The sequence below is a fragment of the Gopherus flavomarginatus genome, assembly GCF_025201925.1.
Source record: "Gopherus flavomarginatus isolate rGopFla2 chromosome 11 unlocalized genomic scaffold, rGopFla2.mat.asm SUPER_11_unloc_1, whole genome shotgun sequence".
Classification (NCBI taxonomy): domain Eukaryota; kingdom Metazoa; phylum Chordata; order Testudines; family Testudinidae; genus Gopherus; species Gopherus flavomarginatus.
Genome location: NW_026114602.1, coordinates 947602 through 1018921, shown reverse-complemented (window position 1 = coordinate 1018921; position 71320 = coordinate 947602). Strand labels below are relative to the sequence as shown.

General features: G+C 42.6%; 2 protein-coding genes and 2 pseudogenes across 2 annotated transcripts; all 4 read left to right on the top strand.

The window, feature by feature from the left end:
* The first annotated feature begins 13268 nt into the window (after nucleotides 1-13268).
* LOC127040882 (olfactory receptor 6N1-like) lies at nucleotides 13269-14201 on the top strand. The gene has a single exon (XM_050935434.1). The coding sequence runs from the start codon at nucleotides 13269-13271 to the stop codon at nucleotides 14199-14201; it is 933 nt and encodes a 310-aa protein (XP_050791391.1).
* A 13229-nt stretch (nucleotides 14202-27430) lies between these two features.
* Nucleotides 27431-28225, top strand: LOC127040881 (olfactory receptor 5V1-like; annotated as a pseudogene).
* Nucleotides 28226-47466: 19241 nt separating this feature from the next.
* Nucleotides 47467-48441, top strand: LOC127040908 (olfactory receptor 10A4-like). Its single transcript, XM_050935451.1, has one exon. The coding sequence runs from the start codon at nucleotides 47467-47469 to the stop codon at nucleotides 48439-48441; it is 975 nt and encodes a 324-aa protein (XP_050791408.1).
* A 13422-nt stretch (nucleotides 48442-61863) lies between these two features.
* On the top strand, nucleotides 61864-62856 carry LOC127040902 (olfactory receptor 10A4-like; annotated as a pseudogene).
* The last annotated feature ends 8464 nt before the right edge of the window (nucleotides 62857-71320 follow it).

Here is a 71320-nt window from a genome sequence, read left to right as displayed (position 1 = left end):
TGTGTATGATGCCAATTGGCCTATTTACTGGTGGGCTCAGAAGTCACATTAAGGGAATACAGACGTGGCATGTCAACTAACTTCTGGGATCTGGTCCACAGAAATTATCTCCTTTGGGTTACTTTTGAAACACATTGCCTGATGGGAGCATGAGTATGTGTATGTGTGAGTAAGTGAGCTTGTGTTCCTACTGCTTTCTCTAATTATCTATCAGTTCATCTAACTATCCATTTAATTATTCATCTGTATAAACTTTTGCCAATCCACCTAATTGTCTGTCTTGTTTTTTGTCTGTCTATTAAGATGTCTGTCCATTTTTCCTCTTTCTGCTTTTTGTCCACCCGATTATCTATCCATCTGTCTAACTGCCCATCCATACAGGGCAAGGTAATATTTTTCACTGGTCCAACTTCTATTGATGAAAGAGACAAGCTTTCGAAGTTACAGAGAGTACTACTTCAGTGGAGGATATCTAATGTGAGGCCAATTTTTAAAAAGCAGCTCCAGAGTCAATCCTGGTAATTACAGGCTAGCAAGTCTAACTTCAACACCCGGCAAATAGATTGAAACAGTAAAGAACAGAATTATCAGACACAGAGATGAACATGATTTATTGAGAAAGAATCAACATGGCTTTTGTACATGGAAATTATGCCTCACCAATCTGTTAGAATTCTTTGAGGGTGTCAGCAAACATGTGGACAAGGGTGATCCTGTGGATATAGTGTGCTTGTATTTTCAGAAACCCTTTGACAAGTTCCCTCACCAAAGTCTCTTAATAGGTATTAAGGGCAGCAGCGCTTGGGGGTGGGGAAGAAGTGGTTATACTGTATAATGGGCACTAGGGACAGCAGAGGGTGGGGTGGGGAAGAGGCGGCTATACTGTATAATGGACACTAGGGACATCAGAAGGTGGAGGCGGGGAAGGGGCGGCTATACTGTATAATGGGCACTAGGGGCAGCAGAAGGTGGGGGCAGGGAAGGGGCAGCTATACTGTATAATGGGCACTAGGGGCAGCAGAAGGCGGGGTGGGGAAGGGGTGGCTGCACTGTATAATGGGCACTTGGAACAGCAGCGGTTCGGGGTGGGGAAGTGGTGGCTATACTGTATAATGGGCACTAGGGGCAGCAGAGGGTGAGAGGTAGGCAAGTGTGGAAGTATTTTTAGGTTTAAATCATATACCTTTATGTGCATTTGCTTTAGCTGGCATAACCAGAAGGAAATCTCTTGGTGTGACTACCGTTACACTTTCGTAAACTAATCTGAATGGAGAATTAAATCATAAGACTACATATGCGAATTAATGTGAATGTGTGGGTGAGAAAAATCGGCCTTTCTATATGTTACTGAAAGGATAGATGTGTATTTGATGGTTTGTGTATCAGAGTGATTTTCTATGTACGTGTGCTTATGCCTTAGACAGAGAAATAGAGATAGTGTGTGCGCATTGTGTTTGTGTGGTTGTGTTTGAGCGCATGCATTTCAGGGTTTGAATCTGTATGTATGCACCTCCATATGTGTGTCTGCAGTGTATGTGTTGTGTGGATCTGCAGTGTGCCCATGTGTGTGTGTGTGTGTGTGTGCATACACCTGTTTGTGTGCATATGCATGAGTGAATGAATGTTTGGTTAATTTGTGTGTGTGCGTGAATATATTGCCTGCTCTGTGTGTGTGAATTGTGATCTGCTGCGTAGCATGGACAACTAAAGCCAGGTCCTCAGCTGGTGGATATGAATGTAGCTCTGAAAGCCTACAGAGGAGGCTCTGTAAAGCCAACTGAATTCCACCCATTTTCGCCAGCTGAAGCTATGTCCTGAAGTTCCATATTTCTCCTTGGTTGATCCCATGGCGCACTGATATCCAGGCTGAACTGTGCTCCAAAATACCACCACTGCAAATCGCTGATGTTAAGTGCACCATGGCTTGATATATCAGTGAGACCATATGCATCCCTGGCAGCGCCTGGATAGTGTCACTGTCTATCTTACAGCTCTGTCCTGTCCTGGTCCTGGCATATGATGGCGTATATTACATTGGTGGATGCCAGCAATGCCCCTCTGCTATGTACATCGGCCAAACTGGACAGTCTCTACGGAAAAGGATAAATGGACACAAATCAGACATTAGGAATGGCAATATACAAAAACCTGTAGGAGAGCACTTCAACCTCCCTGGCCACACTATAGCAGACCTTAAGGTGGCCATCCTGCAGCAAAAAAAACTTCAGGACCAGACTTCAAAGAGAAACTGCTGAGCTTCAGTTCATCTGCAAATTTGACACCATTAGCTCAGGATTGAACAAAGATTGTGAATGGCTTGCCAATTACAGAACAAGTTTCTCCTCTCTTGGTTTTCACACCTCAACTGCTAGAACAGGGCCTCATCCTCCCTGATTGAACTGACCTCGTTATCTCTAGCTTGCTTGCTAGCACACATATATATACCTGCCCCTGGATATTTCCATTACATGCATCTGAGGAAGTGGGTATTCACCCACGAAAGCTCATGCTCCAAAACGTCTGTTAGTCTATAAGGTGCCGCAGGATTCTTTGCTGCTTTCACCTCGTAGGGTCCTAGAGCCTGGGCGACAGCCCTAGCTCGGACATTCACAATCCAGTTAAACACCCCCACAGCCTTAGCATTCTGAGCCTGAGTCAGCTGTCACGGGTAGGCTGTAGATTTTTAATTGCAGTGTAGATATACTCAGCAAGCCCTTGCTGGCCCAGGCCTGGCATCCTTAGAGCTCAGGTATTTCTGCTTAATTTTGATATGCCGCATGACCTACCAGCCCAGTACTGGGCCAAATCAGAGCTGTCTCAATGCATCAACAACAGCTTGCACCCCCTCAGTCACCCCCCAACACACTAATGAGGTATCATTCCTTCCATAAAGGGACAGAAAAAACACACCCACAAGGATTCCTTCCTTCCATAAGGGGAGGGCATGCATGCACGTATGCACACGCACACACACACAAAGTTTCACTCCTTCCAGAATGGAGTAGCAGGGATATATGCACACACACATACACACAAAAGAAGCAGATCTCATTCTCTTCAGAAGAGGGTAGCAATGACAAACACACACACACAGCCTTACTCTCTCTGGAAGAAGGGACACATATATACATATACACAAACAAACATATGCACTGAACAGGGTTCCTTTTTTTTCTCCTGGCAGCAGCAATCACACATAGACATGTGTTTTACACACCACACACACAATTAATATGGCTAATGAAAAGTTTTCACCCTTTCTTACAGTTTTCGGACACATACAAATGAAAACACCCGTCTCACTAACCCACTGTGAAAAACATTCTTATGCACTGGGATGTAGGGTCTGGCTTAGTAATTAGAGGAGGAGTCAGGTCTAGTGGACAGAGTAGGCATCCGGGCTGGGGAACCCCAAAGTTCATTGTACTCAGAGACAGTGTAAATGCCCAGACCTTGTTTTCCCCCTGTGGTACTTCTTCCTTGCTGACTTCACATCTCTTTGATAACTTCATATGTAAACAGGCATCCATTGTGTTAGCTTACAATGCTTAATTTACATCTGTCAGAGAGAGAGGTCAGTACACTTCTTTTACCTGACCAAAAACCTGTTTTCTTCACTTCTGCTGGTGAGTCAGACAATGGTACAGACTCAAAGAACGTGTTTTCATGATATTTACATATCTCCTTACATACTGTCTGTACGTACATTTCACAGTAATATTAATGACCAGTGGGATCCCAGGTTTTATATAAGGCCTCACATTATGTTTTTTAGTGATCAAAATGTGCATACCAAAATAAAACCATTCCTGTAATCTTCTTGTCAATTGGCAGAGTTTTTGGGTCATAATTTTATTGAATTAAGTTAGACTTTATTGAACTACATATAATATCTTTGGGGTCCATTGTATTACAAATGCAATTATGTATGCATTTGTGATGGGTTGGATCACAGAAACCACCCTGGGAACTGCCAACTGATGTGCCAATAATACCTCTGTCCCTGCCTTCCCTCTGCCACTTCAGGACCCCAGCACTCTGTCTTGCTGAGCCAGACACACACATCTGCTCCAACACAGACTTAGGGTCTGAACCAAGTGCCCAAAAGCTGCAAGCTTAACTGAAAGCAACTTATTGAAGTGAACCCCTCTTGGAAACTGACAACTGATGTGTCAAGACTACTTCTGCCCCTGCTTTCCTGCCCTGCCAGCCTGGGACTTTAGTGCCATGCCTGGTCTGAGCTAGACCTGCTAGCCTGCTGCAAACCCAGACCCAGGTCTGAACCACATCCCTTAGCAGCTGTAGGCTTGACTGAAAGCATCTTACAGAAGTGTTCTTATCTTTAACACTCAGATGCTTGTTTCCCAGTGTGGGCTAAACCCAAATAAATATGTTTTACCCTGTAGAAAGCTTATACAAGGTAAATTCATAAATTGTTTGCCCCCTAAAACACTGATAGAAAGATATGCACAGCTGTTTGCTCCCCCCCCATGTATTAATACATACTCTGGGTTAATTAATAAGTAAAACCTGATTTTATTAAATACAGAAAGTAGGATTTAAGTGGTTCCAAATAGTAACAGACAGAGAAAACTTAATTATCAAGTAAAATAAAATAAATAAAATAAAACACGCCAGTCTATGTCTAATCCAACTGAACATAATTCTCACCAGTTCCAGTAAGGTCCCTCTTACAGACTAATCTCCTCCTAGTCTGGGTCCAGCAATCACTCACACCCCTTGCAGTGACTGTTCTTTGTTCCAGTTTCTTTCAGGACTAGGGGTGAAGAGGCTTTCTCTTTAGTCAGCTGAAGACCAAATGGAGGGGTCTCCCATGGGCTTAAATAGACTTTCTTTTGTGGGCAGAGACCCTGTCCCCTCTCCTATGCAAAGTCCAGCTCCAAGATGGAGTTTTGGAGTCACCTGGGCAAGTCACATGTCCATGCATGACTGAGTTCCTTACCTGCCAAGCCACATTCCTGGGAAAGCCCAGATGTGGATTGATGTCTCTAAATTCATTGTTGGCTTAACTGTTTCTTGACTGGGCATTTACTGAAGATAATCTTTTCTCAGGAAGCTGACCAACTTCTTCACTACAGCCTACTTAGAATCAAACAAGTATGCAGCCAATATCCATAACTTCGAATACAAAAATGATATATGCATACAAATAGGATTTATAGATTCAATAGATCATGACCTTTGCAGAGAAATGTTACATGGTATACGTAGCATAAAACACGTTCTAGTTATGTTATATATACACATTCATAAATATATTTCCATAAATCCCTATGGGAGGTACTGTCACAGTATTATTGTAGGGTTGTATGAAACTTTTCTAGGAGACCAATGTGAAAACTGGGGAAATGTAACTTCAAGAAACTGTTTGGGACAATGCTTGTGAAGTGGGTTCCCTAGGAGGTACATGGGAGGCCTTTTGCAGTTAGGCCCTGCAAGAAAAACCCAGTGTCTATGGAACATGTGCACCTGGAAACTCCAAATCAAAGACTCCCCAAACTCTGTAAAGGATGGACTGAACTTTTCACGCGTGTGCTAGTTCTGAGCTGAGGTTGTTGTGAATTTGTGACCATGTAAGAGACCCCCTTTGTGAGGTAAGAAGGATTAAGCACCTGTGCAAGCTCATGCTGGAGTTGGGGTGATCCATGGTAAGCACAAGTGCAGATTCTTTTATTGTTTTCATGTTTTCTCTGTAATGTTTTATCTATGAACAAATGCATTAGCATAGAAAGAGCTGTGCAATAATTTAACTGTGACAAGTACGTGGCTATTAGTTTCTGAAGAGAAAGCAGGCTGGTTGGTTAGGCAGTCTGTCTTGCTGGTAAAAATCACAGTATAGTCACAGAACTATGCAGCCTGGGAAAAACCCTGGTCAGAAGGGAAACCGACATATTTCCACCCCAGAGAAGTGATGGCTGGGGAGCTGGAAGCGTGGTCTGGGTACCCTTGCTAGACTATAGAGGGGGAGAACCAGTGCAGATGCTGTGAACTGTGCCAGTAGGCATTATGAAAGAACTTTGAGAGTGACCTAGATTAGCCTGATAAGAACAACAACAGCAACAATAATAATTCCAGTCAACAGCAGGAAAATCATTATAATATCACAGGAATATGCAGTTGGGGTGACCAGATAGCAAGTCTGAGAAATCGGGACAAGTGTGGGGTGTAATAGGCGCTTATACAAGACAAAGTCCTTGTGGCACAGGGCCTGAAAGGGTTACACACTAAGAGGCTAACCGACCCAGATTCAACCTTTAGAGACATGTTAATAGATAATGATTGTGGGTTTTGTGTGTTTACATGTATCTTGTTAGAAGTTGGCAATGTAATCAAATGGGTCCTGTCTGTTGCTGTATTCTGTTAATTCAGAGATCAAAAGGAGATGTTAACATTTAGATGAATTGTAAATGTAGTAAAATCATTGACTTTATTTCTCTTTGAAGTATGTACACAGTGTTTCACCTATTATTCACTCACTGTTAAGAGGCAGCCAGTGGACTATAAAAGGAATTCCTGAGCCCTGTTCCTGTATCTGAGATCTGTTTAATCTTCATCAGGGAAGAATGTCGCAGGACTGACGTTTCCAGCTGCAGTCTGGATCACCTTGATATTGGACATTGGACTATAACCTATGAAACGAATTCTGAAAGAACTTTTTGCAACTCTGAAGCTCACCATCTCTGCTATGAATCTGACTTAATCACTTAATTCATATCTGCATGTGTAATGATGTGTTAACCAATATTCTCTCTCTCTTTCATTTTTAAAGAAATCTTAGTTTAGTTAATAAGAATTGGCTGTTAGCGTGTGTTTGAGTAAGATCGGAAATATTCATTGACCGGGGGCGGGGAGGGGGTAATGTGTCTGATCCTTTGGGTTTGGTAGAACTTTTTTACATGATGAACAAGATTTTCAGTAATCCTCATCATATTTGACTTGGCTGTCTGGGTGGGAGCCCAAGGCTGGATTGTTTCAAGGGAACTGTGGTTTTGGTTTCTGGGTAACCAGTGAAGTATTATAGAGAAGCTGCTTTGTTGCTGGATTGGGGAATCTAAATACTAGAATAACCACCAATCTTGGGGTTTGTCTACACCATTCTTTGCAGTTTTCCCTAATTAAGCAGTCTCAGCATGGGCCGCCCTGGGACCCCGGTCACAGTCTCTAATATCAGAACTGTCCCTATAAAATCAGGACATCTGATCACCATACACACAGTTCAAAGAGGGAGCTGTCCAGGGCTACATTAAGGCAATCTGGGGCCATAAACACACCATAACATGGATCCTCTGTTAGGATCTCCTATCCCCATTCCAAGTGTAGTCCCATTCCTCACTTAGAGTGACTCTCCTTTCTGACACAGTTGCCAGCTTTCATGCGGTAAATAAAAACCCCGACTTTCACAATAAGCCAAAAATCAAGCTAATCCCATTTCAAAACAAGGCCAAAACAAGCCAGTTCCTAAGAACCTCAACACTCTAAGAGACTAGATCCCCCCGGTGTGCAGTCTGGGACTGTGGTGGTTCCGCTGTGCACCCCTGACTCTCTGCCCCCCTTGCCCCTGATGGGCAAAAGCCGATCAAAAAAAAAAGAAGCAAAAAGCTGCAACAAGCAACAAGCTACAAGCCAAAAACTAGCCAACAAGCAACTCACAAACCAATTAAGCCAAAAAGAAGCCCAGTTTCTGTGTTTTATTGCGTGTTTGGCATGTCTGTGCTTTCTAATAGGCAGGGACGGGGGTGTGAGACATACTTTTTCCTTCAGGGTCTCTTCTCTCCTCTAGAGAGGCAGAGATGGCAGTAAGAAGTGCCCAGTATTTATCCAAGCAGCTGAGGTGTTTCTGACATAGGGAACTGGAGCAGGGCCAGTGCACTCTTCCCTCTTGCTGCATCCAAACTGGAGTGTCACTGGCAGAGTCCCCCCGAACAGGACTTGGAGTCAACTGCCACACTGAGATGCAAGGAGCTATCCTATTCTCTCAGATCTTGTCACTCAGGTTTTTTACACATTCAGGAAAGCATGAGCTATACACTGGGCAGTTGCCTCTTTCTAAGCAATTGTTTCAGGCTCTCTGCAGACTCAGGCAGATGTCACTGCATTGGTCACTCTGAGCTCATGGTTTCAACCTTTCTGTCATAAAATAAACCCTTTTTTCTTTTTCATTGGGAGCTGAAATTCGGATGTAAATCTGTTGAGTCCATGAGCTGGGGTTTAGCATCAGTCTTTACTGACTGTGATTCAAATCAGCTCAGACTGTATCGTTCTTATTCAAGAGGAAGCTCAAAACATCCTGAACCCAGTGGTCTTTACTGTCTTCAGGTGGGGGTAGTATATTGGTTGGCTAGTAGCTATTTTGATTTCAATTGTGAGATGTATGGACTCAATTTGCTTCTGGCTGGCTCCATTTGTATTACATGTATTTAAATTTTAATTCAATGTTAGGGCCCCAAGGCTGGGTATAGGATTTTTGGAGGATACTTAAATTTAAGTAAATTAATAATGTTCTCAGACAAACAAAACAAAACTCTATGTTACTTTTGCGTGAAAGTTGACAGTATATATCAGGAAACGAAGAGTAAAAAAACCTAACAAAGAACATGTAGATGATTTCCTTAATTACTTGCTCCATTATCTTCCCTGGCACAGAAATTAAACTAACTAGTATGTAGTTTTCTAGGTTGTTTTTATTACCCTTTTTCTAGATGGGCATTGTATTTGCCCTTTTCCAGTCTTCTGGAATCTCTCCTGTCTCCCATGATTTCCCAAAGATAATAGCTAGGATAATTGCAAGGAAAAAAAAGTTATAGTTAACAACCCAGGGAGACTGTGATGCGTTGGATCACAGAAACCCCCTTGAGGCTGCCAACTTATGTGCCAAGGCTACTTCTGCGCCTGCCTTCCTTGCCAGCTTGGGATACCAGAACTCTGCCTGGTTGTGCCAGACACATTTGCCAGCCACAAACACAGACCCAGGTCTGAAGCACGTCCCACAAACTGCAGGCTTAACTGAAAGCAGCTTAAGAAGTGTTCCTGTCTCTAACACTCAGATGTCCAATTCTCAATGGGGTTCAAACCCTAAATAAATCTGTTTTACCCTGTATAAAGCTTATACAGGGTGAAGTCATAGATCGTTCACCCTCTATAACACTCCCCGCCTCAGGTATTAATACATACTCTGGGTTCAATAATAAGTAAAAAGTGATTTTATTAAATACAGAAAGTAGGATTTAAGTGGTTCCAAGTAGTAACAGACAGAACAAAGTGAATTTCCAAGCAAAATAAAATAGAACACGCAAGTCTATGCCTAATATGGTAAGAAAATTGAATACAGATAAAACAACACCCTCAGAGGTGTTCCAGTAAGCTTCCTTTTACAGACTCCTTCTAGTCTGAGTCCAGCAATCACTTACACCCCCTGCAGTTACTGTCCTTTGTTCCAGTTTCTTTTAGGTATCTTTGGGGATGGAGAGGCTATCTCTTGAGTCAGCTGAAGACAAAATAGAGGGGTCTTCCAGGTCTTCCTCTGTAGAATCCCAGCTACAAGAAGGAGTTTTGGAGTCACATGGGCAAGTCACATGTCCATGAGTGACTCAGAATTTACAGGTAGCAACCATGGTTCACATGTTACCTTGAATGTCCTCAAGTAAACTTTTTAGGTGGATTAGTGTCTTCTTGATTTGGCACTTAATTTGCACATTCCTTCCTCAAGAAGCTGACCAAATGCTTTGCTAAGGCTATTTAATATCAAGCAAGTACACAGCCGATATTCATAACTTCAAATACAAAAGTGACACATGCGTACAAATAGGAGAAATAGATTTAGCAGATCATAACCTTTACAGAGATATGTTACATGGCATATGTAGCATAAAACATATTCCAGTTATGTCATATGTGCATTCATAAGCATGTTTCCATAAAGCCTTATGGGGTGCAACGTCATAGGAACATTGGGTATGTCTACATTACCCGCCGGATGAGCAGGTAGTGATCAGTCTATGGGGATCGATTTATCTCATCTAGTGTAGACGGGATAAAATCGATCCCTGATCGCTCTGCCATTGATTTCGGAACTCTACCACGAGCGAGAGGCGGAAGTGGAGTCGACGGGGGAGAGGTAGTGGTCGACTAGCTGCCATCCTCATGGCCAGGTAAATCGACCTAAGATACGCCGACTTCAGCTGAAGTCGAGTATCTTAGGTCAACACTCCCACCCAATGTAGACCTAGCCATTGTCACCTAGACTTGTATAAAACATGATGCTGATCATTCATATGCTGGAAGAAAGTTTCAAGCTATGTTATCTTTGTTCTCACTGATTGAAATTGATTGTATTATTTATGCCATGAATCAACTGGACCTGCAATCATGTGATTGGGCACAGACTTCGGCCCTAAATTACAACCAACTGTTGGTCCCCATGATGCAGACTGTGTAATTAATGGGAATTTCAAAATTAACTTTAAGGAGAACAAGATCATTTGAAAACCTCCTGTCTACTCATTGTACTTTTATTGGAAAGTCTTTGGTATAATCGATAGATAGATAGATAGATAGATAGATAGATAGATAGATAGATAGATAGATAGATAGATAGATAGATAGATAGATAGATAGATAATCTCTTTTGTTTTAAATATGTTGACATCTATCTGGTCAAAATCTGTTCTCATTTTTGCCATTGTAAATCTGGAATACCCAATTAACATCTGTAGAATTACTTTGATTTTCAACCTTTTAAGGATAGCAAAGTTTAGACCACCAGAAAAAAAGAAGCAACAATATTATTGGCACTGACCAGCTGGCTGACTTGCCTGCAAAGGAAAGTCAAACATACTGAAGTTCCTTTCTAATAAGAAAAACAAGAGCAAGAGAGAAATAAATCCGGCCCACGTAGCATTCTTGGTTCCACAGAAGCTTTTGGAGTATGGTTCACAAAAACTTCAATGCTCCTAAGAGCAGCACTCCCCTGGGTATCATCAAAGAGCAATAATAACCACACACAGGAGCTTGCTATTCAGAGCAGGAAAGACCATCACCAACCTCTAAGATAAAATCTCATCAAATTAATTATGATGAACTATTGAAAACCAAGTATTTAAAATATTTTTTCTTATTTTAACCAATTTCTATAATAAATGTATGTCTCTACCCCGATATAATGTGACCTGATATAACACAAATTTGGATATAATGCGGTAAAGCAGCGCTCCGGGGAGGTGGGGCTGCCAGCGCTCCGGGGAGGTGGTAGATCAAAGCAAGTTTCACCTATAACATGGTAAGATTTTTTGGCTCCCAAGGACAGCGCTTTATCAAGGTACAGGTGTATTTAAATGTATGTAAAAATTCTAGCACCCTCCACTTCGTTGACGAACAGGATTCTAGCAATAGAGTTGGTAGCAAGTTTATTTCGGTCACTCATCTGATTTCTGAAGAGTTCTATCATAAGTAATTTTGCACACTTCCTTCTTCTACGACTCTTGGCTTCTTTTTATTTTTCTATATAAATATGAGACTATTTGATTTTAAGTAGAATTCAACTTCAGTAGAGAATTATTCTCCCAGACTGATGGCAAACTATGATCCATAGTTACTTATATTACAAGGCTCTTATAAAGATGCTATCATAGGAGGTGTATTAGTTAGAGAACAGGACATAAAGATCACTTTTAGAAATGCTAGACAGACATAAATGCTACACCGTATGCATGTATACAGTAATATGGACTCACAGAAGTAATGTTATATCATAAATAGAGCAGGTATCTCCATAGCATTCATCCGAAGGACATTTGAAATGTGTGCTAGATAGATAGATAGATAGATAGGCAATCGACCTGGTCAGGAAATAATTTATATCCTAGTAAAATTTTTGATGGAAACAAGCAATTTTTTCTTTCCTCAAAATATTTCATCTTGAGTTAGAAAGAAAGAAAGAAAGAAAGAAAGAAAGAAAGAAAGAAAGAATCTGAGAATAGATTTTTGTTCCAGTTATGGGTTTTGTGGTTTTTGATGAAAACCTGAAACATTTAATAAAAATTTCCCACAGAAATTTCATTTCAAAAAAGCAATTTTTTGTAAAAATATTTTGAATGAAATATAATGACCTTCTTAGACAAATAGATATTTTTGAACGCATGTACAACCTTGGTATGGGGCAGAGGTAATAAACCTGGAGACTGAAGACTTTTATTTGTCTCAAGATAAATATTGGTGGGAAATCAGAACCTCACTCACCTCCTGCTCTGAATCTCTTCTACCGACACAACCACACACTTCCATGCCACTACATCACAGCCCAGATCTCAGGGTGACAAGACCATTCAGCCTATGCACTGTATCCTAATATTGATGGCACAATAGCTTATCAGTGACCATAGTGATTGTGATGTTTTGCTGTGTAAACACATAGCCAGTGAAGACTCAGTACCAAATTCTAACCTTAGTTGTAATTCAGTAGAAGTTAATATATTTCTTTGGATTTAAAGTAATGTAACTTAGATCAGAATCTGATTCCAAAATGCTATAACCTAAACTCACTTTTTTGGGGTAGATTAATACTCATTAATTCACTTTACTTAGGTTACTGAATAGTATTACAAGATTCATTGTACCTATCAAATTCTCCTTTCATTTGTACCATTGTAATCCTTGTCCAGCTAGACTGGTACAACTCAGAGCAGAACTTGTTCCCATGTCTTCCAGCACCTTCCAATTTGACTAGGAGACTTGGAAGTTAAGAAATATCAAAGAAAAATCTGACCTCAGTTACACTGCTTTAAATCCATAGTATTGTTTATAATTGCAAGATTCAATCATGAGATTCTGTACCTTACTCCACAACTACTCCTACTGAGAATGAGGCAAATGAAGTGGATTTGACAGGGGAATTCAAGTGGAAAGGAGGGAGGATTGATGTATTGGGTTATAAATTTCACTGGAGGTTTAGGAATCAACATGAAAAAAGAAAGGCACTAGTAAAAGTCAAGATATTTAAAGGTATTTAGGTACCAAACTCTCATTGAAATCAATTAGGTTCCTAAATATCTTTACAAATCTGGTCCTAATTCCTGTTGGTAATCAAATAATGTTCTGATGCACAGATGACATGCAAACAGACAGATAGACAGAGAGAGAGAGAAGCTCCTAATAATTCATTAATCCAAGATGTAATTGGTATTTTTTGGGCCAGTTGTGTTTATGCAGAAGATGAGGTGCTTCTTAATTTACAGATTTATCCGGCCAATCCCATGGAGAGAGAGAACCGGACAGTGGTCATTGAGTTCATCTTCCAGAGGTTCACCAGCCTGCCACAGTTCCAGATCTTGCTCTTTGTGCTGTTCCTAATCATTTACCTCCTCTCACTCATGGGCAATGTGCTTATCATCCTTGTCATCCTAGCAGACTCCCACCTCCACACTGCCATGTACTTCTTCATCTGTAACCTTTCTTTGGTGGAGGTCTGGTACACCACCGTCACAGTGCCCAAGATGTTGGCCAGCTTCCTGGTGGAGCAGAGCACCATCTCTGTCTCCGGCTGCATTGCCCAGTATTACTTCTTCTTCTCCTTTGGTGCCACTGAGCTGTTCCTCCTGACAGTCATGGCTTACGACCGGTATTTGGCCATCTGCAATCCACTGCATTATGCCACCATCATGAGCCCTAGCACCTGCCAGTACTTAGCTATGTTCTGCTGGCTCATGGGGTTTGTCTGTCCCACATTTGCATCTTTCATGCTTGCCAGGATTTCCTTCTGCACCCCCAACAGGATTAACCATTTCTTCTGTGATGCCGATCAGCTGTTTAGGCTCTCATGCAATGACACCTACTCCATACAAGCAGTAGGCTATGCCTTCAGCACTCTTGTCATCATGTCTGCTGTCCTTTTCACCATGGCCTTTTACTTCCAAATCATAGCCACCATACTGAGGATGTCGTCAGCTGCTGCCCGCAAGAAGACCTTTTCCACCTGTGCTGCGCACCTCTCTGTGGTCACCATCTATTTTAGGACCATCATTTTCACATATGTCCGCCCTGCAGTGAAATATGAGTCCAACATCAATAAAGTGGTGTCAGTTTTCTACTCAGTGATAACGCCACTACTGAATCCGATCATATACACACTGAGGAATAAGGATGTGAAAATGGCCCTGAGAAGAACATTCTTGAGGAATAAGGGTTAAGTTTCAGAGCACCTAAACTTGCTTCCTCACCCCTTCTCTCAATGTCCTGTGTCTCTCCATTCCACCTTTTATTCTTATCGTCCTATACATCTTTCCCTCCAAAATGACTACTTCACTGATGTGACAGAAAGACATGAGACATTTTCAGATGTAACCAGTGATTTTCAGTACCTCAATTTTGCAGTGTTCTTGAAACATCTTAAAAAAGCCTGATATTCAGAGAATAGATGGTAAGTTGGGCACCCCAAAAATGGAGGAAGCTGAAAACAATTAGAAAATGTAGCACATAGTATCGTATAGTGAAACGACAGCTCTGCTATAGTTAAAGTTGACACTCACTTCCTGTTTTACAGATGATGTTTCTAAGTGTTTTAATACCTATGTGCTTACTGGGATTGTCCTGAAAATTGCTGAGCCTCATAGGGTCCATGGTAGGGTTAGTAGTCAAAATATGGGGTTGTTAGACCAAGGGAATTTTTAGCTTGGAAAAGAGACAACCAAGGTAGGATATGATTGAGGTCTATAAAATCATGACGGGTGTGGAGAAAGTAAATAAGGAAGTGTTAGTTATTCCTTCTCATAATACAAGAACTAGGGGTCACCACATGAAATTAATAGGCAGCAGGTATAAAACAAACAAAAGGAAGTATTTCTTCATGCAATGCACAGTCAGCCTGTGGAACTCCTTGTCAGAGGACATTGTGAAGGCCAATATTATAACAGGGTTCAGAAAAGAACTGGATAAATTAATGTAGGATAGGTCCATCAATAATTATTAACCAGGATGTGAAGGGATGGTATTTTTATCCTCTGTTCACCAGAACCTGGGAATGGGAGACAGGGGATGGATCACTTGATGATCATCTGTTCTGTTCATTCCCTTTGAAACATCTGGCATTGGTCATTGTCAAAAGACAGGTTAATAGGTTACATGGACCTTTGGTCTGATCCAGTGTCATAAACATACAGCTAAGAGTAGCATAAAACCCATCCTTTACCTGTAAGGGATTAATCAGTTCCATTAACCTACTTGGCACCTGACCAGAAGGACCAATGGGGAAATAAGATACTTTCAAATTGTGGGGGTTGTTTTTGCTTGTGGTGGGATAAGTGCCCCACTGCCCATGAGAGTGGGCTAAGACAGGCCAGAGAGACTGCACAAAGTGGAAGCCAATCAGGGAAAGCCTGTTAGAGAGCCAATCAGGGCTGGGCAGAAGGCGGCCAATCAGGACCAGACTCAGCCCTAGATAAAGGCTGCCCAGGAGAGCAGCAGGCAGTCTCTCCCAGACTTTCAGAGAGAGAGAGAGAGAGAGAGAGAGAGGTCTGTTTCCTGAGTGAGGAGACCAGAACCTGGGACAGTGCAGTGCCAGGCAGACTCCTTGGGGGAGCAGACAGGAACTCCAGCCTGGTACCTGCCAGGCTGCAGGCCCTGATAGAAGGCCCCACAAGGTGCAAAGGGACCAAGGGGAAGAGGCCCAGGGAAGAGAGATGGACAAGGAGAGTAAAGGAGGGCAGGGAGACTGCTGCCATAGGGTCCATGGGCTGGACCTAGTGTAAAGGGCAGGCCTGAGTCCTCCCTTTCCACCTTGTATTACACCTGGCTGTTGGAAGTGGCCATAGCAGACTGCATCAGACCCCTGATGGAAAGGGTTAGACTTTGGGGTATGGTTGACCACTGTGGCGGGGGTGAAGTGAAAGACTGCTGTTGTCCCCTCACACTCAGAAAGGAGTGAGAATGGACTAAGGGGCACTGCTGGAGGGCAGTGTCCTGAATGGGATGCCGTGAGCAGAAGGGAGCAATGCAGGTCCAAGAGCCAACAGAGGGTGAGAGATGGATGGGACACCACCAGGAGAGGGCGCTCCCCACGGACTGAACTAATTCCCAGACATGCCAGCAGGAGGTGCCAGCGGAGGTGAGTCCCAACCCCGTCACAATGCTCTTTCTTGTTCTCTCTGAGACAAAGAGAGACACCACGCAAGTAATCCAGTTTCCACTGAAATGATACATCTAAAATTACAGAAATTGTAAGTAATAGCAAGAGAATGCGTTAGAGCAGGGGTAGGCAACCTATGGCACGTGTGCCGAAGGCAGCACGCGAGCTGATTTTCAGTGGAACTCACACTGCCTGGGTCCTGGCCACCGGTCTGGGAGGCTCTGCATTTGAATTTAATTTTAAATGACACTTAAACATTTTTAAAGCCTTATTTACTTTACATACAACAACAGTTTAGTTATATATTATAGACTTATAGTCTATATTTAGTTGGTATATTATTCTCAAGCCTCCCCAGGAAAGGGAGTGAAGTGGTTTGGGGGGGACATTTTGGGGAAAGGGAACTCCAAGTGGTCTTTTTTCCTGAATCTCTGTCTAACTCACTTGATGGTGGCAGCATCCCATCTAAGGGCAAGGAAGAGTTTGTGCCTTGGGGAATTTTTAACGTAAGCTGGTACAAATAAACATAGGGTGTCTTTCATGTGGGTCCCCACATCTGTATCCTAGAGTTCAGAGTGGAGAGGGAACCCTGACACCCAGTATAGCTGCTTTTATGTTTATGAGATAAAAGTCCCTGAAAAGTCATGAGATAGAATTTTGTTTTCCTACACATGGCAATCAAATCTTTGATACACTAATTTTGTATTTCCTGGTTTTCAGAGTTTTTAGTTTAGCCACTTTCCATATTCTGGAAGAGCAAGAGGCAACACTGAGAAATCTTAACTGCATGTTAATGAAGTTTTTGGCATTTAAGAAATAAAAGTGGGGAAAAGGAACTACGGGTAAATAAACAGAGCCACACCCTAGGCTGGTGTAAAATGGTGTCCCTGTATTGCAGTCTATTGAGCTACATTGCTTTATACAAGCTTAAGATCTGGCCCGTAATGTAACTAATAAATGCCAAAAATAGCAACTATCATGCAGGTTGTCCAATATCACTCTGATCCTTTGGCTTGTATGTGTGCATGTGAGGTGGCATACTTTGTGATTGAGGGTATTACATTGCTGGACGTGCAGGTGAATGAACCGGTGAGGGTGTGGCTGATCTGGTTAGGTCCTGTGATGGTGTCGCTGGTGTAGATATGTGGGCAGAGTAGGCAACAAATCCATGCAAGAAACCTTGATGCCTACTCTGCCCACATATCTACACTAGCGACACCATCATAGGACCTAACCAGATCAGCCACAGCATCACCGGTTTATTCACCTGCACGTCCACCAATGTAATATATGCCATCATATGCCAGCAATGCCCCTCTGCTATGTACATCAGCCAAACTAGACAGTCCTTATGGAAACGGATAAATGGACACAAATCAGACATTAAGAATGGCAATATACAAAAACCTGTAGGAGAACACTTCAATCTCCTTGGACATACAATAGCAGATTTATAGGTAGCCATCCTGCAGCAAAAAAACTTCAAAGGACCAGACTTCAAAGAGAAACTGCTGAACTTCAGTTCATCTGCAAATTTGACACTATCAGCTCAGGATTAAACAAAGACTGTGAATGGATAGCCAACTACAAAAGCAGTTTCTCCTCCCTTGGTGTTCACACTTCAACTGCTAGAAGAGGGCTTCATCCTCCCTGATTGAACTAACCTCATTATCTCTAGCTGCTTCTTGCTTGCAGGCTAGACATAACTGCCCCTGGAAATTTCCACTACATGCATCCGACGAAGTGGGTATTCACCCACGAAAGCTCATGCTCCAATATGTCTGTTAGTTTGTAAGGTGCCACAGGACTCTTTGCTGCTTTTACAAATGTTTGAAGTACAGTATGGTGTACATTGTGTATTCATTTTTTGAGATGTTCAACATTTATTGATTTCAAAATTTCACTGAAAATTAGCCTCCCCCAAATTTTTTTTTTTGCTGTCTCTTCTTATGTTTTTGGACCAAAATCTGAATTTCAACTAAACTAGCAAAACATTATAATTTTTTTTTACAAATTTTCCTCCTTCCCCCCCCAATTTTCCAACTCATTATTTTTGTCGAGGAAGCTGGAGAAGAAATTTGTGAATCAAGGGAGAGGGCAAGGGATGGCCATGGGAGGAAAACTCTGTTGTTATATATAAAAGATTTTGTCAGCTGGTGCTGAAGTTTTCACCTTTTCATACTCTTCCTTTATGACTGATACAATGTCATATGTGGCTCACTGCATTACACATTGGCTATAAGACACAGTTTTGAAGACAGCTTGTGGTTGCTGTATGGACAAAGGTGTTTTTATATTCCCTAAAAAAAAAAACAAGGAGTCCGCTGGCACCTTAAAGACTAGCAGATTTATTTGGGCATAAGCTTTCATGGGTAAAAAAACTCACTTCTTCAGATGCGTGGAATGAAAGTTACAGATGCAGGCATTATATAATGACACATGAAGAGAAGGGAGTAACAGAGAGAAACAGCAGAACTAAAATTCATTTGCAGATTTAACACCATTAATCTGGGCTTGAATAGGAATTGGGAGTGGCTTGCTCATTACAGAAGCAACTTTGTTTCTCCTGGAATTGACACCTCCTCATCTATTACTGGGAGTTGACTACATCCACCCTGACTGAATTGGTCCTTTTAACACCGGTTCTTCAGTTGTGGGCCAATCTCTTAAAAAAACTTCCAATCTTGTTTTAAAAATTGGCAGCGATGGAAAATCCACCACAACCCTTGTTAAATTGTTCTAGTGGTTAATTACTCTCACTGTAAAAAAATCATGTATTATTTCCCATCTGAATTTGGCTATCTTCAACTTCCAGCCATGGGATTGTGTGATACTTTTCTCTGCTACATTGAAAAGCCTATTGCCAAGCTGTCTGGAGTGATTCACAACCATGAGAGGTTCATCAACCTCAGGACAGATTGTCTAAAAGCAGGGCACACACCCCAAATGGGTGGTTTGTTCTATAATTATGTTTCACCAACCCAGTAACAAATGAGAATGCCTATGAATCAAAGTAAGTCTTACCATGGAGTCACACACAGTCTCATTGGGACCTCCTGTCTATCTTGCCACCCAGGTACGCAGCACTTAGTGATAAATGGTTGATTATGTCAAAAAACACAAAATATTCAGATTGACCCCAGTCCCAAGAGACCTTACCCCAGATCAATTTGTACCTTAGATCTCATGCCAAAGTCAATACTAGTAGCTAATCCAATAATAAACTAACTAAGGATTTATTAACTAGGGGGGGAAAAGAAAGGAGTTAGTTATTTACAAGTTAAAGCAGGCAACATATAGGCACAGATGAATAATAGGTGGTTCCAAAAAGTGGCTGAAGTGTAGCAATCTGTTCACTGAATGACTTTTAGGGATAACCCAGGTTGACCCTTGGGATATCTGCTTTTTGTTCATTAACACCAGCCCTTGTAAGACTTCAAACAGCAAAGAGAGAACCATTTCTTTACATGCCCTTCCCCAGAGTTCAAACTGATGGGATGACAGCTCCTGCATGCAACTTCTTCGTGGATAGATGGGGCAGTCAACAAAGCTTTGTCCTACAATGGACCATATAGTTTTGAGAGTCCTTCTTGATGGACAGGAAAACCATTCTTCCTACCTAGGTTCACAAATTCATAGCAGGCATTTTTACAATTATAAAACAAAACTTACATATTACCTTATAGCATGGAATATAGGCATCACAAATATGAATCACACATGCAGCAACTTAAACACTAAACACATCTTTACAAGTCTTACACCAGTCTTTAAGAATATTAACATACAGGTGAGCTGGTCTCATATGTGCGGGAACAAGGGGTGTCGGGCTGCTGCAGCATCCCCAGGTTTTACTGTGAAAAGTTTGCTGGTGCTGTCTGAACAAAGCTACCATAATTTTGTGATACTGGAGAATCCCAGAGCTGTTCTACTCCCATGCGGTGTAAGCGAGAATTTTGTGTTGTTCACAATTTTGAACACACAGGGTTTAGCACCCCCACTAGAAAAAGTGCTCCCGTGCCACTGGCTGGTCTGGATTCCACCTATGAATTTGTCAGTGCTCAGCCAACACCTACAGACTTGGCAAGATATTGCACCTGGTTTGTCGGCATCACACTTATTGTTCAATATTTGTTCCTTACCGAGATTCTATAGACTGTAGTCAACTCACCCCATAAGCTTGTCTTTGTTAAGATAAATAGATTGAGTTCCTTGAGTCATTCACTATAAAGCATTGTTTCTAATCCTTTATTCATTCTCATAGTTCATTTCTCACCCCTCTCCAACTTTTCAACATCCTTCTCTAGTTGTGGGCACCAGAACTGGACACACTATTCCAGCAGAGGTCTCACCAGTACCAAAGTGAGAGGTAAAATAACCTCTACCCAAGGTTCCCCCTTCTTCTGCATCCTGGAATCACATTAGCTCTGCTGGCCATGATATCACATTGGGAGCTCATGTTCAGCTGATTATCCACTATGACCCCAAATCTCCCTGTGTATATGGAAATAATAGCACTGCCCTGCCTCACAATCACTGTCCATTACCAAGAACAGATTCACTGGGATAATGTATAATTGTTATTAGAAACCTGGCCCAATGACTCAGCTGGTATAATGCAGTGCTGTGCCATTGTTTTCACTGTAGAGGTAGTGATTCACATTATCTAAGGATCTAGTCCATATCTAGAAATGAATCAATCAATAAATAAATCAAAGCATGTAGAGCTTTCTGGGTTTGTCATATTGCCCATTGCAAAATAATTCATTACTGATGCAGAATGCTGTTAGCTTTCTACACAAGAGATTCTTGTCCCAGAGGAAAGCAGAAAGTGTTCGGACTCCCCAGAAGTAATTAACTCTTGCTCTTAGAGTCAGATGAGTAAAGGATTTTATTTTCCAAGAGGAGAGGGATATATTTTTCCAAGAGAAGAGAAGTATATCAATTTGATCAATACCCATATATAGCCCTCTCACCCTGTGGGAGCTGACTTTGCAGGGTAAAGTATAGCCGATGGTGTTACATGTTGTATTTGTGAGACACAGAAAGAAAGAGAGAGAAGAAGACAGAGAGAAGGAAGGGAGGGAGATATTAACTAGATAGAGAGATAGATAGATAATGTGTATGGGGATTAGAGAAAGAGAGAAAGATTTATCTTTCAAGGCTATATGGTGATAACAAAGTCACTACAACTAGTACTTTACTCCCAATTCCATTATATGTTATATACATTATTTACATATACATTATATATAGTTCCATTAACTTCAGTGGCATCATTAAGTAAAGCGCTTTTCAGCATCAGTGAGGGTGTCACAATCAATCTGTTTCTTTATCTATTTATGGCGGGGAGTATGCATTACAAGTCTGAAGGTCAATGATCTCTTTCTGGAAGCTAGGTGAGTTTGCTTTTATTTTACTCCCCTTTAGCCTGTTACATCTATAGAGGTATGCTGCCTTTCAAAAGAAACTCTTATCTGCCAACACTGAACCTTATCCTCAGAATCTGTATCTCCCTGTGGAAATTAGCAAGTCATCCCTCTTCAGGGACCAGACAGGATTGCAAAGTCAATGTTGGCTAATATAACCCAACAGAGCCGGGGGAGGCGGCAGACTGAAGATTCTTGCTCAAAAATCCTTGGCTTTATTGGCAGAGGGCTTCTCATTCTGAGAGAGACCTCAGTCTCCTAGGAAGGTGGGTCTTGTGCTGAAGTTGACCTCGCTATGTATCGAAGTTCCATGGCTGTGAAATAACATTTTCTTTCTCTGTTTATTGGGGCAGGTACAGACAAGCTTTCTAGGGCAAGTCCTGCATGTCAGGCAATGCCTAAATGTATAGCAGCATGTAGAGTACAGTACACATGTAGTTACAAGCCAGAGTGAAAGACAGGCTGTGCCCATGTGTAACTGTGATGCTGCAAAGAAAGGCTCCAGCATTGGGAAGGCAAGTGGGAAAGGTTCCTGCTGGGGGGGTGGCAATGGGGCCATTATCTCAGTTGGGGTCTCCTGGTGCTAATGGGGTAATAAAAATAATAATATGAAGATTCATAAGATATCAGGAGGAGGAAGATGACAACTAGTGTCCAAAATATGGCTCTTGAAAATGAATGCACATTTGTATAATACACGCCCTGATTTTCAGGAAGATTAAAGGCCAAAGACTAGAAGCCATATAAAAAATAGACAGGTTATTTTATATAATCACATAGCTATAGAAAGGTGGTTATCCCAGAAGAGTAGAACATTCAAGAAAGCTAGAACAAACTTCTATAGAACACTTTGGATCAGGTAGTTTCACTGCCAGTCTATTTGATTCAGTTTGGTTAAGAAAATGTAGCCAAAACACAAAGACTTGGCTGACTTTTCATCTCTTTGTAGGAAAGTTATCTTTCTGCTAACCAATTCACTCAGGCTTTCTAGCACTAGTCACCCATATTGAGGAAACGGGGATAACTTCATAGAAGGGTGATAACAAGCCTAGAGAAATCACAAAGAGACTGTCAACTTATCTTGGTGAGTAGACTTTTTCCACACCGCTCATTTCGGTAAATACATTGGGCTGATTCTTACACTAGTATAAACTGGTGCAGTTCCATTGAACTGAGAATCTGAATCACTGGGTTTGCCCTGTCTTGAAGCTTCTGCCACATGGCAGAATTTATACCTCTCCATACAAAGTGGATGGAAAATGATAACATTCAGATTTGGTTGCAATTTATACACAGTTTATGTAGGTGTTGGTCACTACACAATATGCAAGACAATACAGAAACAGGAAGAAGATAGACAAAGACTACTAATACCTAAATCACATCTAAAACTTGCCCCCAGCAGATCTGAAAGCACTTTACAAGAAGGCAGCTTCATGTGAACACACGGGGTCAAATTTACCTCTAGTGAAGTCATGGGAATTTTGCCATGGAAGTCAATCGAATAAGGATTTAGGCCTTCTTCCCCAAAAGTGTCTATTCTAGGGCAACTCAAAATGCATATTTGAAACAGTCAGCTGCCAAATTACCATCATCAAAACTAGTAATAATAGTCAGAGCTGGTCAAAAATTGCCCATAGTTTTTCAAGAGAAATTTAAAGAATGTAAGGACAGCCATACTAGATCAGAGCAAAGGTCCATCTAGCCCAGTATCATGTCTTCCAACAGTGGCCAATGCCAGGTGACCCAGAGGGAATGAACAGAACAGGTAATCATCAAGTGATCCATCCCCTGCCGACCATTCCCAGCTTCTGGCAAAAAAATGTATTAAAAAAATTTGATGAGTATTTGAATGTTTGCTTTATTTTCTGTTTTTTCATTTGTTTGTTTTAATTTTTCATTATTATTATTATTATTATTATTTTGGCTGAAAGCTAAAATCAAACTTTAGAAAACGTTTCTTTGGAAAATTGATTTTCTTTTGAAATCCTTTTGTTGTTGCTTTCTGTGTTTGAAAGGATGAATAAAAAACATCTTTGGGCTTTTGAACCAGATTTTTTTATACATGTTTTGGAGGATCAGATTTTCACTGTAAAAATGGGAAATTTTGAATAAAAATATTTTGAACAAAAAATACAATACATCATCACTCCAGATACGTTGCCTGCTTATCAGAGATGCTGAGCACTTTGAACTCCCATTGATATCCATAGAGATTTGTGGGTACTTTATGTCTCTGAGCATCAGGTCAGTTACTGAGTTGCCTAAATGGAGATTTCAATGCCTAACTGTAGGCACCCAAGTTTAAAAGTGTTAGCCAATCATTTATAAGACATGTCAAACATTTGTGCAATTTCCTCGGTATGGCTCTAGAGATTATTCAAAAGGCAAAGGCTCTGTCCTGAAGAACTTATAGTCCAAATTAGGACAGGCTGAGAACTGGTGTCCTCAACTGGGAATGGAAGGGAAGACAATGGCTGTAATAAGAAGAACACATGATTGCTTTTGTTAGTAACATGTGCATGCTGTGGATTTCATTATCAATCAGCTGAACAGAAAGAGCGCTCTGAGAGGCATCCATAACTGGTCACAGAACAACAGATTTTGGCCCTGGTGTGGTAACTGGGTCTGTACGAATGGACTCCTGTGCCTATCTGGAACCCCATTTACCTCAGTGGGACTCCACACGTGGGTGCAGGGGTCCATGCAGCAAATCCAGCTCAGTGAAATGGGCTGTGAAGTGCTGTTCTATTCTGCCATTTGCTTATGTATCAATGACACCTACTTTTCAACCAATCCTATCCTTCAGCTCACGTCATCTCCATTCTCTTCAGCATGTGTTGAGGTTACTGACCAAAAACGAGATGGAGAGACAGTGATGCTTGTCCCTGCCTGCAGGTATATGGGATCTTGGGGAGCAATTACCACACAGATGGGGTTCCAATTAATTTCTTTATTAAAGGAAAAAAAGGAAGTGGTGGGAATTTAATAATGAAATACGATGGGATGGGGTGCATAGGGTGTTTACAATAGACAACGATGGGGGGGGTTCTTCTTATTGAACAATGTAGGGAGTTCTAATAGTGGGGTTCAGCACAATGGGATACAGTACAGTCAATAAGCAACTCTAGATACAGTGTGGAAATGCAAAGCATACCCAAAAGAAATGCAAAATAAAATGGTAGCTTCTATGTGAGTTAATAGCTAGATACACAATGTAACACAGTGGCATCAATGTAAATACAAAGTATATCAGAAAAGTGGAGGCAACCAATGGGGTGTTATAATTACAAGTCAAATGTGAGTTACAGTACAACATCAATATAAAGGCTGGGTCAAGAAACAGGAGAGGGGAGGGGAGTGAGTGATTAGTGGTATGCAGAAGAGAGGAGAGTGCGGCTGGAAGTAGCGAGAGATTCTGAAGCCCTGCAGGGTAAGGACAACAGAGCAGTGTGATGGTGATCTTCGGTAGGGGAGGGGCAGCGGAGAAGCGTAAAGAAGGGCTAGAGAAAGGTTTAAGCAACAAGCGGACATCAAAAACAAAGGGAAAAAAAAGCGGCAAAGGGTTTGGGAAGTTTCACAGAGGGAGAAGCAGCAAGGGGTTTTAACAGGGAGACACGGAGAAGTACACAGAGGGGGAGATTGGAGCAGGGGAAAAACAAACACGGGAAAGTTCAGGGAGAGATCGGGACAGCAGGAAGATGGATTTAAACAGCAATAACCTTATCTATCCTCTAACTTAATTAAACTTATATAAAATGACAAGCAGCTACAGAATACAACCAGGCAATCATTTTCTAAACTTATCTTAACCAACAATTAGGCAAAATAACAAATATCACAGAAACTTACAAGCTCTACAGTCTTAGCAAACTATGACTTATTAAACTAAAAAGCAAAACCTACGGTGCACCTTATGCTATGGGGAAGTTACAGAGGGCAGAGTGGTATGTACCCAGGATAAAGCTTCCAAGGAAAGGTGGCTACAGCTGAAAGCAGGGAGCGGAGCTTAGCAGCGGCACAAGCTTATTTTTAGCAGGAAAGCGCTGCTGAGTTTAAGAGAGGTTTTAAAGACACAGACCAAGGCTTAGCTTGAGTCTGTGTGCTAGGGAAACAGAGCCAGCAGCTAAAGTAATAAAATAAAAGTGCAGAAAGTTTCACAGAGGGATTCTTACCAGTCCCCAAGGCAGCAGCAAAGGCAGAAGCAGCAGCAACATCAGAATCAGCAAGGAGGGCTCGGTACGGTCTCAATAATCAGGAGATCTCTCAGGTAGCAATTCGTTCTTCGTGGGGGGGGGGTAAAAACCGGGGGTAAGCTCAAAAATAAAATGAGAGCGGAGAAAGGACCCCCCAGAACCCCTGGCTGATCAGACCAGGCAGCAATGCAAGAACCTTTCTGAGGTGTGTTTCAAAAATGTCTGGTTTTAAAGGCAAACTTAGGCAGTCTCCCGCCAGTAATCCTGATAGCCTCCCTCTGTCACAGGGGAGGAAGCACAGGGAAAAACTGAAGGTAAGCCCAGAGACATGTCTGGGCAGAGTCCTGTGCAATAGGTGACTCAAGAGCACATAAGACTATGACTCATGCCCAGGATCTTAAAAACATAATGGGTCTTGCAGCTCTAGACATTGCCTGCCCTACACCAAGCCTAGGTTTAGCGAGGTGACAACAGGACTAACCCTTTGAACAGAGCAGTGGTCCCACTTAGCATGCAGCACAAGTATCCATCCCTTTGAGAAGGGCAATGACTCTTGTTAAACAACTTAGGGGGCCCTCCCTTTGAGAAGGGCAGTGGCCCTGGTGCACAACTTAACAGCCAGGGAAGGGCGCCCACAGGAGAACAGAAAACAAAATGAAGTCTGGGGACAGCTGTAAGAAACAAAATGGAACAGGAGATAGCTGTAACAGACAATGCTAAGGAAGTTTGAGAGACATTCTTCTCCCTCTTGTGTGTCATCAACCAAAATGTCTATTGGGATTGATTTTTTATGTCAATGGGGTTATACGAATTTGGTTGACAGCAGAACGCGTGTAGACAATGGAGTCAAATATGTGTCAGAATTTCAGACCAGGATGCCCAGCAATTTCTGAAAATCAAGCCCCTTTATGGATTCTCAAGTCAACCAGTCAAATTTGAGAAAATCAAAATCACCATCTACTTTGGCAAATCTTGGCCAATAACATTACACTAGAAAGAGAGAACACATCCCGATGTACATACCCCATGTTTAATGTTCAGTTTTGGAAACTAGTGTAAAACATCTTCGATTTGCAAACCTATCACTTATGGGGCTCAATTCACCACTGCCCACTCCACTCAAGTCATTGTAGTTGTGCTGGGGAAAAGTTAGAGTAACACAGGAGTTAATGAGACTTATTTATACCAATCACTGTGCTGCTTTACAAAGTTATCTGACAAAAAACAGCAGAGGTTGGAAGGTTATTTTCAATTTAGATACTTTTTGTCTACCTGTAAGCCAACACAGTGCACTGGATGGATGATATGGGATCTGGTTTAGAAACAAGGCTTTACATGAGGTTTCTAAAAGCAGATCTCTCTTGTATGGCTCACAACATGAGAAATGGGGTCAAACAGGAGAATTAATTGGACACTGTGTTGACACCAGTGTAATCAAAGAAAATATTTGTGTAAATCCACATGGAATAGGACACACTTTATTTTTATCCAACTTAGAGTGTTCAATTAGAAATGTGAATTTGTCCATCTGTGTCTGGGTTTTATCTATCTATCTATCTATCTATCTATCTATCTATCTATCTATCTATCTATCTATCTATCTCATTGAAATTCCATAACCTGTTATGTTGATTAATTTCATTTCTTTTTCTCTTCATACAGACAACTATATGTGAATGGAAAACCAAACCAATGTGAATGAATTTATTCTTGTGGGACTTTCTAATTACCTGGAACTTCAATTTTTCCTCTTCCTGTTGTTTTTAGTTATTTACCTAATCACTATGGTAGGGAATGTGATAATTATGCTGGTGATAAGGGCTGATCCTCACCTCCACACCCCCATGTACTTCTTCCTTTCTCATTTGTCCTTTATGGATATCTGTTATTCGTCAGCCATTGTCCCTAAGATGTTGGTGAATTTCCTAGCAAAGCACAAAACCATTTCTGTCAATGGCTGCCTTGCCCAGATGGTCTCCATCCTGCTCTCCGCTGGTACTGAAGTTTTTGTGCTCTCAGCAATGGCTTATGACCGATACGCTGCCATATGTCACCTATTGCATTTTGTGGGGACCATGAACAAACGAGTGAGCAGACAGTTGGTGAGTGGGTCCTGGAGAATGGGGCTCTTGTATTCACTGGTCAACACTCTCCCTGTGTTAAAGTTACACTTCTGTGGGCCCAGTGAAATCAGGCATTTCAGCTGTGAGCTCCCTCCGCTATTACAACTGTCTTGTACTGGAATCTTCACCGGTAAAATAGCTCTTCTTTCTTCTGCTGTGATATTTGGTTTCAGCTCCTTCCTCTTCACCCTGGTCTCCTACATTCACATCATCTCCACTATACTCCGAATACGCTCCACGGAGGGAAGACATAAAGCCTTCTCTATACTCTATATACAGCTCCCATCTCATTGTGGTGGTTTTATTGTTTATGACAGTTCTATCCCAGTACATGAAACCTAGCTCAGTTGCTTCCCTGTTTCTAGATGAACTGTTCTCCATCCAGTATAGCATCTTGACCCTGATGTTGAACCCCATCATCTATAGCTTGAAAAATAAAGATGTGAAAACTGCTCTGACAAGAACACTAGGGAAAATTCAAGTTTCTCATGCAATGTAACCATTTCTAGGTTTTATCTTTTTTCAATAAAATTATAATATAAATCGAAGAATTGTGAGGACTGCACTATCTAGATATTTTGAGTTCTTTCAACTTGTTGACACTGATACACAATTGGCAATCAATTTAGTCTAGATCAGGGATCAGAAACCTTTGGCACATGGTCCATCAGGAAAATCTGCTGGCAGTCTGGGATGGTTTGTCTACCTGCAGCATCTGCAGGTTAAGCCAATCGCATCTCCCACTGGCCACAATTCACCTTTCGAGGCCTATGGGGGCTGTGGGAAGTGGCCCGGGCCCGGGGATGTGCTGGCCACCACTTCCCGCAGACCCCATTTGCCTAGAACAGTGAACTATGGCCAGTGGGAGCTGCGATTGGCAGAATCTGTGGCTGCTGCAGGTAAACAAACTATCCCAGCCCGCCAGTGGATGTCCCTGATGGGCCGCATGCCAAAGGTTGCTTATTCCTGGTCTAGATAAAAGCACTCATGCAAACAGTTATAGGGCCAAACTGTTAGGTGCCATAAACAGGTGTATTTCAATTGGTTTCAACTGACCTATTTCAATTTACACCAGCTGAGGACCTGGCTCATTATGTTGATATCCATCCTTGATTTATTTCTACTTAAAACAATGTAAGCTTTTGGGTTAGAGTAGCATTAAATTTGAAAATCAATGCGCAAAGAATCCCAACACTAGGGATTTAGACTGAACTTGAATTGGCATTGAGTATAGTTCGAGCTAATGCATGCTAGGTAAACCCAAATTTTCACTTGATTTTTAGCCTAGACACAACTCCATGAGATAAATCAAGCTACAGGATTTTTGCCGTGTATCTACATTAGGAAAAAGTGTCAAAGTTAGATCAGTTATAATGATTATGTTTTACTCTAGGGTCTTAACCTTAAGACATCCTTCCTAAAGGGCCTAAGGGAATTAGGTGCTGAAATGGGGCCCTGGATGTTACGTGAAGAAAGCAGGTGTTAGGAGTATTAGCAATGATAATGTAGTATTCAGGCCTGTATGTCTGCTTATATTTTGTACCCATTTGACATTTGATATATTTATATCCTTAAAGCACTTATATCCTGGTGAACAAAGAATAAAGACACCGTGTGTTACATCTGCCCACAAAAAGATGGGGTGAAAAGAGATAAGAGAGAGAGCTGCAGTGTTGCTGGGTAGAGTGGGAGTTCAGTATATGAGTATACAGTAGAAGGAAAGTCCTGTCTCAACTCCTCTTCCTAGATAAGATCAAGCAACCAGTCAGAACGGGTGAGGGGGGTTGGGTGAGGGTGGCGGAAGGTATAAAAACAACTAAAAGCCAAAGAAATGCCTGTCCCTGACAGAAGCACAATCTCACTCCTTAACCCCACATGTGATACAAAAGAGGTACCATATACATTAATGGATTCAGAGATTCCGAGGTCAGAAGGGACCATTGTGAACACCTAGTCATCCTGGAGAGCATAGGCCATAGAACTTCTCCACAGTAATTCCTAGAACAGATCTTTTAGAAAAAAATCCCATCTTGATTTAAAAATTTCCCTTGATGGAGAATCCACCATGACCTTTTGTAATTTCTAAAGTGGTTAATTACTTTATTAAATCTTACACCTTATTTCAAGTCTGAATTTGTCTAGCTTCAACTTCCAACCAATAGATCATGTTAGATCTTTCTCTGCTAGATGGAATAGCCCATTATTAAATATGTGTTCTCCATGTAGATACATATAGACTGTAACCAACTTATCCCTTAACTTTCTCTTTCTTAAACTGAATAGACTGACCTCCTCAAGTATTTCTCCATAAGACATATTTTACGATCCTTTAATCATTTTCAAGGCTCTTCTCTGAACCTTCTCCAATTTATCAACATCCTTCTTGAATTGTGAACACCAGCAACGGACACAGTTTTCCAGCAGCATACTTAGATACGTTCTTATGCTTTGTCCAGTTAGGGCCTGATGCAACTCTCAGAAAAGCTAATGAAATTATTTCCTTTGAGCTATGAATGGCCTGTTGTATGACAGGCTTGAAGCATAGTTTATTGAGATAGAGTTTAGTCTAGTAAATAGAATCCAGATGACCTAGTTTCTACTCCTGGGTTCTGGTTCTGCCACAGACCTGCTGACCAGTCACTTCCTCTCTCTGCATCTGTTTCCCCTCTCAATCTTTGTCTATCTTGTCTATCTAGATTGACAAAAGTGTGAGATAGAGATTTTCTTTTCCTATGTGTTTGTTCTACACAATAGGGTCCTGTTCTCAACTGGGGCTTCTAGACACAACTGTAATGCATGTAATTATGGACCATGTCCTATTATATATTTGTATAGTGCCCAGCACAATGGGAGCCTGATTCTGATGAAGATTTTTTGGCAGTCTCATAGTGCAAAGAATAAGAGTTGAAGTAAGAGAGAGGAGAACAAATCTCTCCATATACAGACTTCAAGGCTTTCAGGATTGGGCCCAAATGCTGGTCTCTTTTCTCAGTTACTTGGACTGGAGTCCAGCTTAGACTCTGATTTATATCAATGAAAGTAAGCGTGAGTGCAGACAAAAATGTTGTTGTTTAAAATTTTGCCCCTAGATATTAATAAAGGAAGAATTGCTAAGGGAAGGACTCTGCAGTTCAGAAGATAATTGTTAGCCTGGACTGTTCAGTGGGGACTAAGTGAGTTAGCCACTTTCAAGAATCCCAGCCTGTATGTCTCTTCAGGGCACCAATGGTAGCAGTGTTCTCTAGCAATTATCTTGGAGGCACATGCACCCAGATTCACAAAGAGACTTAGGTGCCAATATCCCAGTTTTAGGCACTACTGCAAGCCATGAAACCCCACATGACTACTGCCTCACTTTGTAGGTGCCTAAACTAACTCAGCACCTACATTTTTGCTGTAAAAGTCCCCTAGGTACTTTAGTTTCTGCTTCTGAGCATGTACACTGCTGCATCAAGCAGACACCTGGACTTCAATCTCATGCTTAAGCCCCAGCATGCTGCACATGCCTTTCTGGCCTGTGGGTCCCAGTCTGGTAACACACCTAACTCCACACAAAATAGCTGGGGGGACAGGAAAGACATAGCCATAACCACCTTCATACCCTTTAATCCAGTGATTAGGCAACTCACCCAAGATGTTGGCTATTCCAGTTGAATTCCCCATTTGACCTGAGGAGAAGACATTTGAATAACGGTTCTCTGCCTCTCGGCTGAGTGTTCTACCCACTGGGCTCTGGAATACTTGGATGTAAATATCTTTGAATTTCTCTTGTTAAAACTCTTCCACACTGGAGATATTATTAAATATGCATTGAGCCAGAGAGATGGTGGGAATGATCCTATGGTCCAGTGCTGTATAGCCAACATGAATGCCGTTGCTCTGCTGATCTTAATATACTCAGCAATCTAACCTGTTGACACTGAACACTCATCTTTATATTAGGAGTCCCAGATCCCATTTTATATTGTATATGGTAAAGAGTTTAGGCTGGGGTTTTCAGAGGAGCCTAAGGGAGTTAGGCACCCAACAGCCATTGAATTTCAATCAGAATTGAGTCTTTGGCTTCATTAGTTACTTTGGAAAACCACAGCCTAAATAATTAATGTAAATAACATGAAGCAAAGGTCAGAACTTTATTTAGGATCTTCCTCAATTAACTTTGTATATTCATAGATTTAAAGCCAGAAAGAACCATTATGATCATCTTCTCTTATCTGCAGCATAACAGGGACCCAGTCATTCCTGTCCCAAACTTAATAACGTCTGCATGATAAAAGTGACCTCTTAACCTTCTCTTTAGTAAAATGAATAGATCAGGTTCCTTTAGCCTCTTGTTATAAGACTAGTTTTCCAGACCTCAGTTCATCCTGGTAGCTCTTTTCTGAAGCTGGTTGACACTCAAGGAAGATCTGTCCCTTATTGCACACAAACACATGTGGCATTAAGTGTTGGTGAATGAGTGACACAGATTGTTAGGCAGAGTAAACTTCAGGGATCAAATCCTAAAGGTAACAGAATGTTACACCATCCATTCTCCTGGTATAAGTGAGTCCTCTTGGATTAAAATGAATGAAGGATTTTATTCATCTAGATAAAGATTAGGTCTCTCTGTCAGATCTACGTCCATCCATATCCCTTTGTATTTACCAGGATTTGCCTATTCAGAGTTAGGCTAATTTGATGTGTTTTTTTTAGGGATAGAAGGTCTTGTCACCTGCATGTGTACAGAAACTGCACATCAGTTTGAAATCCTCACATGATCTGCACTCGGCAAAAAGACCTCAGGTGAGTTTAGTTTCTTTAACATCTGTGTAATCTATTGCTTCTGATTTTTTGTTTGTTTGTTTGTTTGTTTTAAGAGATGTGAGTGTTCCTGCCTTGTGTTTTCTCTGTCATTCATGCCTGTGCAAGGTGAGGGCAAATTGTGTGAGAGGTTATTCCATTCCTATCCAGCAGCATTATACACCCACTCTGCACTCAGGCTCTGCTGATATTGGGCACCTCAGGCTCCAAATATCTAACTTCATACACAGATCTCACTCACTTCTGCTAGATTCACCAGTACTCAGATACTCTGAAAATCAGACTCTCAGAACACCAAGCTGAGCACCATGCATTTGTGAATAATTATAAATCTGGGCCAATGCCATTGGGTTAATAGATCCCTAGTGGACCTCCCTGCACTGGGAATACATTTTGTCCATTCATATTTAAATCTCTGCTTATTGTGTGGTTTCCCTGACTTCCTGCACTCAACCTGCCACTTTTAGGTGCATATATCCCACCTCAGGGATCACCAGATGAATGGCAGCTGTGGTCATAAGAGGCATCCATGCTGGTCCCTCAGTCTAAAAGAGAGATGGGGTTTTGGCAGAGTGTTCGCTGAGAGAACTTCAAGACATTAGAACTTGCTCCTCACTTTGGACCAAAAGACCACAAATTTTGAGACCTTCCAGGCATGTTCATGAAGACACTGGTTTGACATGTGATGAAGATATGGAGAGGCAGAGAAGTTGCTGGCTGGCTGACTTCTTGCTGAAAGGATCATTTGATGCTGCTAAGGTTTTACTGTAGAATTAATAATCTCTTAGGGTGGCTGTTGGGTGCCTACATGCTTTTGAAAATCCCACTAGGCTCCTAAATGTGTTGAAAAATGTGGTCCTTAGGCCCTTGGATAGGTGTTGTTCTTGTGTAAATCTGAATCAATGAATTTATCAATAGCTCTGATCAACCCTAATATCTCATTATCTAGCCCTCCCTGGGAAATTATTTTATACTGCCAGGCAAAGAGTTCTGTTGAATCCCCTGATTTCAATAGGATTTGGAGACATTTGCAGCATCTAGTACCTTGTAAGAAAGGCTGGAGGTCAAGCCAAATAGAATCTTAGCTTTCCCTTACATGAGAGATCACCTACGCCCAACAATGACACTACCTTGGCAGCAGATTGGAGCTACTGCTCCCCTGAAGGTTTCTGCCTGGAGTCACACATGCAGAGAGCTGGCAAGAAGGAAGCCAAGCAGTGGAACATGAGCTAAGATAAAGATATTTGATAGTGCTATTTCCTTGCTTTGGCACAGATCAGTTATTTATCCAGAGAAATGATCTGGTGTCATGGATGGGATTATCAAAGGGTGCTAAAGGCTTTAGGCGCACAACTTCCTTTGACATTCAGTGGGAGTTGGGCACCTATCTTCCTTCTGCTTTGTAAGGAATCCCAGACTCTTTGCTCACTTCCCCAAATTCCTTCCATTTTAGACGTGCATCAGTTTCAGCCAGGGGCCCCAAGGCACTTGGAGCTCTAGCCAATAGCAGAATAATAGGGATTCGGCATTGTTCCACTGAGGATTCTGCATTCTGATCTGCTGGCAAAAATATATTAGGATTAAAAAATAAGTTGTAGTTTCTCAGCTTTGGAGAAAAGCCACAAGGTATTATGAAGAAATAGATTTCTAGGCAGTCAGAATAGATTTCCAGAATAGATCAGACCAATAATCTATCATCTCCTCTCTGTGATATAGGCCAATAATAGATGCCTCAGATGATGGTGGGAGAAAATTTGAATTGTGTAATTATGAAAGAACTTGCACACTGGGAAAATTTAATGCTAGTCTCCATCAGTCAGACGTTTATATATACTCTGAAGAACAAAGGTTTCTGTATCTTCCAGTCTAGGTTCACTTATGATGTGAAGTATTTATTGGGCTTTTTTATATTTTTATTTTTTTAATTCTTATTGGCCCCTTATTCATATAGTTGTCCAGTATCTTTCTGAATCTCTCTAGGCTCATTGATATCTTGTTGCAAGGAGATCTAATGGTGAATCTGGATCACTGATATTAATTTTAACTCTCTGGCCCAATGACTATTTAAGTATTTATCCACAGTGGAATAGTTAGTAGGTCAGAGATATAGAGAGTGAGAATGACTCTGTAGGGCCATAGTTAGGGCATAAATCTGTGTGCCTCAGTTCTAATTATTTATCTAGAGTGCAACAGCATCCACAGGAGAGACTGGGGAAGGCCCAAATCAGAATATTCCATAACCCATTGGTTAAAAAATGTTCCTTAAAGAAGGGAGACTTCTTGGAATTGTTTCTCCCCCATGCCTGAGGAGGGGCATGAACTAGCTCTTCCACATTCCAGATCAGTGCTTTGACCTGAAGGGTATTGTTGTGTTTACTTTAGATAAAATGTGATTTACAGGGTGCTTATGCATAGGGAAGCATGCTGTGGCTCACGGGCCTAGGAACATTCTGGAGAAGGCCATGGGGAGGGGTGTGAGCTCAGCATGTGGACTGGAGCACTATGAGCATGTGATAAACAAACCCATATATGGGTTTGTTTAACTCTGATTGGTAAGAGATTCATGTTATGTAAGTTGTTATATAACTTGTTATATAAGCACCATGTGCTATAAAGTAGCAAGGGGAGGGGCTCCTTGCTGGAGGGACTCTGCCTGATTCTTTGTACCAGGGGCTATTTTTGTGCACATGTTGAATAAAGCTTTATTGAATTGAATCGCATTGGATCGAAGTCCCTTGATTTTTACCCAGCATGAGACTCACTGGGAACCACCAAATCCCAACAGACCACTGGGCTAAAAGTTATAGGAAGGCTCAGAAGATTTAGATTTCTATGGGTAAATTTCAGTAAACATTGATTTCATTGATTTCACCATAGACACAAACTGATGAACCATTATTTCCATCAATGGCAATTAAAATGTACAAATAGACAAAGCAATTAAAATGCTGCTTGAGAACTTATTAGAGTTTCATTTAAGGATTTTACTTTGTATATGTTGACATGTGATGTTGACCATTTGTGTTTTAAGTATTCTAAAGATTTAACTCGGGATTTCAAACTTGGGGTCGAGACCCCTCCAGGGGTCATGAGGTTATTATGTGGGGAGTCGTGAGCTGTCAGCCTCCACCCCAAACCCTGTGTTGTCTCCAGCATTTATAATAGTGTTAAATATATTAAAAAGTGTGTTTAATTTATAAGTGGGGAATCACACTCAGAGGTTTGCTATGTGAAAGGGGTCACCAGTACAAACGTTTGAGAATCACTGCTTTAACTTTTTGAATCTCAATATCTACCATCATTAAATAATTATTGTCTGAGACCACTATTTTCTGATGTCCCCATAATTCTCTTTGCAAATTTAAACAAAAAATAAACATTCTCAGAAATGCTTAAAAATAAACATTGATATTATCCATCAAAAATATAAAAAATAGAAATTGCATGCTGCCAAGCTGAGCTATAAGGTGAGCAGGCCACATGCCTCACCCCTCACATTTGGCTTTTGAATGGGACCCAATCCCATAAGCAGCCACTGAGCACACCTACAAAATCATCTCCCACATGCCCAGCTTTCTATGAGTTTTCCATGAGAAAATGCTGACGTTGAGGACAGTTGTCAATTTTCTGTTATATTTCATATTGATGCTTCTGAATCAAAATTTAGGCTTTTTGATATTTCAACTTTCTTATCAATGCGGGATGAAAACAAATATTGGAATATGCCATGAGATGAAAACTCCATTTTCCAGCCAGCTCTATATTTACTGCAATGCTTGTATTGAGGAAAGTACTCACAAATGTCAATATAAGCAGCAAAGAGTCCTGTGGCACCTTATAGACTAACAGGCATATTGGAGCATGAGTCTTTGTGTCAATATAAGTTCTCTAAAGCAGCTCTTAAGAGAGGCAGAAGAATTCCCACCTCTTCACCAGGTCTCCCTATTTAGAGAACACCATTCTCTTTTGTTTTAAATTGTTCTGTGTAGTTCTCTCTGCCTAGTGCGCCGCTAGAGTTTGCTTCAGTTGTTTGATTTAATTTTCTGTCTTTGATTCCCATTGAATGTATGTGTGTGCACGTGTGCATCTGCTGCCCCCATTGAAGGGGATGAGCCCTTTCGTGTGTGTGTGTGTGTGTGTGTGTGTATGTGCACGTGCTGAATTTCCAGGAGAATGGTTCTGTGGCTATGGCACAGTTTCAGGTATCAGGAGACCTCAGTTCCCACTGCTATTGAATGGACATTTCATGTAGAGCAACAAGGATGATACAACGGCCTGTAGCTGTTGCCTAACAACATTTCCCTACAGAGTTAGTGCTGTAGTTTGTGTCTTTGAAAAAACATGAGATAATCACTTCTGCTCTTCTGTGGCTGTTTGGCAGTGAGAGATTCCATTTGTTTGTCTTTAAGATTCACTTCTACCATATCTGTGCTTGCTTCATCCCAAACGCTTACGGTCACATATCACTGGTGTATTTCATATCATCAGAGAGTCACAGAGTTTAAGGACAAAAGGGACCTCTAGATTATCTCATCTGACCTCCTCTGTCTCACATTGTGTTGGGTTTCATCACACAGGTCCACAGAGCACTTTAGTCAGGCATCAAATTTAATGTAAAAGAAAAATGTACCTAGTGGTCCCTGTATCAGACCACTGAAATGGAGGCACCTCTGGGATGCAGAATGTATAATGCCATGCAACAGTATTAAACAGATGATTAAGGCAGGAAGAAAGAAACATCTTATGCAAAATATAAACTCTGTGTGTGCATGTATGTGTGTGTGACTTGTAGCCCATGAAGTGAGAGCACATAGCCAGGCAATGACGATAGTTATATAGTATGTAAAGGATAAAGGGGTGAGGAACAGATAACAGAAACACAAAAGATCTATAGGTTTAGACTTATAAAAATTACTTAGACAGACAAGATGGGTGAGGTAATATCCATTATTGTTGGTGAGAGAAACAGAAGTTAGTCCAGGAAAAGATATTACCTCACCCACTTTGTCTCTCTAGTATCCTGGGACCCAGACAGCTACATCAGCATTGAATACAAGAACAGCTTAAGCAATTAGCTTAAGTAGAAGGCCTTCTAGCCTGAACAGGAGCAGTTGCTCAATGAGTTGTCATAAGGAAGTAAACTGTAGACTCATAGACTTTAAGGTCAGAAGGGATCATTATGATCATCTAGTCTGACCTCCTGCACAATGCAGGCCACAGAATCCCACCTACCCACTCCTGTAATAAACCCCTAATCTATGTCTGAGTTTTTGAAGTCCTCAAATTGTGGCTTAAAGACTTCAAGGTGCAGAGAATCTTCCAGCAAGTGACCTGTTCCCCATGCTGCAGAGGAAGGTAAAAAACCCCAGGGCCTCTACCAATCTGTCCTTTAGGAAAATTCCTTCCTGACCCCAAATATGGTGATCAGCTAAACCCTGAGCATGTGGGCAAGACTCACCAGCCAGACCTCAGGAAAGAATTATTATATGGAGTAACTCAGATCCCACCGTATCTAACATCCCATCACAGACCATTGGGCATATTTACCTGCTAATAATCAAAGATGAATTACTTGCCAAAATTAGGCTATTCCATCATACCATCCCCTCCATACACTTATCAAGCTTAGTCTTGAAGTCAGATATCTCTTTTGCCCCCACTACTCCCCTTGGAAGGATGTTCCAGAACTTCACCCCTCTAATGGTTAGAAACCTTCATCTAATTTCACATCTAAACTTCCTGATGGCCAGTTTATATCCATTTATTCTTCTGTCTGCATTGGTACTAAGCTTAAATAATTCCTCTCCCTCCCTACTGTTTATCCCTCTGACATATTTATAGAGAGCAATCATGTCTCCCCTCAGCCTTCGTTTGGTTAGGCTAAACAAGCCAAGCTCTTTGAGTCTCCTTTCATAAGACAGCTTTAAGTCACAAAACATCACAAGCCTTTGTTTATACTTTTGTCATAATGATGAGTGTTGCAAACAGTAGATAGGTAACCACAAGGGAATGGGAAGCCCTGCTCAATGTGTACATGTGTTTGTGTGGCTGCCCCCGCACCCCTTTGAATAGAATGAGCCATGCTCAATTCGTGTGTGCACATGCCCCTGCTGTCTCTTCCTGTTGTGAACAGCCCCAAGGACTTGTTGATGACAACAGGTGGTCAGGAAGGATCCTTAATTTACAGATCATCCAAAAGATATAACTTCAATCAGAAACAGCATGTCCTTTCACTGGGATGGGTCCTTGTGGGTCATCACAAACTCCAAGGGGAGAGCGCCCCCTGCTGATCCACTCTACTCCCTCCTGCAGCATAGGGCCTCTGAGCACCATTCTGGGGCACTGTGGTAAGCAGCCATTCTTATGGGAGCAGGTCCACTGCTGAGCATCTCACCCAACTCCTTGCAGCACAGGGCCACGTGGTGCCTGGCTCAGGCTCAGGATATCAACATGGACCAAGAGAAAACAGTGCCCTCCCGAAGTGAGACTCCACTGAGCAATTTGCATTGTGTCATCCCTTGGATCTATGCTGGAGCATTGGGGTTAGTGTTGACCCACAGATGAGAATGTCCCTTAATGAGTCCTTCACCCTATTCCTCTCCGCACAGTGACCCCTATTGCTGAACTGGGACATTAGAGTCAATCAACTTGAGAAAATCCTACAGAGTCTGTCCCTGTGCCTCAGTGCCCCCTAGTGCCACACTGGGCACTACTAGAAGCATTGAATAAGGGGGAAGAGTGTCTCAAATTGAGCATCCCACCCCACTCGCAGTACAACAGCCCCCACGATGGCCATGCTGGAGTAATGGGGTCAGCACTGTCTAAGCAATGAGAGTGTTCCGAGATGAGCCCATCACCCCACTCCCTGAAACACACTACTGCCTAGCACTGCTCAGCTTCCACAGAGAGTTTTTTCTAATGTTCCTGGGAACTGGTCCTGATTCTGGCCCCACTGCAAACTTACCAGAGTAAAAGAGAATAGTCCCGCTGACTTCAATGGACTTTGGATCTGGTCGTCTAGGATGGAAATGAGCCCTATGGTTGGGGCAGTGGAGTCTAAGACTGAGGACTCCTGGGTTCTGTTTCCAGTTCTGGGAGGGGAGTGGGGTCTAACAGTTAGAGCAGTTGGGACTGTGAGTCTGAGCTCCTGGGTTCTAATCGTGGCTCTGAGACGAGAATGGGGCTTACAATCTGAACATCAGGGAACTGGCATCATGAGCCTTGGGTGTTGTTCCTGACTCTGTGCTGTTTTTTAACAAGTAATTCTTCCTCATCATGTCTCTAGTCAAAAAGTGTCACATGCTTTACCACACTTAGTAAATTCCATTATGATTTTCATCTAGAAAACATACATAATAATGATGATGATAATGGTGACAAGATTATGGCGATCAACAGATGGCTCCGGCAGTGGTGTTATAAGGAGGGCTTTGGGATGTACGGTCATTGGGAAGCGTTTACGGAGAGACGACTGTTCGCGCAGGATGGACTTCATCTAAGCAAGGAGGGAAATAGAATTCTAGGATGGAGGCTCACCGACCTCATCAAGAGAGCTTTAAACTAGGAAGTTGGGGGAGATGGTTGGGAGATGTTCAGGAGATCTCCACGCCGGAATATAACCTGGAGAGGGAAGTAAACAAAGTGAGAGGGGATACCCTTGCGGTCCAAAGAATTGATCCAAGGAGGAATAGTGGAGTAGAAACCAGAGTAACGGGTGATGCTGGTGGTAGAAGGTCTGTGCACAATGGGGGAAAGAATGTCACTGACGCCAAACGCCAAAAATTAAAATGTCTGTACACTAATGCGAGGAGCTTAGGTAACAAGATGGAGGAACTGGAGCTACTGGTGCAACAAGTGAAACCGGATATTATAGGGATAACCGAAACCTGGTGGAATAGTACTCATGACTGGAGCACGGGTATTGAAGGCTATGTGCTGTTTAGAAAGACAGGAAGAAAGGCAAAGGTGGTGGAGTAGCCTTGTACATCAATGATGAAATTAACTGTAGTGAAATAAGAAGCGATGGAATGGATAAGACAGAGTCTGTCTGGGCAAAAATCACACTGGGTAAAAAAGCAACTAGAGCTTCCCCTGAGATAGTGCTTGGGGTGTGCTATAGACCGCCGGGATCTGATTTGGATATGGATAGAGACCTCTTTAATGTCTTTAATGAAGTAAACACAAAGGGGAAATGTGTGATTATGGGGGACTTCAACTTCCCGGATATAGACTGGAGGACAAGTGCTTGCAAGAATAATAGGGGTCAGATTTTTCTGGATGTGATAGTGGATGGATTTCTTCATCAAGTAGTTGAAGTACCTACGAGAGGGGATGCCATTTTAGATTTGGTGTTGGTGAGGAGTGAGGACCTCGTAGAAGAAATGGTGGTAGGGGACAACCTTGGTTCGAGTGATCATGAGCTGATTCAGTTCAAACTAGATGGAAGGATAAACAAATGTAGATCTGGGATTAGGGTTTTCGACTTCTCGAGGGCTAATTTTAAAGAGTTAAGGAAATTAGTTAGGGAAGTGGATTGGATGGAGGAACTTGTGGATTTAAATGTGGAGGAGGCCTGGAATTACTTTAAGTCGCAGCTGCGGAGACTGTCGGAAGCCTGCATCCCAAGAAAGGGGAAAAAAACCATGGGCAGGAGTTGAAGGCCAAACTGGATGAGCAAGCAACTCAGAGAGGGGATTAGAAAAAAGCAGAAAGCTTACAGGGAGTGGAAGAAAGGCAGGATCAGTAAGGGAAGCTACCTTGGTGAGGTCAGAACATGTAGGGATAAAGTGAGGAAGGCTAAAAGCCGCATTGAACTGGACCTTGCAAAGGGAATCAAAACCAATAGTAAAAGGTTCTACAGCCACATAAATAAGAAGAAAACAAAGAAAGAAGAAGTGGGGCCGCTATACACTGAGGATGGAATGGAGGTTAAGGATAACCTAGGCATGGCCCAACATCTAAACAAGTACTTTGCCTCAGTTTTTAATAAGACTAGTGAGGAGCCTAGCGATGATGGAGGGATAATAAACGGGAATGTGGATATGGAAGTGGATATTACCGCAACTGAGGTAGAGGCCGTTCTTGAACAGTTTAATGGGACGAAATCGGAGAAGCCGGACAATCTCCATCCGAGGATATTAAAGGAACTGGCGCGTGAAATTGCGAGCCCGTTAGCGAGAATTTTTAAGCAATCGATAAACTCGGGGGTTGTGCCGTATGACTGGAGGATTGCTAATGTAGTTCCTATTTTTAAGAAAGGGAATAAAAGTGATCCGGGTAATTATAGGCCTGTTAGCTTGACGTCTGTAGTATGTAAGGTCTTGGAAAAAATTTTAAGGGAGAAAGTAGTTAAGGACATAGAGGTCAATGGTAATTGGGACGAATTGCAACACGGATTTACTAAAGGTAGATCGTGTCAAACCAATCTGATCTCCTTCTTTGAGAAGGTGACGGATTACTTAGATAAAGGAAATGCGGTAGATATAATTTACCTTGATTTCAGTAAGGCGTTTGACACGGTTCCGCATGGGGAACTGTTAGTTAAATTGGAAAAGATGGGGATGAATATGAAAGTTGTAAGGTGGATAAGGAACTGGTTAAAGGGGAGACTCCAGCGGGTCATATTGAAAGGTGAACTGTCAGGCTGGAAGGAGGTCACTAGTGGAGTCCCTCAAGGATCGGTTTTGGGACCGATCTTATTTAACCTTTTTATTACTGACCTTGGCACTAAGAGCGGGAATGTGCTAATAAAGTTTGCGGATGACACAAAGCTGGGGGGTATTGCTAACACGGAGAAGGACAGGGATACTATTCAGGAAGATCTGAACCACCTTGTAAACTGGAGTAATAGAAATAGGATGAAATACAATAGTGAAAAGTGCAAGGTCATGCACTTAGGAATTAATAATAAGAATTTTAGATATACGTTGGGGACGCATCAGTTGGAAGAGACAGAGAAGGAGAAGGACCTTGGGTAATTGGTTGATAGCAGGATGACTATGAGTCGCCAATGTGATACGGCTGTTAAAAAAGCAAATGCGATTTTGGGATGCATCAGGCGAGATATTTCCAGCAAGGATAAGGAGGTGTTAGTACCATTATATAAGGCGTTGGTGAGACCCCATCTGGAATACTGTGTGCAGTTCTGGTGTCCCATGTTCAAGAAGGATGAATTCAAACTGGAACAGGTTCAGAGACGGGCTACTAGGATGATCCGAGGAATGGAAAAACTGCCTTATGAAAGGAGACTCAAAGAGCTTGGCTTGTTTAGCCTGGCCAAAAGAAGGCTGAGGGGGGATATGCTTGCTCTATATAAATATATCAGGGGGGTTAACATCAGGGAGGGAGAGGAATTATTTAAGTTTAGTACTAATGTAGGCACGAGGACGAATGGGTATAAACTGGATATTAGGAAGTTTAGACTTGAAATTAGACGAAGGTTTCTAACCATTAGGGGAGAGAAGTTCTGGAACAGCCTTCCGAGGGAAGTAGTGGGGGCAAAAGACTTTTCTGGCTTTAAGACAAAGCTTGATAAGTATATGGAGGGGATGTTATGATAGGATCGTTAATTTGGGCAATTGATCTTGGATTACCACCAGATAGGTCTGCTCAATGGTCTGCGGGGAGATGTTGGATGGGATGGGAACTGAGTTACTGCAGAGAATTCCTTCTTGGGTGCTGGCTGGTGAGTCTTGCCCACATGCTCAGGGTTTAGCTGATCGCCATATTTGGGGTCGGGAAGGAATTTTCCTCCAGGGCGGAGTGGCAGGGGCCCTGGAGGTTTTTCGCCTTCCCCTGCAGCGTGGGGCACGGGTCGCTTGCTGGTGGATTCTCTGCAGCTTGAGGTCTTCAAACCAATTTTGAGGATTTCAATAACTCGGTCCTGGGTTAGGGGTTGTTATAAAAGTGGATGGGTGGGGTTCTGTGGCCTGCCTTGTGCAGGAGGTCAGACTAGATGATCATATTGGTCCCTTCTGACCTATGAGTCTATGAGTCTATGATGATGATTATACCACCTCTTCTGAAATGATTGCCCTAGTGTATTTTGTTTTTTTGCAGGTTGATGCAGAATTGTTCTTCCTCTGAGAAATATTATGAGAAATTTCCTTCATGGAGTAGGTCCCAGAAGCCAGTGAATGAAATAACACCACCTTAGTGTCTGCAGCTGGGGGAGGGAACTATTCTTCATAAACAAAGTAAGCTATAGATGAATAACTAAAGCCCCCAACCATCCTCCCCTCTGAAGTTCATGGACATTGTGCCCAGGTCTGCAACAGGAGCAAGATCATGTCACCAGTTTCTTTATCTGAATTTTCCATACATGGGCAGAGAATCTTAGTGTTTGTCTGAGCAAATGGGTTTTTTTTGTCTATATTCATATCTATTTATCAGTATATCTACTGGTGTCTAAATCTGTCATTCAGAACTGAACTAATTAACAATCATGGGTTAGGTCATAAGCTTGACTTCAGTGTTGTTTTCCTAGAGTAGCAGGGTTGGAAGGGACCTCAGGAGATAATCTAGTACAACCCTCTGCTTAAAGCAGAGCCAATCTCTAGGCAGATTTTTGCCCCAGATCCCGAAATAGCTCCCTCAAGCATTGAACTCACAACCATGGGTTTAACAGGTTGCTGCTCAAACCACTGAGCTATTTCCCCCTAGCTGAAATTCTGGTCTCATAATTCCATAGCGCCCACCAGAATGATTGATAAGCACTAGACATACTCATCCTTAGACCATGGCTCTATTTATTACTTTTGTTGCTGTTGTTGTTGCGTTGGTGGTGGTGTTTCCTGCTTCTCCCTCCTCTTGTCCTTATTGCCCTCTGTTCCTCAATCCTTATAATCATCCACTGAATCAAAGCGTAAATGTTGTTTCTTGAGATGGATCTTTTATTTGGAGCTGAGTACAGTTGGCTGGGAGAGCTCAGTCTGATCTCTTTTAATAAGAAAATCCACTCCTAGGATCCGACCATGATGTATGCACCACATCTGGTGTCCAAGAGTTAAGTGGTCGTCTCTTTAAGCTGAATTTACCTCTACCCTCTCTCTACATAATGAGAGCCTTGCGCAGTTCCAAAAAAATGTAAATCTACATCCAATACATGATCCACAAAGAGTGTTTGCAGATATCCACATGCATGGATGAGGATATCTGCAAATATCTGTGGATTTGCAGGGCTCTACTTACCACGGCCAGGCTGAGGCTCTGAGACACCCCTCTGCCTGGGCCTGGTCAGGGAGAGGTGTGCGGGAATCGCGGACCATCCACCTGCCCTCAGCCAGGCGGGCATCCTGTGGGGCGGGAACACAGTCTGGGGCTGCTCTCAGCCCTCCACCCCACAGGCAGGTGGAGGGTCCGCCACAGTCCCCGGATGGATTCCATGATAGCCTTGCTGGAGAAGGAGGGGAGGGTGCTCTGTGCAACTGCCTGGAGGCTACTTGGGCACCCCACACGGGGCAGGGGGAGCGACTGCTGCAGTTATGCACAGTTGCCTGCCTGGCTCTTACCATGGCCAGGCTATGGCTTTGAGCCACCCTTCCCACCCCGCTCTGGAGCCAGAGAGCCACACTGACAGCTGCAGGGAGCTTGGGTCCCTCCACTGGCACTAGGTGGGATCTGGGGGGGGGCAAGACATGGGCCAAAGACTGCTTGGTCCCCCCACCCAGGGCAGGTGGAGGAACCAAGGCTCCCCAAAGATGCCATCATGGCTCTCTGGCTCTGGCAGGGGGACCTGCTTAGAGCCTCAGTCCAGCCATGGTAAGAGCTGGATGGGCAGCTGTGGGGTTCTGCAGTAGATCATCCACCTGCCTTGGATGAGGGGTCAGAGAAGCCTGTCATACAACAGGCCCATGTCCCTGCCCCCCAGGACCTCTGCCCAGTGCAGGTAGAGGGACATCACTGCTACTCCTCACAGCTGCCCGCCCGGCTCGTACTGTCAGAGCCCTGCACGTGTACAAAATTTGTATCTGCATCTGCACTGTCATCTGCAAAAATAGTCCACGGATATCTGTGGACATAAAGTGGATACCTGTGGATTTGTAAGGCTCTACACATAATGTATGTTTCTTTTGTTGATTTCATGTTCTTTTGTATACTAATGGAGTGTCCAGATAACTTGAAAAGTTCAGAAAATATCACTCAACTGCCAGTGAAAAGCATCTATACAGACCTTATTCCTAATGGTGAGCAAATTTCTCCATTTATTTAGAGCCCATCCAAATGTCAGCCAACAAATAAAGAAATAAATCCAAATCTCTTCTGAAAATATGGTTTCATCAATATTAATGTTTTCCATGAGAAAATGTTGATGTTGATGGCAGTTTTCAATTTTCCATTCAATTTCATAGAGACTCTTTTGAATCGAAATTAGAGGTTTTGCAATTTCAACTTTTCATATAAATTCAGGGTGAAAACAAAAATTGGAATATTGGAATTTCACATTTTCCAGCCAGCTCTACATTTTGTAGTGCAGTGGTCATGCTGAGGAAAGTACTCACAAATGTCAATACAGATTCCTCAGAGTAGCTCTTAAGAGAGGCAGAAGAATTCCCACCTCTTCCCCAGATCTCGATATTTAGAGAAGAACATTCCCTTTTATTTTAATTTTTTATGTGTCGTGCAGTCTGCATAGAGCACCACTACACTGTGCTTTAGTTGTTGGATTTAATTTTCTCTACTTCGTTCCCTTTGTATGTGTGGGAATGTGTGTGTGTGTGTGTGTGTGTGTGTGTGTGTGTGTGTGTGTGTGTGTGTGTGTGTGTGTGTGTGTGTGTGTGTGTGTGTGTTCAATTTCCAGGAGAATGGTTCTGTGGTTATGGCAGAGTTTCAGGTACCAGGAATGCTGACTCGCTGTGTAAACCCAGTCTCTTCACCCCTATCATTCCCCCGATCATTCCCAGTTTCCCCCTTAGTAGCTCACTATTCTTTGATGCGTTGCTGTGAGAGCCACATATTGAAGGTGCTAAGGGTATGAAAAATGTGATATTTGTTATTGTTCATTTTTATTTCAACTCTGTCATTTCACTTATTAGGAAGTTCCTCGTCAACAAGTAACCTTGAAATAAAACATCTGTGGAAAAATCTCTTCTAACATTGTAAGATCTTCCTTCTTGTAAAATTCTTTATAGCAAGGTGATAAGACAAAAATCTTCAACTGGCGTAAATCAATATAGAACTTTTAAAACCCATGGAGGTGGTAAGATTTACACCAGCAAAGGAACTGGCCCTAGCTCTTCTCTGTGTTGAGAGAAACCAATGCATTTCTAATGTGGTGATGATAAAGGCAGGAGTGATTTTAATTGTTCTCTAATATTTAGGGAAGAATAACATTTTTAGTACACAAAAGGCCAAAATCCCTCATTGCTTTCACAATTTGTTGTGCTTCTCATTCTTCAAAGGGCTTCAAACAAATTGGTTTCAGCAGCATCAGTTTATTCATGTGAGTAGTCCTCACTTTTGTGAGTTGTAACTGCAGTGGGAATATTTGCATTCGTATAAGAATTCCTGTGATTAAGATCCAAATGAGATCAGAATTTGCCCTCATTTGAGAAATCCTATTGGATAAATGTGGCTAAAGAATAACATTCGCAGAGAGGAGAGAAAGAAAGAAAGAAAGAAAGAAAGAAAGAAAGAAAGAAAGAAAGAAAGAAAGAAAGAAAGAAAGAAAGAAAGAAAGAAACATTGATCCCTTTTTGAATTTGTATATAGACTGAAAAAAATGTGTTCGAAGAGGAAAAATAGAACCTCAGATTCAGTATCTTTCTTTGTCACCCCTATAGATGATCTATTCTGAGAATGACCCAGGAAAGAACTGGACCATCTCTGATGTATTCATCCTGGTGGGGTTTTCAAACATTAAAAAGCTGCAAATCATTCTCTTTCTGATGCTTCTGGTCACCTACCTGGTCGCCCTGATGGGGAATCTCCTTGTTATCCTCCTTATAAAGTTTAACGCCTCACTCCACACCCCTATGTATTTCTTTCTGGTGAACCTGTCAATCTTCGAAATCTGCTACACCAGCAGTGTGGTCCCTCAGCTGCTGATTCACCTCCTGGTGGACCAAAAGACCATCACCATTGCGGGCTGCGCTGCCCAGATGTATGTTGTCACCATCATGGGCCTGACAGAAAGCTGCCTCCTCGCAGTCATGGCATATGACCGTTACGTGGCCATATGTCACCCCTTGCACTACAGAACTATCATGAGTGGCTGGGCATGTGCACAGCTCGCGGGAGCTTCATGGATCATCAGCATCTCAGTGGAAGTAGCTCAGACCACATGGATCTTCAGCCTGCCCTTCTGTGGCTCCAACCGCATCCATCATTTCTTCTGCAACATCCCACCAGTGTTGAAGATAGCATGCATGGACACATCCAAAAATAAGATTATGGTCTTTACTGTGTCAGTTTTATTCATCTTTGACCCTTTTTTGTTGATAACCGTGTCCTACATCTGCGTTATCTCCACCATCCTCAAGCTGTCATCAGCAGAGAGAAGGTGTAAAGCCTTCTCTACCTGCTCCTCCCACCTCATGGTGGTAACTTTGTTCTATGGAACAGCCCTTTTCACCTACCTGAGGCCCAAGTCTATCTCCACCCCAGACAGTGATCAAATGATTTCCCTCGTGATCACAATTGTGGCACCTGTGCTGAACCCCATAATATACACTCTGAGGAACAAAGAGGTGAAGAGAGCCTTTAGAAAAACAATAGAGAAGAGCATTTTTTCATACAATTTGGAGAAAACAGAATGAAAAATAGAGTTAGTTAAAATGGAGAGTAAGGGAAATTCATAAATTTTCTGTTGAATTACTCCCAATTACATCCACTTTTTTAATTGAATTGTTGCCATTTGAAAAACTTTGACTCGTAAAACTATCAAGAGAAGATAAAGGTTTATTACCAAATTCCCCCCCCAAATTTTAAATATCTTCAAAATTTTGAATGTCAAATTTTAAAAAAATCTTAAAATGAAAAAACCCTTTCATAAAATTTCACCTTGTTTTTTGAAAGTTTAACAATTTTCACCAAAATTTTAATGATGGAAAAATTTCAACCAGCTCTACCAAGAACTCCATTTAGGCTTTTCCTTTTCCTGCTCTGTCAGTCCACTGCAGCATTTTAGGTTTTAGATTGGGTTGGGCTGGGTTTTTTTGGCTGTCTAATGGATTTCCCCAATGCTCCCTGTTGCCTAATTTTAAATAATATTTCTCAGCCACTTATGAACAGTTTCCTATGTAAGACTTTGATGAATCTTTCAGTGCCTAACCTGACCAGGTCACACAACAACTCTGGAAGCTGGCTTTTGACTTCCATGGCATTTTGCGCAGGTTCAGAAGTCTATGCTAACAGATCATTGTGTATATCATAGATTCATTGATTAAAAGGTCATAAGGGATCATTCTGATTATCTAGTCTGACATTCTGCTTAACGCAGGGCAGAGAGTTTCACCTGGTGATTCCTGAGTCAAAGAAGCACTGTACATAGTTTTGTATTACATATGTAAAATAATAGCTGTGTGATAAACTCATAAATTACAAGTGGTTATATCAAAGTATAACAATATTACACCAAATGCCAGTGTATATGTTACATCTTTGTATAAGTATATGATAAAAATTCCTTTCTATATTTTTATGATGAGAGGTACTATGCTGTTTGCTTCTCTATCTATAATAAACACCAAATTAAAAACCTCTATACCTAGTTCAGCATTTACATGACTATATGCCTTCTTTCACTAAACTTCCCTATAATGCATTCATTCAAAGTTTAAAATACATTGGGACTCTGAGATGCACTGGCTGGCAGTATGTGATGTTTTGTTGTATCTTTTCGATATAATTTGCTGATTTGTTTAAAATGATGTTGTTGGCAAGATAAGTAACCTGTCGTATTGGAAGACGTAAGTAGGAAGTAAGAACATGTAACGATAAACAAAAGAAAAATCCCTTTCTCTGAGAAATTTAGAAGCAGAGTGACTCAGGACAACATGACCCAGGAACAACAAATTCAGCAAGAAAATTGTAGACATTAGATTATTAATATTTGTGCATAAATAATGTTCATGTTATGTAAAATTAAATGGATAATGTGTTGTCTAAAGAATGGAGGAAAATTAAGCCATAGAAAATGTGCAAATATATGAAAATAAATGTAAAATATGTAAAAGTTTGTAAAATATATATGCACATATACAAAATACAAATGTAAAATATGTATAAAATACATATGTAAAATACATATAAAATAAGAAAATACATATAAAATGTATATAAAATGGGCTGGGGAACAGGAGATCCAGGCAGGTGAGGAGGACTGGCGTCATGGAGGAAGGAACGACTTTTGAGTGCCCCGGGATGTGTTAACTTGGGCCCATTCACCTATTCTGTTTTCTCTGTTATTACTTGTGAGACAGAAATGTATGTCCAAACACTATAAGGAAGATTAATTCTGTCTTAAATTGTATTAAATAAAGGCAAAACTGATTAAGCCTAAATTGGATGGACATGTGATGCAGTTTCCCACTCTACACTCCGAACAATGTACACAATTTGATAAAAAAGGTAAATCCCACATAAATGCTCTCATCTCTGCTTTGTAAATTAATTTAGCAAAGGTGTGACCCTCATACAATAATTATTGGAGCAACAAGCCATGGCCTGTCAGCGAACACCTATGTGTTAAGTTAGTATACACCCCAGTATGTGAATACCTGTCAGTTCTACAAGCTGAATTAGTGTATGTTCTTCCCAGTATTCTGTGCACTCATGCTAACCAACACCCCACACTACCAAGCAACAGTATAACTTAGTATTTAACATAAGCAGATAAGAAACTTGTAAAAGTCAAGATACATTAATTCAATAGCTTAGTACAAATTGTAAGGAACCTTCACGGACCAGGCCGTGGAATACTGTGTCCAAAAGCAAGATATGGAAAGTCATGGTTCAGAACAAGAAGTTAAGGAACGAAGTTAAGGGATGAACAGACAAGCTGGATTTCTGTGACATAAGACATAAGAATGGCCATACTGGATCTGACCAAAAGTCCCTAGCCTCTGTTTGTCAGAGGATGGAGATGGATGGCAGGAGAGAGATCACTTGATCATAGCCTGTTAGCTTCATTCCCTCTGGGACACCTGGCATTGGACACTGTCGGTAAACAAGATACTGGGCTAGATGGACCTTTGGTCTGACCTGGTATAGCCGTTCTTATGTTCTTATGTAATGATCATTGATCTCTCTCCTGCCATCTATCACCACTCTCTGCCAATCAGAGGATAGGGATATCATTCCTTTCCCATCTGGGCTAATAGCCATTAAAGGACTTAACCTCCATGAATGTATCCTGTTCTTTTTTAAACCCTGTTATAGTTCTAGCCTTACAACCTACTCAGGCAAGGAGTTCCACAGATTGACTGTGCGCTGTGTGAAGAAGAACTTCCTTTTATTTATTTTAAACTTGCTGCCAATTAATTTTGTTTGGTGGCCCCTAGTTCTTATATTATGGGAACAAGTAAATAACTTTTCCTTATTAACTTTCTCCAAACCACTCATGATTTCATATACCTCTGTCATATCCCCCCTTAGTCTCCTCTTTTCCAAGCTGAAAAATACTAGCCTCTTTAATCTCTCCTCATATGGGACCTGTTCCAACCCCCTAATCATTTTAGTTGCCCTTCTCTGAACCTTTTCTAATGCCAATATAACTTTTTGAGATGAGGGGACCACACCTGTATGCAGTATTCAAGATGTGGGTGTACCATTGATTTATGTAAGGGCAATAATATATTCTCCGTCTTATTCTCTATCCCTTTTTAATGTTTCCTAACATTCTGTTTGCTTCTTTGACTGCCGCTGCACACTGCGTGGATGACTTCAGAGAACTATCCATGATGACTCCAAGATCTTTCTCTTGATTTGTTGTAACTAAATTAGCCCCCATCACATTGTAGGTACAGTTGGGGTTATTTTTTTCCAATGTGCATTGTTTTACATTTATCCACATTAAATTTCATTTGCCATTTTGTTGCCCAATCACTTAGTTTTGTGAGATCTTTTTGAAGTTCTTCACAGTCTTCTTTGGTCTTAACTATCTTGAGCAGCTTAGTATCATCTGCAAACATTGCCACCTCACTGTTTACTTCTTTCTCCAGATCATTTATGAATAAATTGAATAGGATTGGTCCTAGGACTGACTCTTGCTGAACACCACTAGTTTTCTATTCTGAAAATTTACCATTTATTTCTACCTTTGTTCTCTGTCTTTTAACCAGTTCTCAATCCATGAAAGAGTTTTGTAACTAAAGTTATTCCTAGTTGAAAGGTATAAATTTGGGAACCCAACTTCTGTGCAAGGTGAATTTAACAATGATGCACAGGATGGCTTCCTGGAGACTGGTATCATATTGAACGTTTTCCCACTACTATATTATGATTGGATTTTAGCAGTAAACTCTACTGTCAAGCAATTGACTGTACAATTTATCAACAATAGGCAGCAGAGTGCAGCCAATGAGGGATGACAGTAAACTAGCCGTTATACTGTATCACAGCAGTGAGAAAGGAGTGACTTAGTTAACAAGGGCCACTTGAAGAGGTAAAAAATTTAAAGTGGGGGCTACACTGTATAATGGGCACTAGGGGGCAGCAGAGGGTGGGGGTGGAGAAGGGGCGGCTGTACTGTATAATGGGCACTGGGGGCAGAAGAGGGTGGGGTGGGGAAGGGGCAGCTATACTGTATAATGGGCACTAGGTGGCAGCAGAGGGTGAGGGGTGGGGAAGGGGCAACTATACTGTATAATGGGCACTGGGGGCAGCAGAGGGTGGGGGTGGGGAAGTGGTGGCTATACTGTATAATGGGCACTATGGGTAGCAGATGGTGGGGGTGTTAGACCTGCAACAGGAGTCACCCTATGAGATAGAGGAGCAGGCATATACCAGACACAGTGCTGGTATATAATCCACAAATACTCTTTATTGCTTGCAAAATAAACTATTCAGTCCACATTCATAACCTAAGCATACTACACCAATGTCTAAAGATAGAATTGAAGTCCCGATGGCCAGTTGATAGTCAGTCTGATCACAAGGTGCAGGGAGCCAGCATTACCACATCTTAATCTAAAAAGGGCTCTGGATCCACAAACGACTCCAAATTGTGAGTGTATCGAATATTTTTAATAATCCACCCCATCATGTCATCAGTTGTCTGGGCAATTTCAAAAGACATTTCTGGTCAAATTGCCAAAACTCAAGATGTTTAGAAATAGTCCCAGGCCCGAGATGTTCCTCTTTCCCCAGTTCTTGTTTACAACTGAAGAAGATACATTGCAACAGGTACATTGTCATGACAATGCCCCCAATGTTATTTCCTTATCTGGCATTTCTCCATCTTTCTCATAACAAAGTTGTTTTTTGCTTTTTTTTTTAATGCAAACGCCTCTTGACCGCAGAAAACCTCAAATTCTTGCTTTGGTTGGCAACATGCAACATCCATCCAGCACACTTCATGAACACTAGGCATATAACATATTACATGGATATCTATCTATCTATCTATCTATCTATCTCCCAACAGTATTGGGGAACGAGTGTTTATGCTGTATAATGGTCACTAGAAGCAGGACAGAGTGGAGTGAGGAAGGGGCAGCTATTCTGTATCATGGCCAATAGGGAGAGCAGAGGGTGGTGGGTGGAGGTGGGGTGGCTATACTGTAAAAGGGGCAGTAGAGGAAGCAGAGAGACATGGCGGAAAAGGGATGGCTGTACTGTGTACTGTATACCAGGGGCAGCAGAGGGTGAGGGTTTGGGAAGGGTCAAGCGATGGTCCATAATGATGTCAAACACTTTTCTTTTTCAGCTCCTGCAGCTTTATACTCTCTTGTTCTCACAGAACAGTGTATTTCCCTGTTGTCAGAGCCAATCCCCAGCCTCAGAGCAGCGAGGAAGATTAATTAATAGCAAGGGAATTCATTACTCCAACAGTATAACTATTTGCTTCTGCAACATTTCCCTGTGTGTTTTGCTGACCTGTTCCCCTTCTACTTGTGGGTGTGGCCAGGGCAGGAGACATTCCTGGACCTGGCATGGTCCTTGAGCATTTTCCATTCATCACAGTTCAGAGTTGGCTTGATTTTCAATGGGCTGAGGTCTCATTGACAGCAGTGGGAGATGTAGGAGTCAGATGTTGCTGTAAATTAGCCCCGCAGGTTTAATAAGTGTCTGGAGAGAAAGGACACAAATAATTCATCTTCAGGAACAGAACCTTTTGCACCTAGGCCTCTGAATGGAAATTTCATGTAGAGCAACAAGGATGATGCAACGGCCTGTAGCTGTTGCCTAATAACATTTCTGTATTGAGTTGGCACTGTAGTTTGTGTCTTTGAAAAAACAGCAGATAATCGCTTCTACTCCTCTGGGGCTTTTTGGCAGCTAGAAATTCCGTTTGTTTATTTTTAAGATAAACTTCTATCATATCTGTGCTTGCTTCATCCCAAACACTTCCTGTCACACATCACTGATGTATTTCATATTGTCAGAGAGTTACAGCATTTAAGGACAAAAGGGACCTCTAGATTATCTTATCTGACCACCTCTGTCTCATGTTGCCTTGGATGTCATCACAGAGGCCCACAGAGCACTTATCCAGGCATCAAAGTGAACATAAAAGAGAAATGTACCTGGTGGTCCCTGTAACTGTGCATGGAAATGGGGGCAACTCTGGGATGCAGAATGTGTAATGTCATGCAACATTGATAAATAGATGCTTAAGGCAGGAAGGAAATGTAATATAAAAATTGTGTGTGGGTATGTCTGCGTGTGAAAGAGAGAGAGAGAGAGAGAGAGAGACTGGAATCTCATGCAGTGACTATATAGCCAGTCAATAACGATAGTTATATAGTCAGTAAAGGATAAAGGGGTGAGAACTGATAGCAGAAACAGAAGACACCTATAGATCTAGACATAAAAAATTACTTAGAAAGACAAGGTAGATGAGGTAATATCTTTTATTGTTGGTGAGAGAGACAGCAGTTGGTCCAGCAAAAGATATTACCTCATGTGCTTTGTCTCTAGTATCCTGGGACCCAGATGGCTATAACAGCACTGTATACAAAAATAGCATAAGCAATTAGCATTAGAAGGCCTTATAGCCTTAACAGAAGGAGTTGCTCAATGAGTTAGCATAAGTAAGTAAACTAACAGTGACCGTAAGTTTACTGTTTTGGCATAATAACAAGTGTTGCAAAGAGCAAATAGGTAACAACAAGGGAATGAGACCTTCTCTGTGTGTGTGTGTGCGCGTGTGTGTGTGTGTGTGTGTGTGACTCTCACCCCTTGCTGGAGGGAATGAGCCATGCTCAGAGTGTGGGTGCATGCACCACAGTTGCTCCTCCCCTCTTGTGACCCCCATGGAGTCATTCATGATCACTGGTGGTACAGAAAGATCTTTCATTTACAGCTCATCTGAAAGATATAACTTTCACCAGAACCAATGCCCTCTTCCACAGTGAGCGGTTGCTGCGGACCAGCACAAACACCAAAAGGAGACTGTCATCTATTAAGGCACCCTACTTACCCACTGCAGCACAGGGCCCCCTAGTGCAATTCTGGGGCACTGTGGTAAGCAGCCATTCTCATAGGAGCAGGTCCACTGCTGAGCGTCTCACCAAACTCCTTGTAGCACAGGGCCATGTGATGCCCAGCTGAGGCACAGGGGGTCAGCATGGACCAAGAGACAATAATGCCCCCAAGGGAGACCCCCCCCAGCTCGTTGCAGCATGCTATCCCTTAGAGCTGTGCTGGAGCACTGGGGAAAGTACTACTGACCCACAGAGGAGAACATCCTGTAATAAGTCCTGCATCTTGTTTCTGTCAGTACAGCACCCCCTACTGCTGAGCTACGACATTGGGATCAATCAAGAACATCCCACAGAGCTCTCCAGACCCATTCCTGTATTTTAGCACTCCCTAGTGCTACACTGGGGTATTGCTAGCAACACTGACTAGGGCAAGATTGCCCCAAACTGAGCACCCCACCTCACTCCCAGTAACACAGCCTCTAGCCCCCAATGCCAATGCTAGAGTAAGGGGCTCAGAACTATCTAAGAAATGAAAGTGCTCCCAGCTGAGCCTATGACCCCATTTCCTGAAGCAAACTACCCCCTTGAACCTCTCAGCTTTCGCACATAGTTTATTCTACTGTTCCTGGGAGCTCGTCCTGATTCTGGTCCTGTTGCAAATTTACTGGTGTCAATGGGAATAGTCCCACTGAATTCTATGGGCTTTGAATCTGGTTCTATAGAAGGGAAATGTGCCCTTTCATTAGGGCAGTAGAGTGAGGACTCCTGGGTTCTGTTCCCAGCTCTGGAAGGGGTGGGCAGTGTAATGTTTAGAAGAGCGGGAATTGGGAATCAGATCTCCTGTGTTCTAATCATGGGTCTGAGACAGGAGAGGGGCACACAGTCTCAGCATGGGAACTGGAGTCATGAGCCTTGGGATTTGTTACTGACTCTGCCCCTGACTCTTTGTGTTGTGTTGCCTTGGACAAATCATTCCTCTTTCTAGACAAAATAGTATCACACAATTTACACCACTTAGTAAATCCCATTATGATTTTCATCTAGAAAACACATGATGATGATGATAATGATGATACCACCTCCTCTGAAATAATTACCTTAGTGAATTTTATTTTGTTGAAGGTTGATGCAAAATTGTTCTTCCTCTGAGGAATATTACAAGAAATTTCCTTCAGGGATTAGGTCTCAGAATCCAGTGAATGAAATAAAAACACCTCTGTTTCCTTCAACACATTTTGCACTTGTGGATAGGAGATAGAACTACTCTTCTTAAACAAGGTAGGATATAAATGAATGACTGAAGACCCCAAACATTTTCCCACTGAAGTCCATGGATGTTGTGCCTCAGTCTGCAATGGGAGCAAGATCATGTCATTGGTTCTTCTTCAAGTGCTTGCTCATATCCATTCCAGTTAGGTGTGTGCGCGCTGCGTACATGTTCATCAGAAGATTTTTACCCTAGCAACACTCAGTGGGTCGGCTGGGCGCCCCCTGGAGTGGCGCCGCTATGACGCCGGATATATACCCCTGCCGACCCAGCCACCCTTCAGTTCCTTCTTACCGCCCGTATAGGTCGTTGGAATAGTGGAGCGCTGCTTAGCTGACCTCCACTTCCCTAGCTACTCATAGTTCTCGTGTTTTTAGTTATATAGTTATAATCCTTTTATATATATATATTTATATAGTTATACATTTTTTCTTTACTAGCATAGTTAATTTAGTAATAGTTAGTGGGGTCCAGGGAGTTGCCCCTTCCCCGCACCCGGTGCCGGAGCCCATGCCCGGCTCACCAGGTTTTAAACCATGCTCGGCCTGCCACAAGCCGATGCCGACAGGAGATCCGCACAACTCCTGTTTGAAGTGACTCGGGGAATTGCACTTGACAGCTAAGTGCCCCATTTGCAAGGCTTTTAAGCCAAGAACAAAAAGGAGTGGGACTTTCACTTACCCCTCCGCCTTCGGCACTGAGCGCTGGTCAATCGGCTGGCAGAAGGGCCTCCTCGGCACCGGACCTCGCCGGTACTGCCAAGGCCTTTTGGCACCGGCTGTAGCAGGCACCGAAGTCGACTCAGCACCGCTCCTTCTCTCCGAGGTCGAGAAAGCCTACGACTCCTCCTGCCAGTGCCTGCCAGTTCCCTGGCATGCGCCATGGTTGAGCTCCCTGCTCCTGCTGCTTCCGTGCCAACTGCACCGCAGCCAGAGAGCCTGTGTAAGTCGGATCGCCCGGCACTGACACCTGCCGAGGCACTGACGATGTCGACACCATTGATCCCAGTCCCACAAGGGCTGTCGAATCCGGTGCCTGACAGCTCCACAGTAAGTGCTGTGGTTGAGCTTACTGTTCCCTCCATGCCGGAGACATTCCCAACGGCGAGGGATCTCATTGCCATGACAGAGTTGATGCTGCCTGAACCCCCGGCACCGCCGGTGCGGGTAATACAGTCTCTTGGCAAGCCTCCTTTGATACGACCATCCTCTATCTGCACAGCAGAGCGGCACCGTTCATGATCACGGTCCCGCAGATGCTCCAGGTCCCGTCGGCACTCCCGCTCCCGACACCACTTGCAGTCCCGGTGCTGTTCTCCTCCTTGGTACGGTCGCACTCGCTGCACTGGTCGGTATCCCGTTCACCAACCTGGTACTCTCACACCGTTCCAGCTCCCGGCACCGCTACAGGCACCGTGACTCCCGTAGCCACTCCCGACGTCGAGCCTCAAGATCTCAGTCGACCTTCCGGCACCACTCTGGTCGCAGGTTTGGATCTCATTCCAGGTACCGGTATGCCTGCTGGTACTGGTCCCCAACGCCAAGTTGGGCAAGGTCCAACGGCATCAGAGACTCTGCCCATGGTTTTCAACACCTCCGTGGCCATCCAGACACGCATCAGTGTCATCCCACGCGAACAGCTCTTATGCTCAGGATCGCGATTCTGATGTGCCCACCAAGAACCTGAGAGCCCATCAGGACCTTCTAAGGAGGGTAGCACTCAATATGGACCTCCATGTGGAGGAGGTCCCGGAGGTAGAGGACCCGGTAATGGGAATTCTATCAGCGGTTGCCCAACTAGAGGGGCTCTACCCATTTATTCGGACCATCCAGGCGAATGCCGATACTATATGTCCCCAGCCTATATCCCTCCTGAGGCCAGGGAAGTCGAGTGTAAATATATGGTGCCCTCTAAGGGGTATGACTACTTGTATGTCCGTCCTCCTCCCTGCTCGCTAGTCGTTCAGTTTTTTAAGGAGAGGGAATGGCATGGCAGCAGGCGCCAGCCCCAAAATCGAAGGAGGCTAGGCGAATGAACCTACTCGGCCGCAAGGTGTACTCTGCAGGGGCTTTACAGCTCTGTGTGGCAAATCAACAAGCCTTGCTTAGCCGCTATAATTATGACACCTGGGTGGCGGTGGGTAAGTTTATGGAGCTTCTCCCTCAAGACTCCCGCCAAGGGTTCGCTGCCCTCTTGGGGGAAGGGAAAAAGGTGGGCAGAGCTTCCCTCCAGGCCTCGTTGGATGCAGCAGACTCAGCAGCCAGGACTCTGGCCTCGGGTGTTGCCATGAGGCGCATCTCATGGCTTCAGGTTTCAAACCTCCTGCCGGAGCTGCAGTATACCATTCAGGACTTACCATTTGATGGTAAAGGCCTCTTTGTGGCAAAGACAGCCCCAGGTTGCAAATCCTGAAGGACAACAGGGTCCTAATGCGCTCACTCGGCGTGCATATGCCGGAGACCAAATGCAGGCCTTTCCGTCCCCAGCCACACTGCCGTACTCTATGCCTAGCCAGAGACAGGACTTTGGCAGACGGCGCGGCCGAGGTGGTCGCACACGACCGTCAGGACCCCAGTTAACTTCAGATCGCTGGGTCCTACGCACGATGGAGTATGGGTACCACCTCCAATTTGTTCCAATCCTGTCCCTCTTCAGGGACCCCTCTCATGAGCAATTCCTCTTACAAGAGGTGCAGATGCTGATGGACGAAAAGGGCAAGGGGTTTTACTCCCGTTATTCCCTAATCCCCTACTCGAATGGAGGTCTCAGACCTATCCTGGACCTGCGAGGACTCAACCAGTTTACGATAAAGTTGAATTCCGCTTGGTATCCCTGGCAACCATTATCCCGTCCTTGGATCCTGCAGACTGGTATGCCGCCCTCGATATGAAGGACACGTACTTTCACATCGCCATCTTCCCTCTGCACAGGAGATACCTCTGCTTTCTAGCCAACTGTCAGTACTTACAGTTTACAGTCCTGCTGTTTGGCCTTTCTACAGCCCTACATGTATTGACCAAGTGTATGGCCGTAGTCGCCGCCTACCTCCACCGACGTCGGATATGCGTTTTTCCGTATCTGGACAATTGGCTTATACAAGGAGACTCCGAGACGCAAATCACTCAGCATGTGGGCATCGTCAAGGACCTATTCACACGTCTAGGCCTGATGATCACTATAGAAAAATCCACTCAGGTTTCCACGAAGAGGTTAGACTTCCTAGGAGCTATCCTGGACTCCAACCTAGCCGAAGCCTGTTTACCACAGCCGCGGTTTCAGGCGATGGCAACAATCATCCGAGGTCTGCAGACTTTCCCGACGACCTCGGCTCACAGTTGTCTCGGTCTCCTAGGTCCCATGGCTGCTTGCAAGTTTGTAACCAACTACACCAAGCTCCGCCTCCGTCCTCTCCAAGTTTGGCTCGCCTCAGTCCCTGGAAAAATCATGGAGCAACTCCGAAAGGAATCCATTTGGAAGCACTAGGAGGAGAGAAAGGTGATCAGGAACAGTCAACTATCTGAAAGGGATTCCAAAGAGGATGGAGCTAGTCTGTTCTCAGCAGTGGCAGATGACAGAACGAGGAGCAATGGTCTCAAGTTGCAGTGGGGGAGGTCCAGGTTGGATATTAGGAAACACTATTTCACTAGGATGGTGGTGAAGCACTGAAATGGTTTACCTAGGGAGGTGGTGGAATTTCCATCCTTAGAGGTTTTTAAATCTCAACTTGACAAAGCCCTGGCTGGGATGATCTAGTTGGTGTTGGTCCTGCTTTGAGCAGAGGGTTGGACTAGATGACCTCCTGAGGTCTCTTCCAATCCTAATCTTCTACGATTCTGTGATTAGCCAGCAAATAAAACAAAATCACAATATAAGCTTAATATACTAAAGAAACTGGTTACAAGTAGTAATGTCTCACCCTAAATGTTTATTTAGGCAGATTGCAGAGGTTCTTGAAAGCAAGCTGCTCTCTCTTGCAGCTTAAAACTCCAGGTATTTCTTTCACAGGTCAGACACCTTCTCAGCCTTGGCTCAGTCCTTATCTCCGCTTTTATCTTTGTTCCTTAGATGTTTCCAGCAGTCATCCTGGGTGGGGATTCAGTGAAGAATGAACCCTGATTATCTCACTCCTCCACCCTTTAATAAGATTTACATATGGCAGAACCCTTTGTCTTTCAATGTGATTCCCATACCCCTCAGTGGAAAAATACTGGTGTTTTATCATGGAAACCAGTACCATGTGACTTGAACACATGACCCTGTAGTGTCAAAGCAGCCATAAATAAGAGGCAGTTTGTAGCATCCCTGGAAAGCTTCTCAGGAAGGTGGGAGATTAGCATCTTCAAAGACCTATTGTTCTTCCTAATGGTCCTTTGACTTGTTCCCAGCTAGCCAGCCAGACTGATTGCATTCTGTCTGGTGGGCATTCCCCAGGTGCAAACACTTTTGTAGTACAGATGTATAGTCAATGTTGCTAACTTTAGATACAACGATACATGCATACTAATAAACTAATCATATTCAGTAAATCATAACCTTTCTAATGATACCCCATATAACCTATTTTAAATAAAATACATGAAGATTATGACATAATCATATTATACTATTACAATGAAAAATATGGGGAGCAGCGTCACAGTCATACCAATGCAGCTACACCAGTTTACAATGATGATTGGGCCCAGTTACATATAGAACTGCAGCACGTTTTTGTCTGAAGAATTCCGACACATGGGAAACCAGTATGAATTGTATGATTCATATGCACATGTATGGTATTCTTCAGATTCAGCTCCAGTGTCTTTCTCTTTGTAACCTGTAACTTTCGTGGGAGACTACGGGCCTACCCAGGGTGCTCTGCAAGAATGAGGCCCACACACACTGTGAGTTATTGGCTTTAATGAAGGTAAAGTGACACACCCGCAACGGGGACTCCGGGCGTTGCTGTCATGGAGGCGGGGAACCCAGCACACCAAAGCTCAGCTCCGTCTGGGTTGGAGTCCAAGGGAGGGACCGGGAGCATACAGCTATATATATATACAATACAAAAGCAACTCATACATATGCAAAAAGGGACTTCCCACAGGCTATGTCCGCCCCTTGGCCAAAGGCCAGGGACTTTCCACGGGCGGTGTACGCCCTTTGGTCTTAGGCCATGCAAACTGGTTTCAGCCAGTTAAAAGCAAGTTATAACTGGCATGCCGTGTCCTACAATGACCGGCCGCTTAGCAAGCAGGGGCTTTCTACAAGGCCGCCGAGAAAGCGGAAATACTCTAGCTAGGCCGCAACACAGTCTTCCACAGTCCCCTACATCACCCCTGCAGATGACATATTGTGAGAGAGAGCCTGATGAGAACCAGACCATTTCTGATGTGTTCATCCTGGTGGGGTTTTCATACCTTACAAGACTCCAAATCCTTCTGTTTCTCGTGTTTCTGCTCACCTACCTGGTCATTCTGATGGGGAAACTGCTCTGATGGGGAACCTTATAAAGTTAAACCCATCACTTCATACCCCCATGTATTTCTTCCTACTGAACCTGTCCTTCTTGGAAGTGTGCTACACCAGCAGTGTGGTCTCTCAGCTGCTCGCTCACCTTCTCGTGGAGCAAAAGACCATCACCATTGTGGGCTGCGCTGCACAGATGTGTCTTCACCATCCTGGGCCTCACAGAATGCTGCCTTCTAGCAACCATGGCGTACGACCGCTACATAGCCTTATGTAACCCCTTGCACTACAGAACCATCATGGGTGGTCGGGTGTGTGCACAGCTCATGGCTGCTTCATGGACCTTCGGCATCTCGGTGGAAGTAGTTCAGACCACATGAATCGTCAGCCTGCCCTTCTGTGGCTCCAACCACATCCACCAGTTCTTCTATGACATCCCACCGGTGGTAAAGATGGCATGCACCGACATGTCCAAAAACGAAATTGTGGTCTTGACTGTGTCAGTTTTGTTCATCATGGTCCCTTTTATGTTGATAACCGTGTCCTATATCTGCATTATCTCCACCGTCCTGAAGCTGTCATTAGCAGAGGGAAAGCGTAAAGCCTTCTCCACCTGCTCCTCCCACCTCATGGTGGTGACTTTGTTCTATGGAACAGCCCTTTTCACCTATCTGAGGCCCAAGTCTATCTCTACCCCAGAGAGTGATCAAATGATTTCCCTCATGTACAAAGTTGTGACCCCAGTGTTGAACCCCATAATATATACGCTGAGGAACAAAGAGGTGAAGGGAGCCTTTAGAAAAACAATAGAAAAGAGTATCTTTTCACACAACTGGAGAAATCAGAGAATGAATGATAGAGTTAGTTAAAACAGGGGGAATGAGGGAAATTCATAAATATTTTGTTGAATTTCTTCCGATGACATGCACTTTTTTTAATTGGAATTTTGACATTTGAATAACTTTGGCCTGTTCTAAATCTGTTTGGAAAATGGGAAGAGAAACTTTTTTAAAAATGAAATAAACAAATAAATAAATAATTTTTTGTCAAACTTTTGATAGAACCTTTTGACCAGATGTAAAGATAATTGAAAAATCAAATGAGAATCTTTAGTCAAAGTAGTATCCTGATTTTACATCTTCAAAATTAGAAATGTCAAAGCAAAAACAAAGCAAAACAAAAGAAAACAAATTAAAGTAAGGAACATTTCATAAAATGTTCACCTTGGTTTGTTGAAATTTAACAATTTTCACCAAGATTTTAATACCTGAATAATTCCAACCAACTCTACAGAAAAGTCCATTTAGGCTTCTCCTTTTCCTGCTCTGGCTGCCCAATGCAGCATTTTAGGTTTTGGGTTGGGTTGGGGTTCTCTCTGGCATAATATATGTAGGCTTCCTATCTAAGACACGGATAGATTTTTCAATGCCTAACCTGATCAGGTCACACAACAACTCTGCGAGATGGCCCTTGACTTCCATGGCATTTTTTACTAGCAGATCAGATTGTAAGATTATGGTGTATATCATAGATTAATCGATTTTAAGGTAAAAAGGGACCATTTTGATCATCTAGTGTGATATCAGCAATTTCCAGTGAAGTCCAACATTGTCAGTTTAGCCTGGAGCTGGAGCACACTCTGCAGGGATGGATAGGAGCTCTAAGCCCAGAACTCTAAGAAGCATCCATTGAACATGTGGAAACCGAGATTCTTCCAAATGGTTATAACTTGGCCAAGCCTGGGTGCTGTTTCATGGAACCAGCAAAAAGTGCATCCCTGACACCAGGGTGCCCCCCCTTCATGTTTCATTTCCTGCTTCAGTGTCTTCCAGAGCTAGAGTGTCCGAAAAGAGAATTCTTCCCCTTTGTTAACACAAGGGAACCAACATATTTTCCCATAATTTCTTTCTTGGAAATGACTGAATCTTTTTTTTTCTGCAGAACTCTTAAGAAAATTTCCTACTGAGGCAGACACCCAACATGAAAAAATTCAGCCCAAATGGTTAAAGTTTTAGGAAGTTACAAGGAATTAAAAACAGGGTCTTGTAATGCAAAGTATTGGGTAACCTCATTTATAGGGTTTTCTCCCATTGGCACTTATAATATATCTTGTCTGGAGTCTATCTAGATTCATAGAATCTAAGGCCAGAAAGAACCACAGTGATAATCTAGTCTGACCTCTGGTATAACATAGGCCATAGAACTTCCCCAAAATAATATCTAGAGCATAACTTTTAGAAAAAAAACATAGAGTCTTGATTGGATCAACTACATACCTCAGTAATTTTTTCCAAGGGTTAATTAAAAATATACAATTTATTTCTAGCTTCAACTTCCAGCTATTTGGTAGACATGCCCAAATATCTTCAAGTAATATCAACTTCCCCATGTCTTCCATATTTATTTTTTTTGTTCTGTGTTTAGTTGAGCTATAGATCATAAACTACCCAGAGAACTATTTCATTCTGTTAAGTTTGCTATAAATTTCCATGTATGGTTATGGTGCAATAATGTAGAAGAAAGAAAGAAAGAAAGAAAGAAAGAAAGAAAGAAAGAAAGAAAGAAAGAAAGAAAGAAAGAAATTATGTATGTATTTATGTTTGTTTGTATTTAACAATAAAATAATTCAAGTATTTCTCTGTGTAAGGAAAAAAAAAATTATCACCCAAAGGCAGTTGAAATGTTCTGTAAATAAAAAGCAGCAAAGAATCCTGTGGCACCTTATAGACTAACAGACGTTTTGGAGCATGAGCTTTCATGGGTGAATACCAACTTCCTCAGATGCATGTAGTGGAAATTTCAAGGGGGAGGTATATATATGCTAGCAAGCAAGCTAGAGATAACGAGGTCAGTTCAATCAGGGAGGATGAGGCCCTGTTCTAGCAGTTGAGGTGTGAAAACCAAGAGAGGAGAAACTGATTCTGTAGTTGGCAAGCCATTCACAGTCTTTGTTCAATCCTGAGCTGATGGTGTCAAATTTGCAGATGAACTGAAGTTCAGCAGTTTCTCTTTGAAGTCTGGTCCTGAAGTTTTTTTGCTGCAGGATGGCCACCTTAAGGTCTGCTATAGTGTGGCCAGGGAGGTTGAAGTGCTCTCCTACAGGTTATTGTATATTGCCATTCCTAATGTCTGATTTGTGTCCATTTATCCTTTTCCGTAGATACTGTCCATTGGGGCATTGCTGGCATATATTACATTGGTGGATGTGCAGGTGAAAGAACCAGTGATGATGTGGCTGATCTGGTTAGGTCCTGTGATGGTGTCGCTGGTGTAGATATGTGGGCAGAGTTGACATCAAGGTTGGTTGCATGGATTGGTTCCTGAGCTAGAGTTATTATGGTGCGGTGTGCAGTTACTGGTGAGAATATGTTTCGGGTTGGCAGGTTGTCTGTGGGCAAGGACTGGCCTGCCACCCAAGGCCTGTGAAAGTGTGGGATCATTGTCCAGGATGGGTTGTAGATCCTTGATGATGCGTTGGAGAGGTTTTAGCTGGCGGCTGTATATGATGGCCAGTGGAGTCCTGTTGGTTTCTTTCTTGGGTTTGTCTTGCAGTAGGAGGCTTCTGGGTACACGTAAAAAGTAACTTTATCAAGTACAATTATTTATTGTTTGTCTCTTCAGGACAAAAACAAATTGTTTGGTGGTCTAGAAAACAAATTACCAACATAAGCAAGCAGCATAGCATTTAAGGCCAGAAAGGACCATCAAATCATCTAGTCCGACCTCCAGTATATCACTAACCACTACCAGCACCCAGCGCCCTCACACCCATCCAACAACTTAAATTAAACCAAATTATTTTTCCTTTCCTTTGATCATGAAGGGAGAGAGCCTGAGGTTCTAAGAAACTTGTTCAAGTAATATATGGTTTTAAGCGTCAAATGAATATTTTCAAAGCCAGCTAAGGGATTTGAACAATCAAATGGAAACTCAGTGCCCAGGTTGCACCTTGTTGGATTTTCAAAGCACCTAACCAGATCTAGGACCAGATTTTGAAATGCATTCAAATATACAGAAAGGTTTTTAGTGAGGTGGGATTTAGTCACCTGAATGATTATGAAAAATCCCATTAATTGCCTATCTGCATTTTAAGTGCCTAAGAGCCCTAATTTTTAAAGGTATGTAGGTGTCTAATGATCACAAAGGTGCCTAGAGGGATTTTCAACAGTGCCTAGCACCTAGCTCTCATTTAATCAAAATAATGTGTCGTCTAACCTCCTTAGGAACCTGTGTAAATCCCATTAAGCATATATCTGTAGACCCCTAAAAACTTTTGAAAAACTGGCCTTTAGGGTCTGACCCATTACTCACTAAAGTCAATAGAAAGACACCTGTTGAGCATTGGAGTTGGCTCTTAAGTGATGCATTGTCGTGGCCATCTGCTTTTGGGGAAGTTTTGTCTCAAGGGAGCACAATGGTAAGAGCTCAGCTATGCTGCCATAATGTATTGGTACCTAGGAGATACCACAGCAATGGAGGGTGTTCGTCTGTCACTGTTGTAACTCCACCTCCCCGAGTAATGGTAGCTAGGCTGATGGAAGAATGTTCTCACCCTTCTCCAACTGCCAGGTTTGCTGCTCTGCATCCTCTACTTCCTCTACTGGGGGAGGGTGGGACTATAGTGGAGTGTTTTCCACTCTTTTGTGTCAATTCCAGGGTTTGCCGTGTGAGATTCCTTCATCCTCCACACACAGAAACTACATTGTTTGTGTGTGCGGGGGGGGGGGAGGAAGGGGAGGTGGATGGCGCCACGGATCCACCCCTTTTTTTCATGTTCTCTGTGTATATATATATATATCTTCCTACTGTATTTTCCACTACATGCATCCACTGAAGAAAGCTTATGCTTAAAGAAATTTGTGAATCTCTAAGGTGCCACAAGTAGTCCTTATTCTTTTTGATGATGAATGGGGTTGTTTTAATCAAACCAACATGTACAAGGTGAGAGGCGGCACCTTGTTACATAGAGGGGTTGTACCTCAATACATCAGGACACTTGTTTGTACCTATGTATAAGAATGCATCCCTGAGGGGTTGTCTTTGTCTGGCCTAGGGGGACAGTGGTAAATCCCACCATTGACTAAGCCAGTCCTTTGTCAGGGAGCACATATGTACTATCAGAATTGTAGACATCTGATCCGGGGAGCTAGAGACTGTTTCATTTGGCAATAAATCTGGCCGGGTGTCTTCATACCTTAGCAGAGTCTGTGATCATTGGAGTTTCTCTCAGGGTCTGGTGTGCCAACTATCTGCAGAGCCGGGGAAGCACACAGGGGGAACACACGTGTGCAGCCGACTGATATCAACATTGGATGGAACAGAGCACCACACTGGTGATGCTTGACAACATAAATCAGTGTAGCTTCCTTGAAACTCATAGGAAAGTTGGTGTTAATTAGCACAGCTCCATTGGAGTCAATGAGCCAATTCCCCAGTAAGTATAAATCAGTGTAGCTTCATTATACTCCATAGGGCCAGATACCCTGCTGGAGTAAATTTGTGCAGCTCTGTTGACACTAATGGGACAGCTTTACCACTGCTGTAGATTGGAATCACTCTGCTGATGATAAAGAATCAGATTCTCAGATGCCATAGATCAATGAGCTAATGTAAATTAGCATAGCTAAACTGTGATCAATGAGACTGATCCCCAGCTGGCGTAAATCAACATCATTCCAGTGTAGTCAATTGGCCAGGTCCTCAGCGGGGCTGAAAAACTACAGTTCAGTGAAGGTCTTCTCTCTGGTGAGCACAGATGTTATTCCTGGCTGGAATATCATCAGCAACATCACAAACAAAGTTCTCACCAGGGACATCTGTGCCAAAGCCCTGAAGTCAACAGGCATGCACAGGAGTAACTGAGAGCACATTGTGAAGTAATGATACTTCACAGAGTGTGACAGGACAGGGCTTCATAGGGGTTACTAAGAACATGGTGTTAAAGATACAGGGCTGCACACAGTCCTTTAAGGGTAGAGGGTAGAGTATGATGGGGAAGTGGATGCCCAGGGTTAGTATGTGTTAGGAGTATGTTCTGTGTCTTTAAGAGCAGAGCACTGGACTGGGGTTAGCATTCTAGTGTTACCTTTGCCAGACACACAACTCGGAGCTCTGGGCTCTCCTTTAGCTTTTGGAACATGTTTTAGTTCTAATAATGCGTTACACTGTAGACTCCAGAATGTTTCTCCTCCTTATGAATTCACAACACATGGTACCAGAGTGAGGTAGAAGAGAGGACAGAGAAAAGAGGACTGTGGTGAAGGAATAAAGGAGTCATCATGGAGATGGAGCATCTAAAGCCCCCAAATAGTTGAAACTCCCAGGTAACGCAGCAGACTCCTGGAAGAGTTTCAAACAGAGAATCTATCTATCTATCTATCTATCTATCTATCTATCTATCTATCCAGAAATATATCATTATGACAAAAAGAGATTGTCTGCCGCACCTCGCAGGGTCCTGGAGCCCAGGTTCCTGCCAGAGCCAAGACGCCTACACTGCAATTAAAAACTTGTTAGCCTGAGCCCAGTGAGCTCAAAACAGCTGGTGTTTGCCAGTGGCAGATTTTTAATTGCAGTGCAGACACACTATAAGAGGTAATCAGAGTCAAAGACTGAAAACTAAGGGACAGATCTTGAGCTTGTGTAAACTGACACAGTTCAACTGATTCCAGAGTAGCTAGGGCTGTTTATGCCAACTCAGGATCCAGTTCTTGGATTTCAGTGGAACTACAATGATTTAAATGACCTGGGGATCTGTCCCATTGACTTCCACTGAACTGTGGCTGATTTATACCTGCTTGGGATCCGGTCTGTTACACAGTTTCAGATCCATAAACTTTGCCTGTCATTCTGAACCAAAGATGAGTCAAAAGTTTTTAACCCATCTGTCTTTCCATGGCTCTTTGTGCCATGGGATTAATTACAAGAGTGGAACTGTTAATGGCTATGCAGTGATTCAGTCCCACTGGATCAGAACGTTGGAGGAATTCAGTGTCGCAGAGATTTTTTGTATCTGATTTTCAACTGCTACTGGGATGAATGGCCCGATATTTCTTTCTTTCTTTCTTTCTTTCTTTCTTTCTTTCTTTCTTTCTTTCTTTCTTTCTTTCTCAGCAATTACTATTTTTCCCTTTACTCAGATAACACTAAAACAAAACACCATTAGGCTGCAGGTGCAATGGTTCATGACATTTTAAAAACATTTAATTCATATGGGTTGTAGTTATCTCAGAGAGATTGAACATCTGTATATGACCAGAAGCTGGTGTTAACCAGTGTAGCTCCATTGGAGTCAATGGGTCCATACCTCCAGCTGGTATAAAACATCCATAGCTTCACTGGATTAAATGGGTCAGTTCTCCCCCTTTTGTAAATTGTTGCAGTTCCACTGAAATCAGTGGGGACAGATTCCCAGCTGCTGTAAACCAGACATAACCCCATATAATCAATTATGCCATTTCCAAAGATGGGATGAATTAGTTTAGTGCTATGGAGTTATGGTAATTTACATGAGCTAAATATCTTTCCTGTAATGCCTAATGTTGTCTATCTTTTCATCTATGATTCTTTTTCTTAACACCACTAGCTCATATTAAACCTCATGGAAGATTCCAAGATCATGGTTAATAGACAGAAATCTGAGAAATGTGTATCCAACCATTAACAAAATGCTGTAATGGGGCAGCAGTTTAGTTACATTCTTATGAAATATGATGTTCCTCTGGACAGCACAGGGTAAGTTAGCAATCCAAATTTGGGGTCAGTTGAGCCAGAGGTACTGGATATATAAGTACTAAGAAAATGGCCTTATTTTATTTTATTTATTTATTTTTTCACAGACCTGGGGATCAAATTGTTGATGTGATGAAGGTCAAAATGGTTTCTGTCTGCCAACTTTTAACCTGGGATAGCGCATGGCACCTACTAAATCTTTAGGGAACCCAAACTGAGATTAGTGTTTAAGAAGTTGTTCTCTTTTACGGTGTGTACACGCCAGTACAGAAACACAGATAGATGGTTTCCGTGAGCCCCATTTGATATGTTTTAAACCTCAACTCTTTTAAGTGCTCTAAACATTCAAATGGTTACTTGGTTTGATCTGAAATTCAGTGTGTCTCATTGGAGCACAAGGTCCTGTTAATGTTCCAGATTTGGGTCATGTGACCATGGGATTGTCAAGTTACACCCCACCCAAAATGGTTTTGTTCTGCTGCCTCATACCGTTTAACTGAAAGTTACTAATGACTGGAGGAATCTCAGACCTCACTGAGATTGCTGGCTGTGAATTTGTGAGTTCTGGATGGCCGTTTCATTTCGGGGGCTGTAATCACATTCTTTGAATTTAAAAAAATAGACATGCAATTCTTTCCTGGAAGGGGAGAGGTAATTGGAGGGCAGAGGAGTAGGGGAACTGGCAGAAAGAGGTTTGGACTACTGTGAAGGGTGGGGTTTATGGGAAGGGCGACAAATGGAGATGCAAGATAGAAGAGAGGTTGGGAGGTCTGGTGAGGGAGGCATGGGGATTTGGGGAATGGAGGAGTGTGACACTGGGCAGGGGGAGGAGGAGGTGAGTGTCAGGAGGACTGGGTGAGAATAGCAACCGGGGCAACCATCAGTCCAGCATTCTCCCTTCCTGGGTCTGTGTCCATACCTGGGAGGGGAGGCCCTTTTCCTATTCCCCATGTGGCCAGGATCTGGAAAGGTCCTGTCCTTTTGGGTGGGGAGCTGAGAACAGGGAAACTTCGTACCTATCAGACTCTGAAACACTCAGGAGGGGGAGGAGAACAGCCACTGAGATGAATGGAGCTGTTTCCACATCTTAAAGCTATTGTCCCAGGCTGTATCATCTCCATAGGATGTTCTCATTCAGTAGAGACCATCCTATTCAGATGAACTGGCCCTGTTACACCTCTCAGAGACCCCAGTGCTGCAGATGGATGTGCAGAGGAGCCCTTTCCTTTCATCCTTCTTCTAGCCTTGCTGTCTAAAGGATGATGTTTCTAAGGCCATGTCTACACTATAAATTTATGTCAACGTAAGTTACATTGGCACACAGCCGCCACAGCAACTCATGTCTGCAACTCATGTCTGAAGCAGAATTCTAACACCCAGATGAGATTCCATGAAGTCTACCATGACTTAGTTATGGCTACTGGTTTTACGTGCCAGGCACTCTGATGGCCTGAAGATGGTGGAAGCATAATTAGATAGATAGATAGATGAGACCTTGCAGGAAATTTGTTTAACTGAAAAGCTATATTTTCTTTAAATAGAGTTAAATCAGAACCAGGGCCAGCTCCAGCTTTTTTGCCACCCCAAGTAGCGAAGAGGGAG

What these genes read in the sequence shown, in the direction of transcription:
- LOC127040908 (XM_050935451.1), top strand. Translation starts at nt 47,467, where the DNA reads ATGATCTATTCTGAGAATGACCCAGGAAAGAACTGGACCATCTCTGAT.
- LOC127040882 (XM_050935434.1), top strand. Translation starts at nt 13,269, where the DNA reads ATGGAGAGAGAGAACCGGACAGTGGTCATTGAGTTCATCTTCCAGAGG.